Source organism: Trifolium pratense, linkage group LG4 (genome assembly GCF_020283565.1).
Source record: "Trifolium pratense cultivar HEN17-A07 linkage group LG4, ARS_RC_1.1, whole genome shotgun sequence".
NCBI lineage: Eukaryota > Viridiplantae > Streptophyta > Magnoliopsida > Fabales > Fabaceae > Trifolium > Trifolium pratense.
In genome coordinates this window covers 7517535-7589623 of record NC_060062.1, presented here as the reverse complement: position 1 = coordinate 7589623, position 72089 = coordinate 7517535, and the positions used below count along the sequence as shown (strand labels likewise).

The window sequence follows — 72089 nt, the reverse complement described above, 5'->3', positions numbered from 1 at the left end:
TCCGATTGATTGAAAGTTATATCGTATAGATCATCCATAATTTGTTTAAAAAAATCGAAAAAAATCATTTACTCCCTCGGTTCCAAAATGTAAGTCACTTTGACCAAATTAAATTACACAAATTAAGAAATGTAGTTAATGTAGTATGGAAAAGAAAAATTATGAGTTAGTTTACAAAATTGTCCTTCACTAATGGTATAGGAAAGATAAATTGAAGAATTGAAAGAATAAAGAATAATAAATAGTGAAGGGTATAATAGAAAAACTAGCATTAAATGTTTCATTGGTAATGTAAAGTGAGTTATAATTTGGTACAAATTTTTTTCTCAAAGTGACTTGTAGGTTTTTATTGTAATATGTTATAGAGACCCATCAAAATTAACGATTTATGGATTTTTATTGCATACTATTAATCTTGATTAGTCTCAATAACATATCAAATAATTTCTGTGTTTTTTAAAAAATTATGAATGATCAAAATTATACAACTTAACGATCAATTTTATAAAATTTATATTCATTATAATAATACGACTAACTTATGCAACATGCCCCAATCTTCCATATTAGTTAAAGCCATCAAATAATGCTTCCGCTTGATTCCAAATCCAATCACTCTCCAGAATGTGAATCGTCATCTACATAATGTACATTGGGGTCAGCTGACCTCACTTTTCTCCTTAAATAATACAGTAATATGATATTTTAATGTCTTTAATAACCCCCACTTCAAATTGCAATTTGTCCCCAAATTGTTCAATTATTTCTTTTTCTTTCACCCCAAGTTTAGTTTAGTTTTGATCAGTTTTAACATAAAGTAGTTACAGCTTCTTTCCAATCACAGTTGTTAGGGATTGAATCGTGGTCTTCCTATCAAGTTCAATGTCAATTGTTCAATTAATTACAGTATAAACAAACTGCACTAGAGTAATTTTTATATATGACCGGACACAAACCAACTATTACCCCCTCTAGTCCTTACTATAAGAAAAATTTGACTTTTTAGATACATTGAAAAGTGAATGTATCTAGTCTATAAAATATTTTAGATACATCAATTTTTCAATATATCTAAAAAATGAATTTCTTCTTATATTAAGGACCGGAGGGAGTAACTACTAAGGAGTATGCAAAGTAATATTATGGACACGAATTCAATGCAGGCAGTGCATTAGAATTGTCTAATTAAAATCAAAGCTTTTAAATTTAAATACAGTTAAAATATTAAAACTCTGATCTTTAAATATCAACCGTCCTATCTTAATCGAACAGTGTTAATCTAATTAACTGCATGTGCAGTCATGAGTTCCGATTGTACCTAATCCAAGTCCATAATACTATGTGTATAATATTGGTCTTATGTGTGCATTTGCTTCATATCTTTAACTTTCAAAATAAAAATAATTGATTTTTCTTTAAATTATTGCTTATCCGCTTGTTTTGGTTGCTGTTCTATTACTTCACATATCATCAAGTTTACTGGTGTGATTTTAAGACGAATTCACAACACACGAGGCCATGAAGACATACATAGATAGATAATCCTAATTATTGTCGTTAGAAAAGCAGCTGCCACACCTGATATTTTTTCTGATACCATGTTTCTTCCCAAATTTCTATTTCAGCTCATTTGGTTCCAATAGAACAAAACAAACATATAAGACCAAGTTGTGAAAGTGTGGCTTAAATATTTCATATTGAATTGTTTTAAAGTAATTTGTTTGTTCCCAAGACCATGAAGACATATACTCCCTCCGTCCCAAATTATAAGAGAAAATAAAAAATCACATTTATTAAGAAAAAGTAAAATAAGTGGTCCACCGTAGACAAGTGATCTACCGAATATGAATTTTACAAAATTCACTATTGGATTGAAAGTTTATATTGTATAGATCATCCATAAATTTTTTAATTTTTTTTGAAAATCATTTGATGTTTTATTGAGACCCATCAAGATTTACGTTATTTAATAAACCGTTAATCTTGATGTATCTCAATAACATATAAAATTGTTTTCAATTTTTCTAAGTTTCTATGGATAATCTATATGATCTAAACTTTCAATCCAACGGTAGATTTTGTAAAATTCGTACTCGTTATAATGTTATTCGTGACTGGTCCATCATGGACCACTTGATGAAGTGGTCCATATTAGAATTTACCGAATTTGAAATACTCCGTATGTTTTTGTGGGTTTCCTTAGAGTAAGTTGCATAGGAAGATGTAAAATCAATTTTTATTGGTGGTCGCTTATTGAGAAAAGGGGAGAGAGAAAAAAAAAATGCAATTTGCATTTAATTTTATGAGAATGTGGGAAAAATATTCTTGAAAATGATTTTTCCCTTATAATTTGGGAAAAAAAATGGGTTTTTTTTCCTTATAATTTTGGACGGAGGGAGTACATAGATAACCCTAATTATTTGTTGTTAGAAAAGTAGCAGCCACACTTAATCATTTTCTTTAGTTCCTTGCTTTTCCCACATTCCACACTGATCTTCTTCCTGTGAACCGCCATTCTTTTACAGCATTTTCTTTTTCTTTCTTCATCCGATACTTAAATAATAGATGTTGTAAAATGAGAAATTTAAAAAAAATGTCATATATTTTTAAGTAATGAATGATGTTTGAGAAAAAAGATAGGCGGCAAAAAAGAAATTTCCAACATATATAACCCTAATTATTTGGTAGCTAAGAGCATCTCCAACCGTGAACCTATTTTTGGGTTCCTTGTGAGACCTATTAAGCCACGTCAGCTTGAAGCAACTCAACTAATTTTTATCTCCAATGGTGCAACTCTGAAGAACTCATATTGGGTCCCACAATTTTACTTTATTTATTAATATTTTATTCATATTAAATTTTATAATAATTAAAATAATAATTTTAATTATTTAAATTAAAATTGATATAAAATAAATAAAATTCAAATTGAACTTATAATTTAAAATGATAATTAATATTAATCTCAAATACATGACATATAAAGTGAAGAGAGAAATTGTGAGAGAGAAAATTGAAATTGAAGAGAAAATATAAGTGTTGGTAAAATTTGTGTTGGTTAATTTTTTTCACAAAACTATATTTATAACTAAAAAATAACTAAAAAAAAAAAGAAAAAAAAAGAAACTAGCCGTTGGTAACGGCTACTTTTATTATTAAAATCAAAAAAAAAATTGAAGAACCTTTGCTTGTTTATACACTGATGGCCAGGTGGAGCTCCAAAGCAAAGAAAAAGTGGACCCTAAATCATTACCATGCTGGCAAACTCTCATGAGGAACCACCGCTGGAGGTGGTTGTCAAAGCTGAAACTTCAAGTCAACATAGTGATTACTTGGCACACAAGCAAGCTTCACAATCCACTTGATGAGATGGCATAACTGCCATAACTACTTTTGATTCATCCTATGTAGATTAGTTATTTTTCTGTTTTGATCTAATGGCTAGGATTGCTAGATCAATTAGTTTGTTAGATGATAGTTACACTTTGAACTTGTATATATAGTGTAACTCACCATTGTAAACATTCATTCTAGTTTTGTGTGAATAAAGCAATTTACTTTCTTCCCTACATAGCTTAAGCTTCATCCTTCATTTTGTTCTTCAACAATGGTGGTTAATCATCACTTTTCACATGGTATCAGGAGTAATCATTACTGATCTCCGCCATTGTTGTTCAAGGCTTCAAGCTTTGTTTTCTTTGCTTTTCTTTTGCACAATTTCGTTTTCTGTTCTATAGTTTCTGCAAGTTCACACGATCTTGCCTGTTTGTTCAGTTTTTCACTGTGTTCTCTGGTCATCTTCATCATGTCTCAAGGAAGTGTTGCTGGTAGCATCCATGGAGAACAAGTCAATTCTCAGCATACGCATCAGAACAAGGGTTATCAATTTGATACCTTGAGTCCATACTTTATGCACTCTAATGAGAATCCTGGTAATGTTCTTGTTACTCCTCTACTTTCTGGTTCCAATTACCATTCTTGGTCAAGAGCCATGACTGTGGCATTAAGATCCAAGCACAAGCTGCATTTCATCAATGGATCTTTGCCCCGTCCTGATGATGATGATAGAGATTCCATTGCTTGGGATCGGTGTAACACAATGATCATGTCATGGATTAGCAATTCAGTTGATCCAGAAATTTCTCAAAGTATTCTTTGGATGGACACTGCCTCAGAAATTTGGAAAGAACTCAAAGATAGGTTCTATCAAGGGGATGTGTTTCGTATCTCTGACATTCAAGAGGAAATCTACACTTTGAAGCAAGGTGATTCTTCTATTTCTACATACTATACCAAAATGAAGAAATTATGGCAAGAATTGGACAATTTTCGTCCAATTCCTGAGACTCTTTGTGTTGATAACTGTCCTGCCATAGCTAAAATGAAAGAGTATAGAGATAGTGATCAAGTGATTAGATTTCTCAAAGGTTTGAATGATCAATATGGTGCTGTCAGATCTCAAATCATGTTAATGGAACCTCTTCCAAATATAGGTAAGGTCTATTCTCTTCTTGTTCAGCAAGAGAGGCAAGCTTTACTAGTCATTGATGAATCAAAGATTCTTGCTGCAAATGGTTATCAATCACAGGGTAACAACAATTCTTCATATGGTAAAGGTTCAAATTCCTCTAATTTTGCTAAAGGTAAGAATTCTGGTAGCAAGAAGCCTGCATATGGTAGAGGCAAAGGCAAAGGGAATAAGTTGTGCACTCATTGTGGTATGACTAATCACATTGTTGATGATTGCTTTCAAAAGCATGGTTTTCCACCTCATATGCAGAGAAGGGGAGCAGTGAATAACTGTCACACCAATGGAGATGAAGAAGATTCAAAATCCATGGCTGCTTATGAAGAGGATAATGAAGACTTGAATTCAGGTAAAATGTATTTTACTCCAGATCAGCACAAGGCTTTACTTGCTCTTCTCCAAGGTTCTGCAAACATGCAACATCATAGCATTAACCACATAACTTCTCAACCTTCCTCTAGTACAGGTACTCTTTGCACCATTCCTTTTAAATCTCAAGCAGATGACACCTTTATATTAGATACTGGTGCCACAGACCATGTTTGTCATAACCTAAAATTTTTTCAGTGCATGAAGAGAATCAAACCTATTCAACTCAAATTGCCTAATGGTGCTTTAGTCACAAGTTATTTTGCAGGCACCATTATATTTGATAAAAACCTGTACATCACCAATGTCTTGTATCTACCAAATTTTGCTTTTAATCTGATTTCTATATCTAAACTTACAAAAAGCCTAAAATGTTTTTTGTTGATTAATGGAAATAAGTGTATGATACAGGAAACTTTGTCCCAGAAGACGATTGGTGTAGCTGAGTTGAATCATGGACTGTATCTGCTCAACACAAACTTTTCTAGTGATTTGTCTGCCAAGCAAAATTTCCAACTTCAATTTCCCATCTCAACTGTCAATAGTTTAGATAGTTCTAAGCTTGTAAACAATAATGATTGTAACCTGTGGCATATTAGATTTGGCCACACATCTTATGATAAACTTGTTGAGATTAATAAAGTTTTTCCTTTTGTCAAATTGTCTAAGTCAAATATTCCCTGTGATACGTGTTTTTATGCTAAACAAAAACGTTTATCTTTTGCCACCAGTTCATCTGTTTCAAAGGCAGTTTTTGATCTTGTACACATGGATATTTGGGGTCCTCTCTCCATTCCTTCTATGTCTGGTTATAAGTATTTTCTAACTGTTGTTGATGACAAGAGTAGATACACTTGGATCTACTTAATGAAGTACAAGTCTGAGACTTCAAACCTTGTCAAAAATTTTGTTTCTATGGTCAAAACACAGTTTCAAAAACAGATAAAGTGTATAAGAACAGACAATGGCAATGAGTTCAAATTACTCAATTTCTTTTCTGAAAATGGCATTCATCACCAATGCTCTTGTGTCAGTACTCCACAGCAAAATGGTGTGGTGGAAAGAAAGCACCAACACTTGCTTGGAACTGCAAGAGCATTACTTTTTCAATCCTCTTTACCTAAAGTTTTTTGGGACTATGCCATTGGACATTTTGTCCACATTATCAACAGATTGCCTACTCCTTTCTTAAACAACATGTCACCATATCAGGTCCTTCACAATGCGTTACCTGATATTTCTAATTTGAAAGTTTTTGGGTCTTTATGCTATGCTGCAACTTTGTCTGCACACAGAAAGAAACTTGATTCTAGGTCTAGGAAGTGTTTACTTTTGGGATTCAAATTTGGAGTTAAAGGTCATATTTTACTTGATTTAAAAAGTAGAGAAGTTTTTGTGTCTAGAGATGTGGTTTTCTTTGAACATATTTTCCCTTTTCAACAACATTCACAAGATGTTGCTGTCAAATCACATTTGTCTCACAGTCAGTCTCCTCTATATGATGTGAAATTCCTGGCACACAGTGGACAGGTGTTGCTCAAGGTGTAGCAACACTTGTCTGTTGTAGACAGATGTTGTTACTGGTGCGCCAACACTTGTCTATAAACAGAGCAAATAACATAAAACAATACAAACAGTAAAGTAAATAACACACAAGAGTTGTTAACCCAGTTCAGCCTAAAGCCTACTCTGGGGGATACCAATCCAGGAATGAAGTCCACTATCAGCAGTATTACTTCGAAGCTAAACTCACCCGTTTACAACTTCTCACTTAATCACTACCCAATGACCCTTCTACCTAGGAACTCCTAGATATGAGACCCCGTCCCAATTCCCACCTTAGCAACACAGACAGCGTTGCTATTCAATTCCACAATCACAACAGATGGAGACACACTCCTAAGAAACTAGGATTCACTCTTGCTTAAAAGCTTGTGAGTAAACCACACAACACAATAGAACAATCTCCGTACTTCAAAGCTTAGGAGAAGTTCATACATACAACTCAATAACACTCAGGTCCTAAGCTTGCATCAATGAGACACAAGAAAGGCTCACAATTAACACTCTAAAATCCCTAAAAAAACACACGCTTTGTAATACACGATTTTAGATGCTTGAAACCATATGCTTGCCTTCGTATTTATAGTAGTAGAATGACTTGGGCTTCAAGACAAAATTAGGGCTTCTAGAATTGCGGCAGCTGTGATATATTTTTGAAAACAATAGTTATATTTTTGAAACCGCAAAAATATATTTTCCAAAAATATAATTCCTTTGGAAAATAAAACTAGGGTTTAGCTGCCTCCTGAATCACATTAAACACGTGCGCCTTCTTCTGCAAGATACCTTGAACAAATTCTTCAAACAGATCTTCAAAAGATTGCGTAGAAAATAATAACACCTTAGCTGGCGCGCGCAGGAACAGAGTCAGGTGTTGTTCCAAAGTGTCACAACATTTGTCACAACACTTGGGGTCAGCACACTTGTCTCAACACTTGGCTAAAATATGTTTTTGCAAAATGTAGCCAATATACAAAAACCCAACAATCTCCCCCTTTGGCAAATTTTGGCTAAAACAATATTAGACCAGTATATAGAGAGATACAGTATTACCTTTTCTTCGAGTCAACATGATCACACAACTAGGAAAGAAAGTAACACATAATAAAACTACTTCCAAGAGAGATAAGTAGTATCAGAGGCAATGCAACAGCGGAATAAAGACAACTAGCCTCATGGAACAACACAAGGAAAAATAAATTCCCATAAACATCTGAGAAAAATAAATTCTCAGTCATAGTAGATAGTGGACTCAATAGTCAGGTGCCATAACACTTGGCACAACATTTGTCATCAAATAGATTCAGGCGATCAAGAGATACTATCACTCACACTCCCCCTGAATTCATGCATACACACACCAGATAGAGAAAGAATATTCACTACTCCCCCTCAGTACATGCATATTACTCACACTCCCCCTCAATACGAGCATACGAAGATTAGCACAAAAACAGTCACCAGATGTGGGAACATCTGTCCACACACTTGTCACACACACACACTACTCCCCCTTTTTAGCCACAATTTAGACAAACATCATGCATAGGAAATAGAAGTGTCAGGGTGCAATTATTACAGACCGTAGAGCACACACAGGTGCTAGAAATCCAGGGCCTTCCCTAGAAAAGGAACAACAAGGAAATACCAAAAGTACATCAGAAACAAAGAAGAAAACATCAGAACTATATTGAAGAACTTTCATCAGAGTCCTCCATCACATCCTCAGTGCCATCATCAGAGCCACTAGTTCCTTCACCTTCTTGTCCATCAGGCTCACCCTCAACAGGCTCAGCAGCCTCCTCAGCCTTGAGTGCCTCAATCACACGGTCAATTTTCAATTTTCTTGCCTCAAGGGCTCTGCTAGTCTCAGTAAGATCAGCAATCATCTGCTTTCTTGAAAGTACACCAGCCTGGACAGATGTGCCAACACCTGCTACAGCATTTGTCCCATCCAGCAGTCTCTGCTCAATAACCAACACCCCTTTCCTTTTACAAGGAACATCAGTACTTCTTAGAATATCTGGGTGTTGCTCAAGGATGATATTGCATAGCAGAGTAGGGAGAGCAACTGGCTTCTCAACAGCATATGTCAGGGCATGGCTTAAGGTTTCTTGAAAGAAATATGATCCATAATCAAAGTTGGCCTTGGTACCCACAGCATAGATAAATTTTCCCAATCCTCTGGCCACATCACCTGAGTGGGTTGTAGGCACCCAATTATGTGCAGCAATCCTATTCAGAACAGCATAAAATGGAGAGAGGGAAGTTGCAGCCAACTTAGCCTTGCTTGGCCATACCTTTATTCTTCCACCAGTGAGGACTTTGCAGACCTCATTATCTGTGGCTTTTAGAGGAGCAACTTCATCAGAACTTCTTTGCAGATATTGATTAATCACAATTGGTGAGAATTACACACACTTTCCACGTACAAAAACTTGCCTATATTCAGGACTTCTTGGATCATTACAGTTTTCAGCAACATTAATCAAAAATTCCTTAACAAGCCTGTCAAAGCACTTGTCCAAACCAACCACAGTTTTCATCAGACCTGCATACTCAATAGCTTCAACAACACTTGGACATTCAAGAATATCATTCTTCAAATTCCTTTCCAGAGCCAACCTCCTGTGATACACAAATTTCCATCTTGCAGACCCATTTTCCAGATGGAATGAGACATTATCCAGAGGAGCATAGGGAACAGTTTGAGGAACCTTCTTCCTTCCTATACTCTTCCTAGATGTGCTGCCAGATGCAACAACATCTGTCTCTGGCTCAAAATCAGAGTCACTATTTGGTGGAGCTTTTCTCTTCTTAGTTTCAGTCCTAGGAACCACTTTACTGACAGGTTTTGGAGGTCCATACAGGGGCTTTTTACCAGTAACTTTCTCAGCCCTAGATGGTTTGGGTGTTTGGACAGGTGTGTTAGTAGCCTCTACTGCTTTACCAGCCCTACTTCTAGTCCTCCTAGCCACACTAGCCTCAGAATTTGTAGGAACAGCCTTATCACTAACAGTGGTTTCATTTACAATTACAACATCAGGATCTTCATTGACAACCTTGTCAGGAACAGTCTCTTTATCAGCATCCTTAGGTTGGGGACTCTCATCAGACTCAGAATAGTCCACCAGATTTTCTTGTGCCAAAGATGTGGGAACATCTGGCACCACATTTGGCGCAGCGCCATGTGTTGCAACACTTGGCATAACATGTGTCTCAGCACCAGTTTTTCTTGAGAGACTCATCAGCAACAACATCATTGGTCTCAGTGGAAGCACCAATATTAGCATTAACAATAGCAGGGGGACACAAGAGAATCAACCATCAGTAGTTGATCAACCTTCAATACCAAAGAACAATAATCCTTTGCTCCCAAAAATAATAACTCCTCCTTGCTTGAACTAACTAAAATGCTCATCCTAGGTGATTTGGATGACGCTCCAAAGTACAGATAACAATTAACCATTGAACATAAGTTGAAACAGCTTCAATGTTCATAATCCCTTGAAGTGCTTTTTACTACAACAAAACAAGAGTTCCATGCTCTCATAGACTTGATAATATCAAGTTAGAGTAAACAACCTCTATCCTGTTTCAGAGGAATACCACCATTCATACTGAGAAAAATAAATTCTCAATATAAAGATGTCAAGACATTGAGTCTGACATGTCTTCACGGTCTTCCATCTCCAGATTAAGGACTCCCCCTTAATAACTGCCTAATATGCTGGTCAGATGTTCCAACATTTGGGAGGACATCAGTTCCATTTTCAAGGAACATACTAGGAGATCTTTTATCAAAGCCACTAGAGGTTGACTCTTAGGTCTTGAAAAATATATTGCTAATGACATCCTTCAGATCTCTCTTCAACCAACTCATATATGAGTGCCTTTTTGAGTGGACTTGAGATCACCCTCAAGTATCTTTGGCATCTCTAACAAGTTAGTTGGACCTTTCATTGAGTATCACCACACTAAGGGATACATCTTTAGAGAACGACATAGTGTTGCATACTCAGCACTCAAAATCACCAGGAGTTTTCCATCAGATGTGCAGCAGAATTCAAACTAGAAAACTCATTAACAAACTTCAGGCACAACATAATGACCTTTGCACAAACTCCACATTCTAGGTGTAACAGGTTAAAATAGGTTTGAAAATAAATCAAACCATACAACAAATCATCACTGAAGCTACACGCCTAAATAATAATGGACAGGTCTATTACACATGATGGCGATTTTCGCAAGTGTACGAAATCGTGCAAGTAGTAAAATTAAAACGGTAAGACCGAGTGTCGAACTCAAGGATCGCGTTATACTGTTGAATTGTGATTTTTACTCGATTGAACAAAAGGTTTCAGTTTGATTGGTTGCAATAGCAATAATAATAATAACAACAACAATTACTTTGTATTTAATAATAATAAAAATGTCAGGGATGAGTTTCACTAGACTACTATCTTAATGTAGTGACTTGATTATGACTATTGAAGTTATTTATCAAATTATTACCGAATTCCCTAAAGTATTCGTGCCCTAATTCCTTAGTGACAGAGTCGTTAATTCTAAAATAATTCCTAATTACTTAGTGAATTTAAGATTAGAATTAAGCATGAATGAACAAGAATTCTAAATTGGTTTCAAGGGTTTGCATCTATTCCTAAATTACAAAGGCAAGAATTTCTTATATCAAAGCATTCATAAATTCAACTCCCGTATCACAATATGAATCGTAAATCAATTTAACGGTGATCAATCGATAAAAGCATTAAGCACAGATATAAGAAAAATAATCGATAGAATTCTTCAATAGTCATAAATCAAATCATAAAATAAGAATATTCATCTAGGTTTACTCATCCCTAACAATTGAAAAATTAGCTACTCATATTATTAATTAGAGATAATAGAGAATAAAGAATTACACATAAAATTGTGATCGAATGCGTAGAGAGCCACTTGAATCACCAAAGTCGTACTGTGCTGCGTCTGCTTTTATTCTTCTCTCGGCGTGCGTGATTCCTCCATAACAATTGGAAAAGCTGCTATTTATATAGGAGTAGTTGAAAGGAGGACAAATCATGTGTTGTATTTCTCCCAAGTCTGCGTGCCTAGCTTTTCTTTTAAAGCAATTTGTTTCTTTTTTTTTTGACGTGTCAGCACAAGATATGCATGTGCAGCATTAAATTTCGTGGACGGCAAAGTAGCAGATCGCGCCCTGCATTGCTGATGCAGAAAATCGCACCACTACATAGTTTTCATGGGGGCGCGAAGAAAACAGAGAACCAAGCTTCTTTTAGCTTCAAAATATTGATATTTTTTCTAAGTCTTTTTCTCCTTTGGTCTTTTGTCTTCAAACTCTTTTATGTGTCAATTTCTTCATAAATTCTTCTCTTTGACCATGTAATACTCTTAAAAACTAACTAAAATACTATAGAATAATAATTAAAAATACTCAAATGACGGAATGTCATCACAACCCCAAACTTGAATTGTTGCTTGTCCTCAAGTAACATGTCTGTCAAAACAAAATTGTTAGTGAATTAACAAATTAATTTGAATGATAAAAATCTCAGAAACTTTGTCTCTTCATCCGGCAATAGAACCACCGGTCTTAACTTCAGTGATCATGCTCAATCAATGCTTTGGTTTTCAAGACTTCAATCAACTTCGGTTCAATGACCGTTCCACACGATGTTCAAAGTTCAACCTTGTCTCTCACTCACTAGTTCACTCAATTTTGACAGGGTATTCACTCCATCAACATGCAAATGTTATTTTACCATAAGCTTGAAAAAATTCTAAACCGTCAATCAAAGTAAATACATGACACACATTTTTGAGGTCTTAAAGGTTGTAACTTGGCTTGGGTAAATGTTGGGATAAATTTGGGAAAAGTAGGCTAAATTGAAGTTAGGTATCAACTACTATTCCTTATTGAAAAATTATCATAACCGGGACTCAATTCATTGTTGATTAGGTACTTAGAGAACTTATTTTTCATCATTTTTTTTTGAAGATGCCACTATTTTTCATGCTTAATGGCTCTTTATTCTTTTTTATTCTCCTTTTTTTTTTAAAGAAACTCAATTATTTTTTGAGTCTCTATTATTACTTTTTTTTTTTAGTTCTCTAGTACCCCTACCCCAAACTTAAGATGTTGCTAATTCCAGAAGCAACCCCAAACTTAAAATGATACCATGATAAGGAAATTTAAAGCTTCTACCTAACTCCAAGGAGGGTAAACAGATAAAAAATTTCAGGTCTAAAAGGCTTATAATTGAGTTAGTCACCGAAAGAAAGGGGATTATTTTTTTTTATTTTTTGGCTCAAAGTGGTTTAACAACAGATATATAATAATAGGGTAGCTTGAAAAGGCTCAGGGTACCAAACAAATGTGCCTCTATGTGTGTAAATTTAAAACCAATCAACAATAGAGAATAGTCGCAAGTTCTAGAAAATATACAAAACATGGATACACTCATAAGATGTGAAAGAAATAGTATACCGTGGAATTCATTTGGCTCCAAGTGCTCACCAGCTGAGGTATCCGAAGGTTGAACTAGTACACCGTGCAAAACTCCATCTTTCCTAGTCATCTCTTTGTCTCTTTAACCATCGCACTTTCATGAGTAGTCACACGTTATTCTTTTATGTGCAAGTCTAAGAAATTTTCATCATGCAAATTCAGGTATTAACACACTGACAATGCTGAAAAGACATAAAAACATTAAACTTGATAATAAACAAAACAACAGAAAGGTGAAACACAAGGGATTGTCAGCAGGTGACATCATTGATAGTCTTTTTGTTTTTTCTCTTCTTTTTTTTTTTGAATGAAAAATGAACGGTAAAGCATAATGGATGGGTTGCCTCCCATGCAGCGCTTCTTTAACGTCATTAGCTTGACGCCTCAACCACTATTAAGGTGGCATATATGACACAAAAAACACATCATCCTTCTTCTTCATTTTGTTGGGTAAGAACTCCATGAACTTGAGATATAGATGATGTTTCCTCCATAACTTTTTCAAGTGGAAATTGATGAACAAGGCATAAATGGCATCCAGAACTTTATCAATCCCATCTTTTTTCTCAACTTTGTTGCTAAAAAAAATTTGAGGAATGTTTTTATGTTGAGAAATTTCTTGTTCGACATATTCACTTCTCAAAAGTTGAGACTTTTGAGTTTCCACTAGATCATCATCAACTTTTATTAATTCTTCCTCCTCATCTTTCTTTTTCACAACAATTAGGTCATCTCCAATCTCCAACTTCTCATTCATCTTTTCAAATCCCACTATTTGTTCAAAAAAACTCTCACACCGGCTCTCAAATCTTTCAATTGAAACTTGATTCATATGTATGAATTCAATCAAAACATCTTTGATGTGAAAGTTCTTGTCATATAAATCCTTGGGTAACACTTGAGGAGGTAACATTTGTTCCCAATTGATCTTTTTCATGTAACACTCCTCTTCTTCTTGTGGTGGGACATTATAATCAAAAGTTTCATCCTTATATTCTTTTTCATAAACATCATCCCTAAGAAATCGCACCTGAAGAAGCTCTTGTTCAAGTTCATCTCTCGTGATTTGTCCCTCAAGTATACGACATTGAGCAATTAGAAGACAAGTATCAAGCTCTTCCAATATTTGTTGTAGGACAGAATCATCAAAGTCTTTCATGCTATATGGTGGATAATTATCTCAAACAAAGAAGAAAGACACCACTAGCACGCAACATTAGTAATCTCAACAAATAAAACAAAAATAGAACAAAAATAAAAAATAAAAAAGAAAGAAAAACTATAATTTTGTTGCAGAGCAAAAAATTCCAATTAAGCAAAAATAAAAATTCAACAATGATTTGGCAATCCCCGGCAACGGCGCCAAAAACTTGATGGCGATTTTCGCAAGTGTACGAAATCGTGCAAGTAGTAAAATTAAAACGGTAAGACCGAGTGTCGAACTCAAGGATCGCGTTATACTGTTGAATTGTGATTTTTACTCGATTGAACAAAAGGTTTCAGTTTGATTGGTTGCAATAGCAATAATAATAATAACAACAACAATTACTTTGTATTTAATAATAATAAAAATGTCAGGGATGAGTTTCACTAGACTACTATCTTAATGTAGTGACTTGATTATGACTATTGAAGTTATTTATCAAATTATTACCGAATTCCCTAAAGTATTCGTGCCCTAATTCCTTAGTGACAGAGTCGTTAATTCTAAAATAATTCCTAATTACTTAGTGAATTCAAGATTAGAATTAAGCATGAATGAACAAGAATTCTAAATTGGTTTCAAGGGTTTGCATCTATTCCTAAATTACAAAGGCAAGAATTTCTTATATCAAAGCATTCATAAATTCAACTCCCGTATCACAATATGAATCGTAAATCAATTTAACGGTGATCAATCGATAAAAGCATTAAGCACAGATATAAGAAAAATAATCGATAGAATTCTTCAATAGTCATAAATCAAATCATAAAATAAGAATATTCATCTAGGTTTACTCATCCCTAACAATTGAAAAATTAGCTACTCATATTATTAATTAGAGATAATAGAGAATAAAGAATTACACATAAAATTGTGATCGAATGCGTAGAGAGCCACTTGAATCACCAAAGTCGTACTGTGCTGCGTCTGCTTTTATTCTTCTCTCGGCGTGCGTGATTCCTCCATAACAATTGGAAAAGCTGCTATTTATATAAGAGTAGTTGAAAGGAGGACAAATCATGTGTTGTATTTCTCCCAAGTCTGCGTGCCTAGCTTTTCTTTTAAAGCAATTTGTTTCTTTTTTTTTTGACGTGTCAGCACAAGATATGCATGTGCAGCATTAAATCTCGTGGACGGCAAAGTAGCAGATCGCGCCCTGCATTGCTGATGCAGAAAATCGCACCACTACATAGTTTTCATGGGGGCGCGAAGAAAACAGAGAACCAAGCTTCTTTTAGCTTCAAAATATTGATATTTTTTCTAAGTCTTTTTCTCCTTTGGTCTTTTGTCTTCAAACTCTTTTATGTGTCAATTTCTTCATAAATTCTTCTCTTTGACCATGTAATACTCTTAAAAACTAACTAAAATACTATAGAATAATAATTAAAAATACTCAAATGACGGAATGTCATCAACACACCCTGTCATGAATAGTCCATCCTCCACTTCTAGGGACCATTCAACCAATATGAACTTCTCTAAGTTCAAACAACTTTTCTCATTAGATGGGGAATTAACATCAGTGTGTTCATCAGACACTTCTTCCTTATTATCAGTCATCACCTGGCTATTTTCATTTACAGGAACAGTCACATGTTTGGGGATTTCAGGAACAGTTTCACCTTGTGTATTCTCTCGGGCCAAAGATGTGTCAACATCTTGCACAACATTAGTCTCAAGAACGGTTTTCTTGAGCCAATCAATCACATAGTCAATCATGACTTTTCCAAAAGTACCACCATTAACATTAACTTTAGTAGAAGAGTTCATATCACATTTCCCTTGATTAGCGTGCACCATACAATGAAGAGAGGAAAAAGAGGTGGTTGCACGCGTTACATGCAGTAACTGCTACAGTTCTTTAAATAGGCAAATACTTAGCTTGCCCCTTAATTTTCTAGATTGAGCTTCTTCTTTCAAATTCTTGGGAATTACATATGTAGATCTTCTTATGGTAACTTCTTGGTCAGGATTTCTAATATAGATTTCCTTTGAGTGGTTCTTCTGAACTCTGATTGATGGACCTTTGTTTGGTCTTAAATTCTCTGTATTAGCCTCAAAGTCTTGAACAGAATCAGATTCAGCTTGATCATCATCTGGTGTTGGGACAGGTGTGACTACATCTGTCTCTTCAGCTGAATCTATACTTGTTAAATCAGTATCATCAATTACGACATTGATTGATTCCATCATGGTTTTCGTTCTAGAATTGAAAACTCTATAGGCTCTGCTGTTGGTTGAATAACCTAGAAATATTCCCTCATCACTTTTGGGATCCAATTTCCTCCTAGGTTCTCTATCGGCCAAGATGTAACATTTTGATCTGAACACATGGAAATATTTTACAGTAGGCTTTCTGTTCTTCCATAGTTCACATAGTGTTGTTGCAGTACCTGTTCTTAATGTTACTCTATTATGGATGTAACATGCAGTATTCATAGCTTCAACCCAAAATTTATAAGGAAGGTTTTTGGCATGTAACATAACCCTAACAGATTCTTGTAAAGTTCTGTTCTTTCTCTCAACCACACCATTTTGTTGAGGTGTAATAGGTGAAGAGAATTCATGAGCTATTCCTTCAGCAGCACAAAACTCAGCAAATTTAGAGTTTTCAAACTCCTTTCCATGGTTACTTCTAATTCTTAAAATACCACAGTCGTTTTCTTTTTGAAATTGTAAGCAAAGATCTTTGAATTCATCAAAGGTTTCAGATTTTTGCCTAATGAAAATAACCCAAGTGTATCTAGAGAAATCATCAACAACACCAAAAGCATATTTCTTACCTCCAAGGCTTTCAACTTGCATAGGACCCATCAAGTCCATGTGTAGTAGCTCAAGAACTCTAGAAGTGGACAAGTGTTGCAGCTTTTGGTGCGACACTTTGGTTTGCTTGCCCATCTGACATTCGCCACAGATGTTGTCTTCCTGTATTTGTAAGTTTGGTAAGCCTCTGATAGCTTCCTCAGATATAGCTCTTTTCATACTCTTCAGGTTAAGATGTCCTAGTTTTTGGTGCCACAACTTAACCTCATCTTCTTTTGTTAAGAGACATGTAGATACATTAGCTTCTTCTAGAGGAACCCACAAGTAACAATTATCCTTCGATCTAACACCCTTCATCAGGATGTCACCTTCATCATTGCTAACAAGACATTCATTTTTTGTAAAGTTGACTTGCATGCCTTGATCACATAGTTGGCGTATACTAATTAGATTAGCAGTTAACCCTTTTACAATAAGAACATTTTCAAGTTTAGGTAGACCATTGTCAATCAGCCTTCCTATACCTTTAATTTCTCCTTTAGCTCCATCTCCGAATGTTACAAAACTTGTTGCATAGGATTTTATATCCATCAAATATTTTTCAACACCGGTCATGTGTCTAGAGCAACCACTATCAAAGTACCAATCTTCTTTTGATGAGACTCTAAGAGAGGTGTGAGCAATCAAGCTTTTCTCACAACTTTCAGCTGCACAACCCTTGGTGTTGGTTACATCAACCTTTTGTTTCCACTCCTTCTTTGCATTAGTTATGGATGGATCAAGTTTTTCTTGAATAGTTTCATTTGGATACCCATATAACTTATAGCAGTAAGGTCTTATGTGCCCCTTTCTTCCACAGTGATGACATCTCCATGAACGATATTTGCTTTTATGCCTTGGTATAAATCTAGGATTCTGCCTTCTTTGCTGATGTGGTGCCACATGTGGCAACACTTGTCTCTGCTGTCTAGGAGACAGGTGTGACGACATTCTGTCATGCATTTTTGGAGACGGTTGTTTACTTATCTCAGGCATATATTTTCCATCTTTGTTGTAATCCTTAATTCTATTAACGCTTTTATACTCATACCCAATGCCTGTTTTGGCTCTACTAGGGGTAGGTAGTTTTTCTAGGATTTCATCTAGGTCAGTTCCTTTAAATAACATAACAACATGCTTCTTTAGATTCTCAAGATGAGAGTTCAATTCAGTTACCTCTTCATTCAGCTTAGATATTTCTGCTAGTTGTTCATGCTTATCTGTTTCCAGATTGGCGATGATTGCCTTCTGCTCCTCAATTGTTTTCAACCCTTCTTCACACTTAACACCAATCTCAGAGATTTTTGTTAGATTGACAATTCTTTCAGTTTGCAACTTTGAGATTGTCTCCTTTTGTTTTTCTGAGATTCTGCAGACTTCTTCACTCCTTAAACACAGCTCCTTGTATGATTCAGCAAGTTCATCAAAGGTCAGCTCTTCATCACATGATTCAGTGTCAGATGTGCATACACCTGTCAGTGCATGAATAGACTTTGCAGTATCAGTTTCTCCTTCAGAATCCTCATCTGACCATGAAGCAGTTAACCCCTTTTTCTGTTTCTTCAAGAAGGTTGCACATTCAGTTCTAATGTGTCCATACCCTTCACATTCATGGCATTGAACACCTTTATTTGGAGCTGATTTCTCATCTGTTACAGGTTTTCTGAAATTCCTGTAAGTGTTGCGACCAATGTCAGCTGCACTTGTCTTTGGACGTTTGTCCATTATTTTTAGCACCTTATTAAATTGTTTTTCTAGAAGAACCATTGCATCAGAGATGCTATTCTCAGACTCCGTGTCACTCTGTTGATCTTCTTCCTCAGCATTCGAGACAAAGGCAATGCTCTTGTTTTTCTTATGCATCTTTTCATTTGTAGCTACCTCATAGGTTTGTAGTGAACCAACTAGTTCATCTAGCTTCATATCTGTGATATCTTTTGCTTCTTCTATAGCTGTGACTTTCATGTCAAACTTCTTAGGTAAAGACCTAAGCATTTTTCTTACCAGCTTTTCTTCAGGTATCTTTTCACCCAAGGCATCAAATTGATTGTCAAAATCAAGTATGGTCATGTGAAAATCCCGAATGGTTTCATCATTATTCATTCTTAGATTCTCAAACTTAGTTGTTAGGAGTTGTAGCTTTGACAGCTTCACTTTAGAGGTACCTTCATGAACAGTCTCAAGAATTGTCCAAGCTTCCTTAGCAGAGACACACTTTTTGATGAGTCTGAATATGTGTTTGTCAACACCATTATATAGTGCATATAATGCTTTTGAGTTTGCAAGAGCAAGCTCATCCTCTTCTTTGGACCATTCTTCAACAGATTTCAACTCAAGAGTTGGTTTACCATCTTTGTCCATCTTCACAGGTGGAGTCCACCCTCTCAGCACTGCCTTCCATGTCTTGCTATCAATTTGTTTTAGAAAGGCCATCATGCGGGACTTCCAATAGTCATAGTTTGAAGCACCAACCAGAAGAGGTGGTCTGGTAACAAACCCTCCTTCTTTGTCCATCCTTGCCAGAAAAAGTTTCCCTGGAGCTCACCCTAAAATTCAGAACAGGGTGCCTGCTCTGATACCAATTGAAATTCCTGGCACACAGTGGACAGGTGTTGCTCAAGGTGTAGCAACACTTGTCTGTTGTAGACAGATGTTGTTACTGGTGCGCCAACACTTGTCTATAAACAGAGCAAATAACATAAAACAATACAAACAGTAAAGTAAATAACACACAAGAGTTGTTAACCCAGTTCAGCCTAAAGCCTACTCTGGGGGATACCAATCCAGGAATGAAGTCCACTATCAGCAGTATTACTTCGAAGCTAAACTCACCCGTTTACAACTTCTCACTTAATCACTACCCAATGACCCTTCTACCTAGGAACTCCTAGATATGAGACCCCGTCCCAATTCCCACCTTAGCAACACAGACAGCGTTGCTATTCAATTCCACAATCACAACAGATGGAGACACACTCCTAAGAAACTAGGATTCACTCTTGCTTAAAAGCTTGTGAGTAAACCACACAACACAATAGAACAATCTCCGTACTTCAAAGCTTAGGAGAAGTTCATACATACAACTCAATAACACTCAGGTCCTAAGCTTGCATCAATGAGACACAAGAAAGGCTCACAATTAACACTCTAAAATCCCTAAAAAAACACACGCTTTGTAATACACGATTTTAGATGCTTGAAACCATATGCTTGCCTTCGTATTTATAGTAGTAGAATGACTTGGGCTTCAAGACAAAATTAGGGCTTCTAGAATTGCGGCAGCTGTGATATATTTTTGAAAACAATAGTTATATTTTTGAAACCGCAAAAATATATTTTCCAAAAATATAATTCCTTTGGAAAATAAAACTAGGGTTTAGCTGCCTCCTGAATCACATTAAACATGTGCGCCTTCTTCTGCAAGATACCTTGAACAAATTCTTCAAACAGATCTTCAAAAGATTGCGTAGAAAATAATAACACCTTAGCTGGCGCGCGCAGGAACAGAGTCAGGTGTTGTTCCAAAGTGTCACAACATTTGTCACAACACTTGGGGTCAGCACACTTGTCTCAACACTTGGCTAAAATATGTTTTTGCAAAATGTAGCCAATATACAAAAACCCAACATGATGATCCTTTCATTGATTGTCCTCACTCTAGTCCTGAGTCTCCCAGCCCAAATGATCCTATCTCATCTCCACCTCCTTCAAATTCACTTCCTCATGACATTCACAATTCTATTCCAAATCAATCTCCCATTCTCAATTCACCACCACATGCTTCCACTTTACACACACCTTCCACAAATAACCATGACACTGACAATCCTACTGTGTCCATACCTTCATATGTGTCTCATCATCCAACTCCTTCACCTGCCATGCCTCCTCCACCTACTAGAAAATCTAATAGGATTACACACCCTCCTCCATACCTCACTGAACACTACTACTGCAATGCTGCAATTCATGATTCAACAAAGGATACACCATCATCATCTTCAAAGTGTAAGTATCCTTTATCTTCCTATATTTCATATCAACACCTCTCTTCTGCACATCATCATTACCTTTCAAATATTTCCACCATCTCTGAACCCACATGCTATGAAAAAGCTGTTTGTGATCCAAATTGGAAAGCAGCAATTAATGCTGAGTTGTCTGCTCTGGATAAATACAATACTTGGAAACTTGTCCCATTACCAAAGCATAAGCATGCCATTGGTTGTAAATGGGTCTTTAAGCTGAAACTTCATGCTAATGGCACTATTGAGATATACAAAGCCAGATTAGTAGCCAAAGGATATACACAGACAGAGGGTATTGATTACATGGATACTTTTAGTCCTGTGGTTAAGATGACTACTATTAGAATGTTCTTAGCTATTGCAGCAATACAAAACTGGCCTTTGTATCAACTTGATGTCAATACAGCTTTTCTTCATGGAGATCTTGATGAAGAAGTGTATATGAAACCTCCTCCTGGGCTTGATCTTCCTTCTCCAAATCTAGTTTGCAAGCTTCAAAGATCCTTATATGGTCTTAAACAGGCAAGCAGACAATGGAATACAAAGCTTACTCAAACTCTTTTATCTTCTGGTTACACTCAATCTAAGTCAGATTATTCTCTCTTTACAAAACAAGCATCATCTGGCTTCACTGTCATTTTGGTTTATGTAGATGATCTTGTTTTAGGGGGGACAGATGATAAAGAGATTCAAAAGATTAAAGCTTTGTTAGATAGAAAGTTCAGTATCAAAGATCTTGGCACTCTCAAATATTTCTTAGGATTTGAAGTTGCTAGGACACAAGCAGGCATCTCCTTATGTCAACGAAAATATGCACTTGATTTGATACAAGATACTGGTCTTCTAGGTGCTAAACCTTGCACTACACCAATGCAACCACAACTTCAATTGCACTCTGAATCTGGTACTATTTTGTCTGATCCTTCTACATATAGAAGACTTGTTGGTAGGCTACTATATCTCACACACTCTAGGCCAGAAATTGCTTATTCTGTAAGCAAGTTAAGTCAATTTCTGTCTGCACCAACAAATGAACATATGCTAGCAGGTTTGCATGTGCTAAAGTACATCAAAAATTGTCCAGGTCAAGGTTTATTTTTTGCTGCAAACTCTTCACTCAAGTTGAAGGGTTTTTCAGATTCTGATTGGGCTGCTTGTCCAGACACTAGAAGATCCACCACAGGCCTTTGTTTCTTTTTAGGTAACTCATTGATAAGTTGGAAGAGTAAGAAACAAAATGTTGTGTCTCGATCCTCTTCAGAAGCTGAATATAGAGCTCTAGCACAAGCAACATGTGAGGCTCAATGGCTTAAGTATCTGCTAAATGATTTCCACATATCACACTCCTCACCAATAGTTCTTTACTGTGATAATAGATCAGCTCTTCATATAGCTGCCAATCCAGTGTTCCATGAAAGAACCAAGCACATTGAATTGGACTGTCATGTAGTTAGAGAAAAATTGCTAGCAGGACTTATCCATTTATTACCTGTTTCATCCAAAGAGCAGGTGGCTGATATATTGACTAAATCCCTTCATCCTGGCCCTTTCCACACGCTTCAAAACAAGCTTGGAATGATTGTTATCTATTCCAGCTTGAGGGGGGATGTCAAAGCTGAAACTTCAAGTCAACATAGTGATTACTTGGCACACAAGCAAGCTTCACAATCCACTTGATGAGATGGCATAACTGCCATAACTACTTTTGTTTCATCCTATGTAGATTAGTTATTTTTCTGTTTTGATCTAATGGCTAGGATTGCTAGATCAATTAGTTTGTTAGATGATAGTTACACTTTGAACTTGTATATATAGTGTAACTCACCATTGTAAACATTCATTCTAGTTTTGTGTGAATAAAGCAATTTACTTTCTTCCCTACATAGCTTAAGCTTCATCCTTCATTTTGTTCTTCAACAATGGTGGTTAATCATCACTTTTCACAGTGGTCTAAGTTGGTTGGCAGGTAGCCTAAAAAAGACTTCTTCTTTTTTTCTTGACACAGCCTAAAGAAACCTTATCTTCATAATAATTAATTTGTACTGTTATGACTTATGACATTACCATTATTATTGTCATCCATGACGACAATATATGAACACGTGATAAAAGCGTTGCACTACCTTTGTCGCATAGTGTATTCATTGGAAAATGTTAAACAGTATTTGAAATAATGGTTAAGAAAATAAAAATTATAATATAATTTTGAAAGTGTCGTTTATTCAATGAATTAACAGAATTTTTGCAAAGTCCTTGACAAATTAAGCAACTTATATTTTATGTACAAAACTTAACAAAAGTAGAAGTTGTTAAAACCAACTTTAAAATAACTTCTCGGCATTTATACGGTGTTCGAATCCTACCAGCCAATGTTTATATAGTTTTACGATATTTTTGGTCATATATATTATTTTATTTTTTTTTGAAGGATGGTTATTTTTATTTTTTTGAAGGATGGTCATATATATTAAACTTATCTGAACATGTCTTACATTTTTTCTATGTGCCACTCTTTTAATTTCTATTTATTTATTTCTATCACTTGCCACTCTTTTATTGATTTCGATTTATTGTATTTTTTGAGTCAATTATTTCTATTTATTTTAAACCATAAACCACAATAGATTAGAACAAAAATACTTTTTGTAAAAAAAAAATTAATGAATTTTTCTTAGTTTAATATCTATATATCATTAGTGTAAAATCATTTTACATATGCATCAAATGATGTGTTGCCACGTTAATAAATAAATTTGACAATTACATGTTCATAAACACAATATATGATGTGTTAATAGTATATTATTGGGTGCAGTACATCAAAATAAATCAGCAGACTCCATCAAAAATAATATATTATTATTATTTTTGAAAAAAGAAAAATAATATATTATTAGGCACATGTGTAAAATAATTTAACATTGACAGTATATATTAATTAAATTTTTTTCATATATAAAATAACATTTATTTTTTTGACAACATAAAATAACATTTATTTGAATATATTAATTTTTGTAAGAATTTGTTTCAGTTTTATTTAAATATATATCAACAAACCTTACAACATTGAAAGGAGTATTTGAAACCAAAATAATAAAAATAACATTTGTCAAACAACTTTAACTTTATTTCTAAAGCTCTCAATTTTAACTTTAAGCTTAAAGTAACTTTTCCATCTAAAAAAAGTCTCCTTAAATAATACACCACTAATATGATATTATTTGATGTCTTATAGTCTCTTAATAACCCCCGCTTCAAATCACAATTTATCCCCCAAATTATTAATTTTCAATTCGTGTTCTCTTTGAAGCGGACCGGAGGGAGTATATTTAATAATATATCAAATGATTTTCAATTTTTTTAAAAATAATTATGAATGATCCATATGATATAAACTTTCAATTCAAAGATGAATTTTATAAAATTTGTATTCGTTATAATAAAATCGTTCACTTGTGCACCATGCACCCTATGGCTTGTGCATGTCAGAACTTGTCTAGATGGATAATCTTAATTATTGTTGTTAGAAAAGCAGTAGAAAAGCGGCCGCCACACTTAATCATTTTTTCTGATTCCTTGTTTCTTCCCATATTTCTAGTTCAGCTCATTTGGTTCATGAATCAAATTCACGAGTTAATTATTGAACCGAACTTCAAACTATTTACGAGTTGGTTCAAGTTATTGTTAGCCCTAACCTCCACATATATTGATACATATCTAAATAAGTTGTATACATAAAAATTCGCTTCTTTTTTTTAGGGATTAACACAATTCCGACTAATATGTAACATAAATAAAGTTGTCCAAATTTGTTTGTAAAAACTTATAAAAACAGCAACAAAATATATAATAATCACAAATAGAACAAAACAAACATATAAGAGAACACCGTGAAAAAATTCAAAGTAACTTAAGACCACAAGTTGTGAAAGTGTGGCTTAAATATTTCATATTGAATTGTTTTAAAGTAATTTGTTTGTTCCCAAGCCCATGAAGACATATACATAGATAACCCTAATTATTTGTTGTTAGAAAAAAATCTCCCCAAACGCTAGGACGAAAATTTGTATTTGGTCGCTTGATGTATGGGACTGCATGTTGGCTTGAATCAACTGGTAGGGAAGTTGACATTGTCTTAGATTCTATTCTATGATGATAAACTGGTGTGATGGTATCAAAGTTGGAGACTAGTTTTTGTGAGCATAAGCGATTATTGGCCTAGCAATATAAATACTACTCAAAATATTGTTGATCAAATTTCTAAATTTTTATTAAAAAATATACACGGAATTATTATTTGTGACGGATACATAAAAAATTGGATAATTTATCATTGATAATTATAATCAAATTTATTCATTTAATAAGTTCACTACAAGAAAAAACGTGATTTGCTACCATAATTTTGCTAAAAAACGTGTTCCTTGTTAATTTCAAGTATATTAAAACGTTTTACAAAAAATAGCACAATAGTTTCACTTATATTTTAACAATATTATATATCAAATTTTTAAATATTTTATTCTAAATAAATTTTCTACCATAATATAATGACAAACTTAAATATTAAATAAAAATCAATGACCCGTGCGAATTCATGGGTCTTTAAACTAGTAATTGAACAAAATATATGGAAATAAATAAATTAAAAAATGGATCAACAGGGTGTTGAACCCCACAACTTTGAGCACAAAAACAAAATCCAAGGCTGCTAGTTTACATGTGCAACGCGTTGATGGATGAATGTAAACGCGCGTTTGTGTCTCATATGTGTTTAGTGTGTGTTTGGATTGGCGGCGAAGAGAATTGAGTTTGAAAAAAAATTAATTTTGGTTAGAAGTGAGTTTGACAGAATTGATTTATGTTTGGATTCATTTAGTAAAAGTAATTTTCACCAATTTATATTGTTTGGATAGTTTAGATCAAAATTGCTTTTAAGGTAGCTAATTACCAAAATGGGTTTTTAATTTAACTAATAATCAAACAACAGAAAAATTAAAAACCAGATTTAAAAAATTATAAACAATTGAAAAATTATAAACAGTAAAATGCATATTATATTTAGAAACTATTTTCTGTAAAACTGTATTATCAACCTACAATTTAATAGAATATATAATACTGTAGCAAATAATTGAAAAATAATATAACCATGGTTCCGCTGAGTAGAAAACAAATAATATAGGCTGGTAGGTAAGTATAAGAAATAGTTGACTATAATAAAAAAATAATAATAATATAAGCATGGTTCCGCTGAGGAAAAAAAAATATAGAAGCAAATTTTTTGGAGTTCAGTTGTTATGCATTGTTAGTGTAAAGATTTTTTACACATGTATACAATGATATATTGCCACATCATTTAATGAACGTGGTACATCATGTGTTTTTTAAAATAATACATGATGTGTTATAAACCAAAAAACAATAGATGATGTGTTGCTATATTATTGGACGTATGTGTAAATAACTTTACACTTATAGTGTATATAAATTAAATTCATTTTTTTATCAGTTAAAATATATATATATATATATATATATATATATATATATATATATATATATATATATATATATATATATATATAATGAACAAACAAATGAACAACACTGGAAAAAGACACGGTTACAAGCATAAGAAATAAAACAAAGCATTATATAAACAAAGGTATAATAGACATACAAGGATATTATACAAAATAAATTTTCAACAAAATAGTAGAATTGATTTTGTTGACGCAGAAGCTACAAATACAAGCTTCTTCCAGAATCAAGTTTGGGCACTAGAGTCAAGTTGCCTTTTACGTAGCCAAACATAATTATTATCATAGAATTGCTTTTGTTTGCCATAAACGTGTGTTTTGGTGCACTCACCGTGCAACCAAACATGTACTTAATCTATTATGTATACCTTCAAATTCAATTCCAACGTCCCAATTGATCAAAAACCTGCTTATGTGCAGAATCACTTTATTAGTTTTAATAAGTTCAATTACCATCAACTATCTTTCCCGGTATGGCATACCTTATACTCTGTACCTTTGGACTCAATTTACTTCCATATATAGCTCAACAGATAGAAATGTTAAAATTGTTAGATTGAATATTGTGACTGAAGTTTAAATTCCAATTCTTTCATTTTGTGTGTGTAAATTTCTAATGACTTATTATTTCCTCTGTCTACTAAAAATAATTGTCACGGTTAAACTTCCGCTCATGCCAAATATAAAACTCTAACTATTCTTGTCTCTCACGTCAGATGTGAATTGACGTGAACATAATTTATGAATAAGAGACAATCATCATCTTATGAATCGATTTTATAGGATTATGTTAGATCCAATGTAAAAATCTAATAATTGTCATAAAAAAAAATTAACTATTGGTATTTTTATTTACTTATCTATTTGTAAAAATTATAATAAGTTGATATTTTATAAATATTCATCAACACATATTTATTTTTTGAGTAAATTCGTTACCACAATTTGAACAACATTTTACATTTTTTATACATTATTATAAGTAAAAATTATTTTTTAGATTCATTCGATATATATATATATATATGGGATTTGCTATAACACACCCACCCATTTTTATGAAGGTGTGCATTAGCAACGTACACCTTAGGGTGTATTTAATCACTTTTTAGTTATTAGTTGCTAAAACACACCTTCTAAAAAATTAGTAGGTGTATTCTAGCAAATGCTTATAGGAGTTGCTAACGTACACCCACTTATTTTTTAGAGGGAGTGTTATAGCAACATGCACCTCAAGGTGTATGTTACCACTTTTTAGTTATGACTTGCTAATACACACCTTTTAAAAAACAAGTGGGTGTACGTTAGCAAAACCCTATATTATATATATATATATATATATATATATATGAGTTAGGATCCATTGACACCAGGTGTCAAACTTTAATTTGACACCAAATCTCGATCGTCTATTTTTTTTAATCAAAGGCTAATAATAGTTTGCTAAATTAACTCATTTAGGTATCTTTTAGGAGATTGTACCCAAAATATATATATATTAGGAGATCCTTATTTTTCATTAAAATTTGTTGTTGCTTAATCTCCACCAACATTCCTATTCTTCCCCTTTGGTTAATTCCCCATATCAATATCAATTGCAAACTCAGTAGACAAACATTTGTGTATATGATTCAGATCAATACTTTCTTTGATCAGTTCGATAAATTTAATCCTCGTCTATTATGTTACCTCACATCCACATTTTTTTTTTTTTTACGAAATCCACATTTTGGTTAATTCCCTATTATGGATTGCAAAATATGCAGATAACCTATTTAAAATTCATGAAATCAATCCCTATTAGGGGAAGGTAATGAGTCTAGGGTATCTGAATGAGATTGCAACGAATGATAATTTTTTAAATCATTCTAATTGAATTTCATGATATGAATTAGGGTTAAGTAAAAAGATATACCAAATTGATTGATAGCCAAACACAGTGAATTGGGAATTTATTATTTTGATTAACAAGAGGGCTTATGCAAGTGTGAATTGGGGATTTAGTTGAGGAAAAAAATAAGTAATTAGGAAGTAATTCACTAGAGACACAATCACGTTATATTTTAATTGAATTGATCACAACCATTGGATTATAAAAAATGAACGGATTAGATTTGATGTCAAAATAAAGTTTGACATCTGGTGTCAACGGATCCTAACTCTATATATATATATATATATATAGGGGAAGGATCAAATTACACCGGTGTAACATTTGAGTAATGTTACACTGCTCAATAACGCTTTAACGAATACAAATTTTACAAAATCTACCGTTGGATTGAAAGCTTATATCCTATAGATCATCCATGTTAAATTGTATAAAAATCTAAAATCGTTTGATATGCTTTTGAGATAGATCAAGATTAACGGTATTCAATAAAAACGCATAAACCATTAATCTTCATCGATCTCAATAACATATCAAACGATTTTAGATTTTTGTAAAATTTAACGTGGATGATCTATACGATATAAACTTTCAATCCAACGGTGGATTTTGTAAAATTTGTATTCGTTAAAGCGTTATTGAGTGGTGTAACATTACTCAAATGTTACACCGGTGTAATTTGATCCCTCCCCATATATATATATATATATATATATATATATATATATATATATATATATATATATATATATATATATATAAGTTATTCAATAAACTTAAAAATTAATTTTTGCTTGTAATAGTGTCCGAAGAGTGTATATAGTATATCCCAATGTTTTAATAACCGGACCGGACCGGCCGGTTCGATCGGTTCGACCGTGAACCGGACACAGCACCGGTCCGGAAGAAAGGCCAAAACTAGTAGTCAGTGAAACCGGTAAAAAACCGTTATGAACCGGAGTGAACCGGTGGGAACCGTCGAAACCGGTGAACCGGTCACGGTTCTGGAAAACCGGCCGGTTCTCACTTAGTTTTAAAAAAACGATTTTTTTTTTTTTCTGTTTTCATTTTTCTTTTCACTGGAAACACTAAACATGGAAGTGAAACATTTTCTATGTTTTTTTTTATTTCAGTTTCAAACAAATGGTTACTTTTTTTCATTTTTTTCATCGTTATTAAGTATTAACTTTTCCTGCGTAAAAAAAATGTACAGTTAACTTTTCCATTTTCTTCCAAGTTTTTTATAAACAAAGAGGCATGTTTATTTATGGAACACAAGGAATGATGAAGAAGAAGAAGAAATGAGAGGTACACAAGAAACAACAAAACAATAACAATGGCATAACATGAATAAATTAAATCAAAAACTAGTAATTCGTTTTCCTTTAAACAAAAAAAAAAAAAGAGAGAATAGGGGGAGGGGGAGGCGGTTGTGCTGTGCATCTATTTTTGTTTTTTAGGATTTGTGTTACTAGTGTGTTATTATAATATATATATATATATATAGGGGGCTGCTAATTTAGACCCAGTTGGGTCTAAATTAGCAAGGTGCACATTTTGAGTTGGACAAAAATACCCTTTCTTTTTTAAAAAAAAAAAAAAAAAAAAACATATTGGCGCTGATCCAGTGTCGCGCGCCTACCGCAGGACCACCGTTACAGACCGTTGATTTCCATCAGACGGCCAAGAGATGATCTCATCATGGCTGTCAGATCAATCAGACAGTCCAGATCATCCATCTCCATGATAAGTCAGCGCGTGCACCACACTAGATCTGCGCCTGGAGAGAGAAAATTTCATTTTAAAAAAGCAGGACACGTGTCAACTGCTGGGTGGTTGGCGTGTTTTTTTTTTCATTTAATACTTTAAACTCAATTATTTCGTTGTAAATTAATTTTTTATTTTTTTATTTTTATACCAAAATTCATAATTTTTTTTTGTCTACAAATAGAGACTTGGTTCGTTTGATTTGGACACAAAAAAAAAACTCAATTTTTCACTACCTTTAATTATCTTTATATAATACTGTGAAACCATTTAGCTGGTAGAATGGTTTCACAGTATAACTCTCTGAAACCATTTTACTGGTAGAATGGTTTCAGTGAGTAATTTCTTAATTGTTTGCTTCTGAAACCATTCTGAAACCATTTAGCTGGTACAATGGTTTCAGAGCGTTGTACTTTGAAACCATTTCACTGATAGAATGGTTTCAGGGGAGTTGATTTTTAATTGTTTGCTTCTGAAACCATTTTACTGCTAGAATGGTTTCACAGTATAACTCTCTGAAACCATTCTTCCAGCTAAATGGTTTCAGAAGCAAACAATAGTTTTTAATTACCGTTTTATCACATTTAATTAACGAAAAATAGTTTCAGGTCTCAAAAAATTTCATAAAATATACCAAAAGTTCCAGAATATTATCTAATATTTTATTAGAAACAAATAAAAAAACAATTGGTTTCAGAGTACAAATCTATGAAATTATTATTATTATTTGTTAAATGGTTTTAAATAATCAGCGGAATTTGTGAAAATAATTTCATGACTTGAACTAGGGAGAGTGAGGTACACAAGAGGGTTCTAAATAATTCATAGTACTTTACATAAAATTTTGGAAATTTTTTATGGAATTATAATATTTTTAATTACCTTTTTACTCATTTAATTAACTAAAAATAGTTTCGGGTCTCCACAAATTTCATACAATATACCAAAATTTCCAGAATATTATCTACTATTTTATTATGAAAATATAAAAAAAAAACAGAGCCTCCCTGAGGCCGCACGCGCCCCCACGCTCCGCCGGTGAGAGTGGGCGTGGGCGACGCGCACTGTTCATCGTCCCTCCCACCCGTTTTATGCAGAAACGGGTCGTGCGACCCGGTTTTTGACCCGGTTCGATCTCCCTCAATACTCAACGAAACTCGACGTTCCTTATATGGATTTTGATCGTTTTTCAATTTTACAAAGGTTTCCGGTATTAGTTTTTGAAATCGACGTTCGATTCGCACGTAAAATGAGGTCGAAATTTGGAAGAAATTTAAAAAATGTAATAGTTGTTCTATTGTTTCAAAAAAAAAAAAAAGGTATTTTTATGATGCAAATTACATACATGCCCCAGTTGCTCTATTGTTTCAAAAAAAAAAATGGGTATTTTTGTCCAACTCAAAAGGTGCACCTTGCTAACTTAGACCTAACTAGGGTCTAAGTTAGAAAACCTCATATATATATATATATATATATATATATATATATATATATATATATATATATATATATATAAGTAAATTTGGGCCATAGAAAGTTAGAAGTTTGATTTTTTAAAAAGCCCAATGTGATTTTTTTTTTTTAAGGAAAAAATCTTTAGATTTCCATATATAAAACAAGTACAAGATTTTTTATTTTTATTTTTTTATGGTAAAATAAGTTCAGATTTCAAAATTATATGAACGGTTTAATGTAAACGGTTTAATAACGATTGAACCGATCCGACCGGTTGAACCTTGAACCGGAGGTTACAACGGTTCGACCTCCGATCCGGTTCTTAAAACATTGATATATCTTACATTAAAAAGAAAAATAAAGTATATAATTAGAGTAGATTATGTGAATAGCGCACATTATCAAACCACATACTAGTACTTAATTTGACAAGAAAATATTTAATTTTTTGGTAATGATACATCATGTACTAGAAAAGATCATCTCAAGAGGGAAAAAATTTGAGGAAATAATGTGAACATCAAGACCATTAAATTGGGTCTGGTTATGGTGCATAAGCCCAAGCTTATGCACCGTGCATAATTGCTATGCGCGCCCCCCAACTGCTACGCCCTCCCCCCAATTGCTACGCGCCCCCCCCCCCCATTTTCTAGCCCCCCTAATTTCTAGCGAACCCCCCAGGTTTTTTTTTTTTTTAGATTTCTAGCGCACCCCTCAGATTTTTTTTATCACGCTTTTAATTTTGATTGATTGAATTTTATTTTATTTTATTGATTAGGGATAAATTTCAGAGTATTATGTATGGTTAATTATTTTAGTAGTTAGTTTTAAACTAAAATCATGCCAAAACCATTTCTGCTGTAGAATGGTTTCAAAGATGTGTACTCCAAAACCATTTGTGTTGTGGAATGGTTTCAGAGATCTGTACTCCAAAACTATTTAATGTACTTAATTATGTCAAAATCTTTAAAATGATTTTAACCGAAACCATAAGTATAACTTAATGGTGTCACTATTGTTGTATCTGAAAACCAAAGTAGCTCTTTTATGGTTTCAAATAAAACATTTATATTTAATTTAAAATAAATATTATAACTGAAACCATAAGTGTGACTTAATGGTTTCATTAGTTTTGTATCTGAAACCAAAATAGCCCTCTTATGGTTTCTAATAAAATATCCATATTTAATTGAAAATAAATATTTTAACCGAAACCATAAGTATAACTTAATGGTGTCACTAGTGTTGTATCTGAAAACCAAAGTAGCTCTCTTATGGTTTCAAATAAAATATTTATATTTAATTTAAAATAAATATTATAACTAAAACCATATTTTATTCATATTTTATTCATAATGATTTTCAAAATAACATTGCATAAATAACCAATGATTTTGTAACAAAATTAGGGGAGAAAAAGAATAAAATCTGGGGGTGTAAAACTGGGTAAACAACAAAACCAACAAAAAAACAAAAAAGGAACTGGGCTTTCAGGCCTAGTAGGCTAAAAATAAAAACAAAACGTGTGCATCAGCAAAAAGGGGGTGGGGATAGCGAGCCTTTGGGGGGGTTGGGGGGCGCGCGCGAGAAACTTCTGGGGGCGCGTGAGTAATTCTGGGCTTATGCACCATGCATAAACATCCCCTTATGCATAATAACCTTTGCCCATTAAATTGTAAATATAGAATAATATTTAGATTAAAAAAATGAAAAAAAAATAATTGAGACGTGAAAATTAAAAAAAAATGTAAAAAAAATAAAATATGTACACTTACTTTTCGGTACAGATTGATAACACTTGATTAATGAAGTGCAAAAATTTGACAAATTCAATTGAATAGCTAATTAGTTTAAAAAATTTGTTAGTAGTTCTAGTGAGCTTAACTCAGTTGATAGAGACATAACGTTATATATTATAGGAGTTTGTGGTTCGAACCCAGTACACCCTATGTTCATCTTAAAAGTGAATTTTTTTATTCACTAAACTACTTATCAAAAAGAAAAAACTTGTTAATATGTGCCTTAAAAACACATGTCAACATTTGTTTTAAAAGTTTTATTCTAATTTATTTACGCTTGATAATTTAGGAGTATTTATTCATCAATCAATAAGAAGTTATATGCATGTGAATTAAAAATTAATTACAAGTTAGTAGTAGATACTAAATATAAATATATTTATGTGTTTTTTTTTTTCTTTCACCACCAGTTTAATCTGGTTCGGATGTTAGTTTTTGCATCAAGTGTTTCAGCCTCTTCCTGATCATAATTAATTGCGGAAATCGAACTATGGTCATCCCTATCAAATTCAGCGTCAATCAATATTAAACCAACCAACGATTAATAGTTTATTCTCGTTAGTTGTATACCCTTAAATTATTCGGGAGTAGACGAATAGATCTCACCTTGTTTTAAACATTATTGTTAATTTGTTGCATCCTATATAGCTGTTTATGTTGTTTTATTAGCCCGTGGAATCTATTACTTCCAAACTCCTATCAATTCAACTGCGACCACTCTACAAAGAAGGTGTAATGCTACGCTGTGACGAATTTACACCACCCCGATCATGTAGATCGATTCTCTCTATTAATGGAAGACAACAACAAATTGAAGAACAAAAACAATAAATAAGGAAGAAGATGAAGAACAACAGCAACTGAGAAGAAAAAGGAACAATGTGGTATCTACTGTCATTTTCGTCCTTTGCCAAATCATCAGCTACTTGTAAAATTATTGTCAACTCAACAAGCTGATGTGTGCCCAAAAAAATGACACATAAATTTCTCTTCCAGTTAAAGGCCAAATGTAACGTCCGAGACAAAATTGACTAATGGAGTGCACATTGGGGACTATATTTTAGTTTTTCCTCAGTGAGGGACCAGATTGACAGCGAGTTGCACAATAAGGGACGAAAATGACTATTTCACCCCTATTATATATTATAAAATTTGTGGTTCGAACTCGGTACATTCTAGTTATTCATCTTTAAGGTGAATTTCTCTAACTACTAGACTACTTTAAAAAAAAATCTTGTTAATAGGTGTCTTAAAAACACATGTCAACATTTGTTTTAAAGTTTTTTTTTAATTTAGTTACCTCTTGATAATTTAGAAGTATTTATTCATCAACTAATAAGAACAAGTTATATGCATGTGAAAAAAAAAAAATTAGTTAAAAATAAAAGTTCGTTATAGCTTATAGATACCACATATAAACATATTTATGTGATTTATTCTCATTGGTTATTAGACAAATATTGTTAAATTATTCAGAGTAGACAAATAGGCCTCACCTTGTTTTAAACATTATTGTTAATTTTTTGCATCCTATAGCTGTTTAAGTTGTATTATTAGCCCATGGAATCTAATTACTTCCAAACTCCTATCAATTCAACTGCGACCACTATACAAAAAGGACAGCCTATTTAACCAATTGACTATAGTATAGTACCACGAAACTGGTCCACCACCATTGACAATTTGACACTAGCTTAGCTTATTCTCTTGTGCAACACCTTGGCATCTACATATCTAGTTCACTTCTTACAACCGTACATGATGTAAGCGTTCACCAATTAATAAGCTTATTTTGAATTTGTTTTTGGTACAAAGCTTATTTTGAATTTTATTTTTTCCATAGTAGGAGTAATACTTTTGAATAGAATTTCATTTGTGTATACAATAATTTATAATTACTAGTATTGTTTTTTAACTTATTTTTTTTTAATTGGTGTGATCATTTCACACACTTTTTATTCAAAAAATGGAAAGGTCTTGTATGGTCACAAAATTTAAAAAACATTTAGACACACATAAAAAAAAGTTATAAAATAAAACAAAAATTTATTTTAAAATTTATTAAATGATGTATAAATTTAGATGACTTCTAGGGTGACATGATTAATTTTTAGATATATCTTCACTAATGAATGTCTATGAACTTCGACCGTATAACAATAATACGTCCATTTTCATCATTTACTTTCAGATCTAAAAATTCTAATAAACCAAACCCTTAGAACTCCTGGAGATAAACAACATGCTTTTCCTATAAATACAAACCGCAAAAATGTAATCAAATTTAAGACACACCTAAAGAAAGAAAATATACTAAAGTAAAATACAAATATAAAAATATTAAATCTTGTACCAAAAAAATAATGCTAGTATCTACCAAAAATATTACTAATACCAACACATTATACACGCCGATAGTCTAGAAAGAGCCTGAGTCAAACAAAAGTGAAGAAGAGTCTAGAAAGAGCCAAGTGTAGTACTACATAACTACATTTAGGGGTGGATAAGACCCGCAAAACCAGCTCAGCCCACTTGAAACCGGAAAAAAACTGATCTGGGTCAGATCTGGGCGGTTTTTTGAGCCCGTGGGTCTGTTTCACGGTTTCAAGGGAGTCCATGCGGTCGGGTCCAGTTCTATAAATGGGATCTACGGATACCCGAACCGACCCGTACTACTTACACAATTTTTAAATATTTTATTCTAAATAAATTTTCTACCATAATATAACGACAAACTTAAATATTAAATAAAAGTCAATGATCTATGGGAATTCACGGGGTGTTGAACCCCACAACTTTGAGCACAAAAACAAAATCCAAGGCTAGGCCAACATGCATATCTAAAAGCATCCACAATGGAGCACTCCATTTTTGAGTACTTAAATGGTCCCACATAGACACATCATCAATTTATTATTTTTTTAATAATAATACTTAATAGGTACTCAACCCCTCCAATGGAGTATTTTTTAAAAAGTTCTAAAATGGATCCCATCAATAACTCCACATCATTAAAATTTGAAATTTAATTTAAAATAATATTGCCAAATTAAATTTTTTTGAATATATTAAATAAAGTGGGTCCCATAAAAAGAAGAGAGAGAGTTCTTATATTAGAAGTAGTACCTATTAGATACTAAAATGTGTTGTGCTCCAATGATAGTACCTAATAAGTATCATGAGTACCTAATAGGTACTACACCATTAGAGATGGTCTAATTAACATGCATCTCTAATTAATATCAGATCAACAGGGTGTTGAACCCCACAACTTTGAGCACAAAAACAAAATCCAAGGCTATTGGGATAGGTTTGAGTATCTGATTTGTATATCTAAAAGGCCAAATTTAGTAAGTTGGTTTTGTGAACAAGTTAAGGCGACCTTGATATTACAATTTATCAACTACCCTATTTTTCTCAGTGTATGCTTGAAGACATGATTCCTTAGCCAATCTTATTGACCTTCAATCTTTCTACCTTAAAATGTACATGTACTTTGTACTCTTTCCTTCCGACCATTTTTATAACGAACACTTTGAAAAAATCACATAGATCAAGGAAACATATTTAACATAGTTATTTTTATTTAATACTCTTATAAATTTAAATTGATTTCATGTATATCCTTATTTAATTACTCTTTATTCAACTAACTTACTTATTTTTAAATTCTCTCTCATAATAAATAAGGGCATAAGTGAAATTTAACATTTAAAAATTGATCAAAGTTTCTTATAAAAATGACTAAATTATTTTCTCAAAACGTTCCTTATAAAAAGGACCGAAGAGTAATATCTTGCCGGTACTGTTGACCCACTTCACCCCATTGAGATATCTTTAGAAAAGCGATTGCAATTGAAAAAAAATTCTTGTATTTAATCAAATGGTGGTATTCAATGGGGTGGTTGATGATATGGAGTTTGGTATAAGCTAAATGCAATCATATACAATGATAATTACGGCAATAGTTAATATGCATAAGCCTTTTCTTATGTATGGTGCATAAGTTATTCACAGCCATCAGATGATTTTACACGTGTAATAATCATAACGGAAGAACTTTCTATTTTTGCTTGCTCAATTTCGGCCACATTTTATATGCGATTCGATCACCGATTTCAAAAAATAATACCGGAAACATTCATAAAATCGAACGACGATCAAAACTGTATAAAGAACGTCGAGTTTCGTTGATTTTTGAGGGAGAACGAATCGGGTCGTCACGACCCGTTTCTGCATAAAATGGGTGAGGAAGATGATGAACAGTGACGCGCCTCCACGCCCACTCTCACAGGCGGCGCGTGGGGGCACGTGCGGTGGCAAGGAGACTCCAAATTTTTTTATTGTTTTTACAGAAAAATAATAAATAATTTTCTTGGAATTTTGGGACCAGTTAGGTATTTTTTTGAGACCTGAAACTATTTTTAGTTAATTAAATGAGGTAAATATGCTTTTATAAATATCAGGTATTAATAAAATGTTCCCAAAATTTTATTTAGGGTATTTTGAATTATTTGGAACGGTTGGGGATACCTCACTCTCTCTGGTTTTATATCGTCTTAAAAATTTAAATTTATTTCACAATTAATTAAGTTGATTTAAAATATGTACTTTCGTCGATAAATTAAAATCAAGTTAATTGGGTTGGGGTACTGATAAGAGGAGTAGTAGGCTTTTGTTTTGAGAGAGTGAATGACTAATTGAGTGTTGGAGTACATCTAAAACTATTAAGTACATCGAATGATTTTGGAGAACAACTCTTTGAAACCATTCCACAGCAAAAATGGTTTCATACCGTTATACACTGAAAACATTAGTCTAGTTAAATGGTTTCATGGCGTTATACACCGAAACCATTATTATAGTTAAATGGTTTTATATGAGCATTAGTGCCAATATGTTATACATTGAAACCATTAGTCTTGTTAATTGGTTTCAAGATGTTATACACTGAAACCATTTGTCTAGTTAAATGGTTTCATATTGTTATACACTGAAACCATTAGTCTAGTTAAAAAGTTTCATAGCGTTATACACTGAAATCATTATTCTAGTTAAATGGTTTCATAGCGTTATACACTGAAACCATTAGTCTTGTTATTTGGTTTCAAGATGTTATACACTGAAACCATTAGTCTAGTTAAATGGTTTCATAGCGTTATACACTGAAACAATTATTTTAGTTAAATGGTTTCATATGGGCATTAGTGCCAAGATGTTATACACTGAAACCATTGTTATTAAGTAAAACATCACATAACCATTTTACAAAACCATGCTACATAAAGCAAAAAATCATATAAAGCAATTAGGATTAGTTTAGTTGAAAAAAATTTGGATAGTATGCATGAGATATTGGATTCGATCATTTTTTTATTGTAAAGAAAAATCAATATATATATATATATATATATATATATATATATATATATGTAATTAATGTATGAGATTTTATTTATATTGTGATTATGATTGATAAAACTTAAAATTAAATTGTATGTTTGACAAGTATGCTTTATATATACATGAAGCATTCGTTATTATGTTGGGCTTCGAGGGGGTGTATGACGAAAATTAATTAAAAATGTATTTTTATAATATATACTTCAAAGGAACAAAAGTTAATATTTAATTGGAAACGGGGGGGCGCGCTAGAAATTTGGGGGGTGCGCTAGAAGTTTGGAGGAGGGAAAAAAATTGGGGGCCGCTAGAAATCTAGGGGAGAAAAAAAAATTTGGGGGGCTCACAAGAAATCTAGGAGAAAAAGGAAAAAAAACTGGGGGTGCGCTAAGCAAATGGGGGCGCACAAGTAATGAGGTAGTATATGGGGGGCGCGCGAGTAATGAATTGCCTAATTTTGGGCTTGGACTGACTTTTGGTGTAGGAAGCAAATATGCTGGGTGTAGGAAGCAAATTTATGCATGGTGCATAAGTTTTGGCTTATGTACCATAACCATACCCGATAATTACCGCAATCAATCACCACTCCTTCAATAAAAGTTCCTCAAAATCCTATGTTTTTTTAATCAAAAAAATTGAGGAAATTGTTTGTTTAAAGCTCACTTAAAAAATAACAATAAGCAAATCAATGTAACTTAAAATTTTTAACTTAAGAGGTGTAAAAAATATAAGTTTGATATAAATGGGACAAGTTCGGATGAGTAACTCGTCCTGCCACCATTTTTTAAAATCAAGAAAAACCAAAATCAAATTCACTTACTTCAACTTTTTTACGTCGAAGTGAGTTCAAACATTTCAAACAGGTACAAATTCTTTTGTCATGTCTATTTATTATTTAACACAATTTTTGTAGGAGTTTTTAACACTCTTCTCAAAACACTCCCTACAAGTATCGATTAACTAGAATAAGCAAGTCCCACATCAATTATTAGAACTCTCACTTCACCAAAAAATTAAATTCAAATTCTTTCCAACAATTTATCTTAAAGATAACTCATTAATCACTTAAACTCAATGGATTGGTTGAATTCATACATATTGAAATTATTGTATTGACAATAAAAACTTTATTTACATAAAAAAAAAAAAACGTGTTTGAGTGGGAGGCTTCCACATCACACATGCACACCATTTTTATCCACCCCTCTCACGTAGCAAGTCTTCTTCCCCATTCCCTTTCACGTAGCAAGTCTTCCACCTCTTCTCCACCCCATGCATGTTTTTAAATAATTGCCATTGTTTTCTTGTTGAGTTAAAATGCAAAGTCCAACCATAATTCGTTTGTTACTACTAGTATATTGTTAGCAGTAGTTAATAACCAACCATCCATGTATACAAGTCTATAGGTTGAGACTCCTCCGGTCCTAAATAGTCCTAAAGAATATCTATTTTTTAGATTCACTACGAATATAATGTATTTGGTCTATATTATAGGTTATATACATTAAGGCTCTGTTTAACAAAAATAGCGGTTGGCTGATAAGCTAGCTTATAGCTGATGGCTGATAGCTTATAGCCAGTGGTTGATGACTTATGGTTGATAAGCTAATTGAAATGTTTGGTAAAATTAGCAGTTCAACTGACTGATAAATGTAAAATGACATAAAAGGTCATTCTTAATATATAATAAAACCTCTCGTAATTATTTTTATAAAATCTATATCTAATTAATATTTAAGATACTTCAAATTTAATTATTTAAATTTATTAATTTAATATATTTTTTTATATATTATTAAATTAAATTTTATTCTTTAAAATTTTGTTTTAAATTTATTTCCAATCTTTTATATATTATTAATTTAATATATCTAATTATGTTTATTAGTAGTCTTAGAAAAAGGAAAAGAAATTTACCAGTACGTTGCATCATGCCTTTGGCGTTCAAATTGCATTATATCATGATATAATTTATTTTGATAAAAGTGGGTTTTTATTAAAATAACAAGGGTAAAATTGAAAGAAAAAATGATAAGCTCATAAGCTACTTGAAATAGCTTCTGAAAAATAAGCTATAAGTCAGTAAAATAGGCTATAAAATCTTTCTGAAAAGACTGTTATCAAATAGGTCTTTTAGCTTATAAGTCATAAGACAAAAGTTAAAAGGTAACTTTTTGGCTTGTCAAACAGACCCTAAATGTTAAATGTATCTAAAAAGTAAATTTTCTCTTATATTTAGGATCGAAGAGAGTATGAAATATCAGAGTGCAGCTTTGCTCCATTTCGCATAGCTCCATTTATTCCCAATTCGTTGCGTAGATCTATGACATGTGGCAAAGTTTGTTTTCAAGGGTTGAGATTAAAAAATTGAGAATTAATTAATTTTAATAAAAAATAAAAGAAAGTAGAGAAACCATCTTCCTCTTGCCGCCGACGCCACCACTCTTTCTCTCCAATTTGTCTCTCCAATTTGTCTTTCAACCCAATTAAGAACAACTTTAACAAATCTGAGAACAACTCAGATCCCCAATAAACAAGAGTAGATGACTAAAGTTGATCAAAAGCAGAAGACAATAATGCAGTGTAAATAGAAAATTTGAGTTTAATAGGGTGACAAAAGAGATTTAAAACATAAAGCACCGCTGATGAAGCGTACATGCGGCGATGGTGATTGGAAAAACAGAGAGGGCGGCGACGGCGAGAAGGAAAAAGGAGAGGCAAAACTTATGTTGTATCAGCAATGAGGGCAGAGGAACGCCGCTGGAACAAAGAATGGTGGCGGTGGCACCGATGGAAGCGAGAGGAAGAAGATGATGAAACTTGTGTTGTATCAAAAGAACGAAAAACAGCGTATGTATTTTTTTTTTCTTCTTTTCATTAAACTAAAATTTAATTTCAACCTTTTAATCTTGACCTTTAATTTTATGTTTGCCACATGTCATAAATCTACACAATTAATTGAGAATAAATGGAGCTATGCAAAATGGAGCAAAGCTGCACTCGAAATATCACAACCCATCATGAACCTAATGTGAACATTTACATGGACAAAACCAAAATTAATAATACAATTCCAACCAATGTTTTAAGAACCGGACCGGCCGGTCCGATCGGTTCGCCCGTGAACCGAGCACCTCAACGGTCCAGATGAATAGCCAGAACCGCTAGTCAGTGGAACCGGGAAAAAACCGGTGTGAACCGTTATGAACTGTCGAGAACCAGAAAAACCGGCGAACCGGGAAATCGAGAAAACCGGCCGGTTTCTTCTCTCAGTAAAAAAACTGATTTTTTGTTGTATTGCTCAGTGTAAAAAAAGAAACGGAATGATTAATTTCTCTTTTCTATCTCTCGATTTCAACCACCCGATTTATCTCCATCGGCGACCTTTATTTTCCGGTATAAAAACGACTCTTTTCCTGTGTTTTCTAAATCTTCCATAAGTTGTCATACTCACAATCGTTCACATGACTAGAGTTGCATAGCAGAGAAAAGAAACAGAAGAAGTGTAGAACAGAGAAGTGTAGTACAAAGAAGAGTATATAGAAGTCAAAAGAAGAAAAAAAGGATGATGAAAGAAGAAGAAATAGAAGAAGTCAAAGAAAAAAAATATTGGAAACTGGAGGAATAAGTGAGCGGCGCATAGAAGTAGGTGATGTTATGTATTTGCCTACAAACAATTAGGTTTTTTTTTTTTAAGTATAATGGGCCTAACATGTGATAAATTAGATATTGGGCTAATAATTAGGTGTATTTGTCATGTAATAAAGAAGTCCATCATACGATTTTTTTTTTAACTATTATTTATTATTATTAGTTATTAGTTATTGATTATAAAGTAAATAATAATATATTCATTTATTATCCGGTTCAATCTATCTGGTTCAATAATGATTGAACCGATTGAACCGTAAATCAGAGATCCTAACGGTTCGATCTCCGGTCCGATTCTTAAAGCATTGATTCCAACCAGAAAAATTCCACTAGTATTGGGTGTGGGACCTAAATTACTAGAGCACACTCATATATTTATCTTTTTGAAAGAACTAAGTGTCCTCGTATATTGAATTGCATGCCTAGCTTCTCTTTAAAGAGAGGTACATTATTGACACCACTACTATTAACAGACACCATACAACTCCACATAATTTCCTATTTTTTGTTGTTTACAATGAGTTGAGATCGAATCCAGAACCTATAACATACTACACAAATTCCTTACCACGTAATTTCCTATTTACTACATCCATCTCTTTTATAAGACATCATTTGACTAAATGCACTATTCATATATCTTGTTTTGATCATATTTTTTTAAAAGTATATAAATATAGATATTATCATATAAGATCTTGCTTGATTTGTTTCGACGAGTATTTTCAAAATATCAAACTTTTATAATTTTTAATAATCGCCAATTAAAGATACTTATAATCAAAATTATGCATTAGTGTACGTGCAATGATCAACTGATACTTATATTTTGAGACGAAGAGAGCATAAAATAAATCAATCATCACTTATTTACACTTTTTGTTAACTACATAATCTCAAAAAAATAACAAGAAAAGAAAAACTAAATACAATTACAAATTTCATTTTTTCTTAAATAAGAAAACACATTGTATTGTCCCGATCTATGACACACATATTTAAAATAAATTAAGTTTGATTCTTAGTAAAAATATTTATGATTAAACTTTGCTTATTTTATGATTAAACTCTAAATTATCAGAGCTCATTCCTCCAAAACAACTATGACACATGTATCCAACGTGCTACACTTGGAACACCTTGATTAACCGCAAAAACCATATAAAATCCAGGCGGCGCAACCATCCCACTCGGCGGCGCTGTACATCTAATCCTCCATCTCCCACCATTCTCCGGCACAGCCGAACCAACCCCAAGTTTGACCAACCGTTGACCTTGAGAAAAAGAATGAGTAGCAAAAGGAGCACTGCCCAAATTCACTTCAATAATTCCCACAACAGGTAACTCAACAATCACAACAACATCAAAACCCACACCATACGACACCTGTTCAGGCACTTCCAAAATCTCGGGTCGGATATTCATCTTATCCGGATCCAAATACTCGGGCGAAAACGCTTCAATTCTTAACTCCGTCGGAAACTCAACATCGAATCGATAAAACACGTGTGGATTACTTCCCGCTAGTAAAACTCTTCCGTCCGGTAACAAATTCGCCGTTGAATGGTAAAGTCTCGGTACAGTACCCGGATTCAAAACCATGAACCGTAACCCGGCTGGTTCATCGGGTCGATATAAAACCGGATTCAAACACGGATCTGAACCCAATTCAAAACCTTGTGTTCCTTTCATAGCACCATTTATGATCAAAACATCACCGTTTGGTAAAATTACCATATCACCCATAATTCTCTGAAACGGCATGTCCTCCATTTCCCAAACCGGGTCGGATCCCGTCGCCATTATCCGACCACAACTCCCATGCGCCGGCGTATCCACATTCCGTTCAAGAAACGCACCGTATTGAGCACCGCCACAAACAACAACCACCGCCTCAGAAAATTCACCTTCCAAAGCCAACATAACAGAACTCCCCGCCGACGGATAGTTTCTCGGACCACCGATCAACTCCGGATAAACCTTCACGACACGATTTTCAACAAAATCGTACATAACCGATTTCGTATTCGCGAACACGAAGAGTTTACCGTTAGGAAGAAGATGAACGTAAGGGTATAGATTATCCATTTGAGTATCTTCAGTTTCAGAAAGAAAAGGAAACGAAACGGCACCGTTTTTACGTTTAGGATAAAATTCAACAGAATTTGAACCTCTTCCACCGATGATAATAATAGAACCATCTGGAAGAATTTGATTCGTTGCATACCAACGACCTTCGCTTAATTCGACGTCGTTTAACTCTTCCCAATCGCATGACCCGTTTGAATTACACGGGTCAAATTTTCGGATCTTTTTGAACCCGTCTATATCACCGCCGGTTTGTAAAAGTGTTCCGTTAGGGAGAAACGCACCGGAAGAACACCACGTGTCAGTGAGGATTTTTAAGGGACGGAGTTGGTTTTTTTTGGGGTCGAAGAGAATTGAGTGAGCGTAACAATCTTTTTTTAAAACGGCGTCGTTTCGGTCGAACCGGCAGTGGTTTTTTGGGAGGAGTTTACGTGATGGACCGGTGTTGGTTCGGTCTAAAAGGATTACGTTGTTGAAGCGTGTTACTGCTGTGTGCATTGAAGCTATGCCTGCATTTGGGATTAGAAGCTCCCACGTGCCTGGGAGAGTGGCACGTGTTGGGGTTGGGAATATTGTGAAGAGTGTGATGAAGCATGTTAGAAAGAGAGGGATGGTGTCCTCCATTTTAGGGAAGGGTGAGTCAGTGGAAGTGAAGTGTGGTGTTGAATTGAGGAAGCTTCTATAAAGAATGAGAATTGAAGTGGAAATTTAATGAAAAAGTACGATTAGGATTTATTTTTTTGAGTGGAAGTACAATCATGATGTAGTGTACAACAAACCACAGCTTTGTTGTTGGGACCATTGCTTTGCTTTCATGTCCACTATTCTTTTTCTCCCTTTTGTGTGCAATGATTATACAAGTGTGATAATAGTTGAGGAAACAGGTTTCCTGCTGTGCATTTTGACACAGTTTTCACGCTATATCGCATCAAGACCGTCCGATCTCTAATATATAGTTGTGATCATTTTTAGAGATTTTGTCACAGAATCAATATATACGGTCTGATTGATAATGAATAGTCCAGATTGAAAACAGTGTGAAAACTGTGTGATATGCTACTGTAGTAAATCTTGATCCGTATTTGAGCATGTGCTTTTCATCGGCTAAAATATTGAGAATTGAACTGGATAATTTTTGTTGTATTTTGTTTAATTTAAAAATTGATTATGGGACTGAATAAAATAGTTAGTAAAGGACCAAATAAAAATAAGAATTTTTGTTTTCATTGAGTTATAAGATAATTTTTTTGTTCAGAGTGCCTCTTTGATACATTATTTTCTTGTCATGTGCTATTTTATTCGGTACTTACTATTTTGTAAATTTATACTCTAGTTTTCATTCTATTTTCTACATTTTATGCATATTTTAAGAATGTTCATGAGAGCAAAATTACTAAAATAGTCTTGCAACTTGTGTGTAAACTTTTTTAAAATGTAAAGCATGATTTTTTTTCAATGTTAAATGTATTACTTTTGAATTTCTTATCTAGTGTCCCAAAGACACTAGGTAGCACGACCCTTTTAATAAAAGTATCAATTGTTTGGACTAAAATTTAGGAGATTTAAACTCAAATACTTATTTATATATAGTAGAAGATCTCATGACATGAATGCCAATTGCCAAGTATTTTTGTATATTCAACAATGTGTGTGCTGCATGATGTTATAAAATAGGAGAATGTTAACTTATGCCCTTAAGGGTACATGTTAAGAAGATAAATGTGAAAAAAAATTATTGAACTTGTGGTGTATTCAATTATCTAAACATTAAATTCTTTGTATCATTAAATGCTATATTTCTATTTTTAGGTAGCTTAACATGTGAATACCAAGTATTTTTGTATATTCCACAATGTGTGTGCTGCATGATGTTATAAAATAGGAGAATGTTAACTTATGCCCTTAAGGGCACATGTTAAGAAGATAAATGTGAAAAAAAATTATTGAACTTGTGGTGTATTCAATTATCTAAACATTAAATTCTTTGTATCATTAAATGCTATATTTCTATTTTTAGGTAGCTTAACATGTGCCCTTAAGGCACAAATAAAATATAAACTAACTTGAAAAGTTTTTGAATGTGTAAGTCATAAGTTTCAGATATAATTCTTTAAGAGGTCCTTGTATAATTTGACAACTTTTACGACTTTCTACTTCAATTTTTTATACTGTGATGACGTCACGTAATGTGGGACTGTCGGTTTCATCATGTTGGAGTTGCTACACTCCTCTTTGCTGTTAATCTCCACCACGCTGATAAAGTTGTGGTAGTTTTTAAATGGTGTTGCAATTTTCGTTGGTGTTGATTGGTTGCTGACAGAGTGTTGCAACGACCAGATCTTGCTATTGGGGCTAATTGTTATGCCGTCGAGTGGTTTGTTCCGTTATCGTGGAATGCTCTATTTGGTTGTTGTGGTGCCTGATTGGCTTTCTCGTTCCAAGACTCTATGATAATTTTTCAGATTTATTGAAATCAGTAGGTTTTAGACCTTTTTGTAGTTGTAGATTTATTGAAATCTGTGGGTCATCGAGTAGGAGGAGAGGGCTTATGATGGTGGTGGTGCGGTATGGTTTTTATTTGTGCTTCCTTTCTCTGCCCGCTAAAATTTTATTTTCTATTTACATTTCTTGTTTTTGTTGAGTGGATTGACTTAGCTTGGCACTGGGCCAATTGAGCGTTATCTGATATTGTGATGATTTTATGTTTTGTACCTCCATCTACAAATACGACCACTATGTATCATATATTTTTTATTAAGACCCCTATTTTTCGAGGCTGTGTGAAGTGGCACACACATTGCCCGACCCTAACAATGACTCCTCTCATATAACATGAGACTTATGAGACTCATAGGTTCCACACTTCCACACCTTCCATTGAGAGAGTAATAAAGGGAGAGAAAAGATTTATAGGCGATGGTTTAAAAAAAATGTTTCATGTAGTTGTTACTTTTCACATGTGTGTTTGGTTTTGCGGTGACTATAATTGATTTGGATATAATTGATTTTGATTAAAAGTGAGTTAAATAAATTGATTTATGTTTGGATATACTTATGTAAAAATTATTTTTATTAGTTGATGTTGTTTGGATAGTTTGAATAAAAAATGAGTATAAAAGTATAGTGACCAAATTATCCTTTTAATTGTATCTAAAAGTCTATATCCTGGTCCCGTGAACTTAGCTGAATTGATAAGAATATCACATTATATATACAGAGTTAGAGTTTGAACTTCAAAAACTCTACTTATTAAGCTTTAAGATAGAATTTTTAGCTAGTAGGCTAGTGAAATGAAAAAATATATATAACCCATTCTATATGCCACTAACAACTGCCTAATCTCTATCATCATACAAAACCACCGTCAAATAATCTAGGTCACTGACTGCCGTCATATATGAGAGACCAATTCTTCCTTGCAAGCAACAATTCTTCGCTGGAAACCCCTCCACTCCTTGTTCTCTGTTTGACTTATTCCAATTGAACAACAAACATGGAAGACACTAATAAAGGGTAATAAGGGAAGATGGTTTTGGGAAACAAAAATTGAAATTCAGAATTGATTCAAGGAAACGCAGAAGCTACATATTCCTGCTTCTAGTAAACGTGAGTTTGGAGTAAAAAAACAATTTTACTTTGAAAACACAAACAACAAAATATCATGGTAAAATCACTTTTTATGTAGTTAACGTGTGTTTGGCTATGTCTACCGCCCAACCAAACATAGACATAGTATATCATCTACTCCTATTTTAAGTGTTTGTTTCTTTATTCAATATTTTTACTTCGATATTTGTACATGTCACGATTACGGATTTGGATCCTCTCGAGTCATTTCTGATAGAGTGTCGAAGCTCTATCAAGCTATACTAAGCTAAACCTAAGAAAAACAATAAATAAAGATAAATAAAATAAAAGATAAATTGATTCATTTCCTTGATTGATTCCAAATTGATAAGAACACTACATATATATAAGACTCTTAATGGGCCTAGAGGATAAAGCTCAACCAAACAAAACTCAATAGCATAGATGACCAACTAATAATATAAATACTATGTTTCATTAATATCTAAATTATTTAATAAACTACTACTCATAATTATCTAACTAATTACTCCATAATCTTCTATCATTACCGCCGGGTTCACTTGAACCTTGTCCTCAAGGTTCAGAGATGAGTCAACTTGATGAATGTAAAGCGGTCCAAATAAATTTTTTTGGTCCGTTGCTCTTAAGCCCAATTCAAAAAATAATAATAAAAATTGCATATAGCATGCTTTGAATTCATGCAAGTGGACAAAAGCTGATACAAGGACACATGCACACATCACGTTTGTGGGTTGTGGAAATACACTTGACATGTGCCAATTTTCTGTTGGTTTGGAAGGATTCACAAGAATTATGTTTTCAATGAACGGCCATGATGTACCACTAGGAGTAGGAAGTTGATCTAACGGCGGCCAATTTGCAATAGTTGGAGACAGTTGTTTTTCCCTTTGAAATTGTACGAAATTCATGGTGATAGAGAGAGAGAGCAACTCGTACCCAATGTGACGGTGGTTGAAGCTTAGAGGTGAGCCATGATAATTTGGCTTTGGCGGTGGTCGGGGGAGTGGATGGTTGAGCAGTGGCATCGGCGACGACATCATGAACAAAGGTAGGACCTTGTCTGGTGGTTTTGGTGTCGACATCGGCGTTGGAGTTTTGTCCGGTGGCTTCGGAGGCGGAAACGGCAGCGGAGGAGACAAAATTTTTGTTGTGGTCATGGCGTCGAGTACAACCAATGGTTTCGGAGACGGAGGAGGTAGCGGTGGTGGTTCCGGCGGTTTCAATGGCGAAGCCGAAAATGGATGGACAGAGTGAACCATGAGTTGATCAGGTGGTTTAGGTGGCGGGTCTGGTGGTTTTAACGACGGCGCCGACGGCGGCAAAGTTGAAGGAAACTGTGTTGTTGTTTGTGGTTTTGGACACAGAGAAATTGATAGAGAGTCATGGTGAGTTTTGGATTCTTGCCCTTTCTCAACTGTTTCAAAATTCTGATTGGTCATGGAGAAGAAATCACGGCCACCATCAATAATTTTTTTTGCTTCTTCTTTGACTGTTGGTTCTTCTTCTTCACCTTCAATGGTGGTAGTATCTTCTATCATTGCAGGTGCTTCTTTTTCTTCAACCAAAGTGATGAACTCAGTATCTTCTTTGGTTGAGTCTTCTTCACCATCAATGGGTAAAATGGGTATCCATTCAGGCTTGAATTGCCGAAGTAATCCACATGTGAAAGAGTCCCAACATGGCCTTCGGTGTGTGGGAAACCAACTGAACCACCACGTGAGAGCAGCACCTCTTAATGCTAAAATACTTTCAATTATTTTCTCTGCATCTGATAAGCTATGATTCCTGTTGTTGAAGGATTTTTCAGAGCAAATAATCCACCAATAAGCATCTTCACTGCCATCAAAATTTGCAAGTTTTGTCTCTAATCTTGAAGGAGGGAGTGTTTGTGGTGACGGTGAGGAGATATATGGGTTTGGTGATGGAGTGGGTGTTGGTGGCTTGTGAATGGTGTGAGTAGGAAATGAAGGAGAGACTGTTGGTGTGGGGTTTTGGTTCTGGTGAGAGGGAAGGTCAACATGATGATAGATGGGAGTGGAGGTATTGGGTGGCTGATGGTGGTAGAAAGGTTGTTGGATGGTATTGGCTTGTTGCTGCAAGGTGTTGGTGGTGTTGTGGGTAATGATGGGAGGCGATAGGTTTGTGTCTTGGTAGGAATTGTAGTGATTTGAATATGCATAATCAGATGGAGAAGAAGTTGTGTATGATGTGTAATGGTTTGGTGATGGTGATGCGGTGCTGTTTGGGTATGAAGAGTAAGGTGGATAGGTGAAACTTGGTGGTGGGTGGTATGATGGGTCATGAAGGTGATGTGGATATGAAGGAAAACTTGGGTTGGGTGTAGGGGTTGGAGTTAGGTTTGGTATGGTTGTGGGATAAGTGGGAGGGATGGTGGAAGAGTAAAATGGAGAAAAGGTTGGAATGGTGGTGGGATCTGGATAATAGAGATGAGTAGGGTTTGAAAAGGCCATGGTGTTCAAGAATGAAAGCACCAATTGATAGAGTGTCGAAGCTCTATCAAGCTATACTAAGCTAAACCTAAGAAAAACAATAAATAAAGATAAATAAAATAAAAGATAAATTGATTCATTTCCTTGATTGATTCCAAATTGATAAGAACACTACATATATATAAGACTCTTAATGGGCCTAGAGGATAAAGCTCAACCAAACAAAACCCAATAGCATAGATGACCAACTAATAATATAATGTTGTTCTTTGATATTGAAAAAATAATTTTCTAAAAATTTAGAACTGAAGATTTTATTGGCTGAGTCGCGTACTAGGTCGCTCTCTTTAAGACGTTTCGCGGTACTGCTTAAATTGTGCAAAGCAGACAATCCAACCGCGTCGTCCCCAGGATAAAACAGCCCTGTTCAACACAGAACCGATCAAGTACTGCACTGTAATGATCGGAGAAGGAACACCTTGAATGGTTCTACAAAACCACTCGAAAATTGATACAACTATATCAATCTCACTGATACAACAATATCAGTGCTGGTACAACATTACCAGTTCACAAAACCAATGAAACACAAAAGAAAGAATAATTTAGAAGAGAATTTTGTATATAGAACAAGGCTTCAAGAGAGAGTGGTGTTTTGATTTTTTTATGAATTCTTGTTATATGTGTCTATGTTGCTGAAACAAGAAGAATAAATTATATATATTGTGTTGCCTTTCTAAAGAAAGAATGATACGTAAATAGAAGAAAGCTTCAGCCAAAATGAAGAGGAAATTGTAACGTTGGAACAAATACTAATGCACTATAATGTGCACTATTATGTGTGGATTAATGCAATAATGGAAGAATCTCTTTTCAACGGAACAAAATCAAGCTGGCTGCTATGATGAGTCAGCAATAAGTGGCTCCTTGGACCAGCTTAATTAACTAAAAAATTAGTTAATTTTGTGAATAAGAAATGTTAGTCACATTGGGATATATACACACTACTAAAGAGAGTGTTCTAAGCAATGTGAGAATTTTTCCCACTTTTTTTAATTCACACTACTTAGTTCCAAGTCCTACAAGACCAAAGTGTTCATCCCATTTTATTTTCAATCACAATGGATCAACTTCCACACATAAATGAACACTACTATGTTCATTTTCCAACAATCCCCCACTTGAATTTAAAAAAGTGTTTCAAAGGTTTCTAAAAGATTGTGCATAAGCAAAGGTGTCTATGACTTGAACCTTTGCATAGCGAGTAAGAGCCCGATTTAGCAAGAGTGACACTTGTCTTGAACTCTATCTCAGATTTTTCTCAAACCCGCACACAACCTTTTCACAAGGTGTTTCTTAATAGCTCGTGCTTTATTGGCCCTGCACGTTAATCCCGGTTTCATGAAAGCTCTAGGAATTCGCCTCTAAATTCCATAGGAACCGGCCTCAGTTCCACATTCATATAGGTGAGTCTATCAAGAGTACTCCTGAAGCTCGGTACTCCACTCATACAGAGTATAGATCTCATTAAGAGTTTCAACTCATCCTTTCGCTTTCAGGAATCATGCTTTTCTTATTTTTATTTGCATGATCATTATTAACTTCTCACGACTTGTTATTACCCATTGAACCTAATTCTTGGGATCTCCAGTCTTTTAGGTTGGGTTTCCATCATGAGAAATTCGTATAGGCATTAGTCCCATCTTTTTAGATGTATTATGGACTTTCTCTCTAGCTAGTCCTTTCGTCAAAGGATCCGCTAAATTTTCGTCAGTGCGTACATGATCCACTCTCACAGCACCTTTAGTGATCATCTCTCTCACTGTGCTGTGTTTACGTCTTATTTGACGTTTCTTGCCATTATAGAATCGATTCTCAATTTTAGCAATAGCCGCGGTACTATCGCAGTGGATCAACACAGCTGGCATAGGTTTTTCCCACAAGGGAATCTCAGATAGCAAGCATCTCAACCAACTTGCTTCTTCACTAGCAGTGGCAAGCGCTATCATTTCAGACTCCATAGTGGACTGAGCCAATATAGTCTGTTTCTTTGATTTCCATGACACAGCTCCTCCAGCTATATTGAATATATAGCCACTAGTCGCTTTGGAATCATCCGACAAGGTGTTCCAATCAGCATCACTGTACCCTTCAAGTACAGGAGGAAATCTTTGATAATGCAATCCAAGATTCATGGTCCTTTTAAGGTACCTCATGACTCTCTCAATGGCTTGCCAATGCTCATTACTGGGCCTACTAGTAAACCTGCACAACAGTCCGACGACATATGCTATGTCGGGTCTGGTACAATCAGTGGCATACCTAAGACTGCCAATGATGCTCGCATATTCAGTTTGTCTTACGCTTTCACCAGTGTTCTTAAACAGTTTTACACTGGAATCATACGGCGTACAAGCAGGTTTACAGTCAAAGTAATTATATTTCTTTAGAATCTTTTCCACATAGTGGGATTGATCTAAAGTTATTCCCTCCTTTGACCTAGTGATCTTGATCCCAAGAATCACACTTGCCTCTCCGAGGTCTTTCATATCAAAGTTGTTACATAACAATGATTTCACTGCGTTTACAGCAGTCATGTTTGATCCAAAGATGAGTAAATCGTCTACATAGAGACATACAATAGTGCAAATGCCATTTTCATATTTATAATAAATGCATTTGTCACTTTCATTCACTTTGAATCCGTTTGAGATCATCAAATCATCAAACTTTACATGCCATTGTTTTGGCGCTTGTTTAAGTCCATACAAGGACTTATCTAACTTACAGACCTTATGCTCTTGTCCATGTATTACAAATCCTTCAGGTTGTTCCACATAGATTTCTTCTTCTAAGTCACCATTTAAAAAAGCAGTTTTAACATCCATTTGGTGTACTTTTAGATTATAAATAGCGGCAATTGAAAATAGTACCCTTATGGATGTTATTCGAGTGACCGGAGAAAAAGTATCGAAGAAATCTATATTTTCTCTTTGTCTAAAGCCTTTGGCCACAAGGCGAGCCTTGTATTTATCAACAGTGCCATCGGGTTTTAGCTTTTTTTCAAAATCCATTTACAACCAATTGGTTTGCAACCAGGAGGCAACTCTACTAAGTGCCAGGTCCCGTTAGATTCAAGAGATTCCATCTCATCATTTATAGCTTCTTGCCATAAATCTGCATCCAAAGATGACAAGGCATCTTGAAGACTCGTAGGGTCTTCTTCTAAAGAATACACCGAATAATCCGGTCCATAATCTTTAGGTACTCTTACTCTTTTACTTCTTCGAAGTTCAATTTCTTTGTTGCTCTCAAAATTTCTTATCACAGGAATGTGACTTGATTCGGTGCCCCCACTATTTGTGGATTCATTGCCCCCACTATTTCTTGATTTAAAAGGAAATTTATCTTCATAGAAATCAGCATCAACCGATTCTATGGTAACTTTAGCATTTAGGTCAAAAAACCTATAAGCCTTACTGTTTGCCGCATAGCCAATGAAGACACACTCATAGGCACGACTAGCGAGTTTAACCCGCTTTGGATCCGGTATCCTGACATAAGCTAGACATCCCCAAGTTCTCAAATAAGACAAGTTAGGTTGTCTTTTCTTTAATATCTCATAAGGTGAGACCACATTATTAGCCTTGGGGATTCTATTCAGGACATAGCAAACAGTCAATATAATTTCCCCCCACCAGTGTGAGGCAGCACCAGAATGGAGCATACTAGCTACAACTAGTTCAGTAAGAGTTCTATTTTTTCTTTCTGCTTTACCATTCATTTCAGGTGAATATGGCGCAGTCGTTTCGTGTATAATTCCATGTTGTTTATAAAATTCATTGCACAAAATAGAATCATACTCAGTTCCCCTATCACTACGAAGCCTTTTAATTTTCTTACTAAATTGATTTTCAATTTCAGTCACAAAAATTTTAATCATATCAAGCGCTTCACTTTTATTCTTTATTAGATATACAACAGTATAATCAGAGCAATCGTCAATAAAAGTGATAAAATATCGTTTACCATTTCTAGTTAAAGTTCCATCAAGTTCACATATATCAGAATGAATTAAATCTAATGGTTCAGATTCTCTAATAACTGATTTATGTGAAGTTTTAGTTATTTTCGCTTGACTACAAAATTCACATTTTTCTATGTTGTTATTATTATTATTATTAAACTTTGGAATTAATCCTACGTTGCTTAGATTAAACATAGATTTTTTACCAACATGACAAAGTCTAGCATGCCAAATATTAAAATCACACACATAGTAAACGGAAGGAGAAATTTTATTCAAATCAACATTAAGCTTAAACATGCCATCAGTGGCGTACCCTTTTCCTATAAAAATACCATTCTTAGTGATGGTGTACAAATTTGCCCCAATATTCTGATTAAACTCAGCCTTATTAAGAAGAAAACCAGAAACTAAATTCTTTCTCATGTCAGGCACATGCATGACATCCTTCAAGATCAGAGTCTTTCCAGATGTGAACTTCAATTCAACATCCCCAATACCAGCAACATTAGAAGTGTGAGCATTACCCATTTGCACCTTCTTATTTTCAGCAGCCGTGTATGTCTTAAACATAGCACGTTCAAAACAGATATGGCGTGTAGCGCCAGTATCTATCCACCAACCATCAGTACCACCAATCATATTGATTTCGGTGATCATAGCCACATATGGCTCTTCAGTCACGTTAACTTGTGCATTAGAGGTAGCAACAAGTTTTTTTCTGAGTCTACAAGTTTTAGCATAATGACCAGGTCTACCACAAGTGAAACATGTTACACCACTTGCACCATTGTCATTTCTTGGTGGCTGCTGCTGAGCATTATGGGCCCTTGAAGGGTTACCATTCTTATTTCGGTTCATTTGACCACGGTTCTGATTCTTTAATTGTTTGCCTTTAGGCTTCAGAACCGCACCGAAATTCTTTTTGTTACCGGTGACCACATAGGCCTTTTCTTCTTCTTTCTGATCTTGTCTCCTGGATTCCTCCTCAATTCGGAGGCGGGTAATCAGACTTTCAATAGAAAATTCTTTTGTTTTATGCCGAAGTTGGTTTTTGAATTCTTTCCAACTCGGGGGCAGTTTGTCAATCATCACTGCAATTTGAAATTGTTCATCAAGAGGCATACCTTCAATTATGATTTCATGTGCAATTTTCTAGAGCTCATGGGATTGCGCCTCCACAGATCTTTCATCCACCATCTGGTACTTCAGGTACCTACTAACAGCATACTTCTTCACACCAGCCTCCTCAGTATCATACTTCTTTTTCAGCGCCTCCCAAACATCTTTAGCACGGTTGTATGTACTATAATAGTCATACAAATCATCACAGAGACCATTTATGATATAGCCTTTGCATACATAATCATTATGCAACCATATTTGTTGTTCCTTTTTCAGTTGAAGCTCTTGGGCTTTAATTTGTGCTGTAGGATCAATCGAATCCTTTTCTTTTTGTTTTTCAGCATCAGATTTTTCACCGTTTTCACCATTGATGGCGAGAGTTTGATTTGTTCCTGAACTTGAACCAGCAGAAACAACAAGAGGCATCTCATCACTTAAAACGTAGACAACTTTTTTTAAGGTTAAGAAGAAAAACATTTTCTGTTGCCAACGTTTGAAGTGGAGTCCTTCAAACTTAAACGGTCTTTCAGTTGCACCAACAACCGAATTGCCAATAACATCTTCAGTATCCATAGCAGTTTTGAAATCGTCTTAAAATTGTTGTTCTTTGATATTGAAAAAATAATTTTCTAAAAATTTAGAACTGAAGATTTTATTGGCTGAGTCGCGTACTAGGTCGCTCTCTTTAAGACGTTTCGCGGTACTGCTTAAATTGTGCAAAGCAGACAATCCAACCGCGTCGTCCCCAGGATAAAACAGCCCTGTTCAACACAGAACCGATCAAGTACTGCACTGTAATGATCGGAGAAGGAACACCTTCTTGAATGGTTCTACAAAACCACTCGAAAATTGATACAACTATATCAATCTCACTGATACAACAATATCAGTGCTGGTACAACATTACCAGTTCACAAAACCAATGAAACACAAAAGAAAGAATAATTTAGAAGAGAATTTTGTATATAGAACAAGGCTTCAAGAGAGAGTGGTGTTTTGATTTTTTTTATGAATTCTTGTTATATGTGTCTATGTTGCTGAAACAAGAAGAATAAATTATATATATTGTGTTGCCTTTCTAAAGAAAGAATGATACGTAAATAGAAGAAAGCTTCAGCCAAAATGAAGAGGAAATTGTAACGTTGGAACAAATACTAATGCACTATAATGTGCACTATTATGTGTGATTAATGCAATAATGGAAGAATCTCTTTTCAACGGAACAAAATCAAGCTGGCTGCTATGATGAGTCAGCAATAAGTGGCTCCTTGGACCAGCTTAATTAACTAAAAAATTAGTTAATTTTATGAATAAGAAATGTTAGTCACATTGGGATATATACACACTACTAAAGAGAGTGTTCTAAGCAATGTGAGAATTTTTCCCACTTTTTTTAATTCACACTACTTAGTTCCAAGTCCTACAAGACCAAAGTGTTCATCCCATTTTATTTCCAATCACAATGGATCAACTTCCACACATAAATGAACACTACTATGTTCATTTTCCAACATATAAATACTATGTTTCATTAATATCTAAATTATTTAATAAACTACTACTCATAATTATCTAACTAATTACTCCATAATCTTCTATCAATTTCTCTCATGTTATTTATTTTGCTCGGACACAAATTGCATGAGAGAAACTAATATAGTTTTTCACTAAAGACAGTTTGATTCAAAGTGCATACTAGCACGGAATGTGGGCAACTCCAAGAATTAAGATTCAAATTGGATTTTACCGCATTATAACAAGTTGCCATTTTGTTCAACTTTTTAACTTCTATTGTGTTTTCACAAGAGTAACAGTTACATTACAAGAGAATATAAAAAATCTTTGTTCCAAAAATAAAAAATCTTTTCAAAAAAGATATTTCCATTCAAAGCTAATATTGGCACGCTAAATGTGAACAACTCTCCAATAACTAAGATTCAAATTATTAAACTTTTTTACTTTTTTTGTGTTTCTGCACAAGTCACACTTAAACATGTAAAAAAACACAGGAATTTTTCTCACCGAAGATAATCCCATTCAAAACACACGTCAATGCATTTTTTTTTTTAACAAGACACGTCAACGCATTAAGTATAAACAATTATTTGGAGACTTAAAATTTAAATTGTGATTTGCCACATTATAATGAGTAGCTATCTTATTCAACTTTTTTACTTATATTTTTGCATGAGTCTCAATTACATGAGCATATAAGACAATCTTTTTTTTTTTTTTTTTGGCTAAATTACTATTTTTATCACCTAATATATACTGGGGTTAAAAGTTAATAGAATGAACTATTATGATGGGAGGAAGTATAATTAAGAAAACTAGAACGAATATTTATTGGCCTAAAATCACCTTTCTGCATATTTTTTATCTCTTAATTTTGGCTCACCTAATATATATTGGGGTTAAAAATTAATAGAATGAACTATTATGATGGGAGGAAGTATAATTAAGACTAAAAATTTAGTTAAAAGAAAATAATAATAATTTAGCCAAAATATTTTCACTAAAGATAATCTATTCAATGAACATACCGCGCGCTAAATGCGAACGACTCTTCGATAAAGAGATTCAAATTGTGATTTGCCGCGATATAATGAGTCACCCTAATTTTTAATACATTCCCGCCAAAATGATTTGGCGCCTTCGCACCTTTCATCATTTCTATATCTCAGTGTTTTCGGTGTTTTCTTACACACACCTCGTTGAGTTAACCCTAGATCCAATTCACTCTTCTCTCGCACACCACTGAATCCAATCCTATCCAAAAGGTTAGAAATCGTCCATTTCTTTTCAATTTCGCATTTATTTCTCAGATCTGAAAAACCCCTCTTTCGTTGTTTTTGTTCAAATATCTTTCAATTCGATTTTTCCTTTTATTATCTCCATGATGAATTTGCTTCAAATCGTAGAATTAGTTTAATATTTGAGTTATTTGTTCTTATTGTGAATGCTGAATCGTTACTTTCTAGCTGTATTTTGAACTATTGTTTGTTTAGATTAACCTATGTTGATGAAACAAACCCTAATTTTTATAGCTTCAGGAGAGAGCATTTGAAAGGGATAAAAAAGGACTATTTTTCCATAAAAATTATACCCATTATTAATATTAGGTTTTCAAGTTGGATCTGATACCCATAATTTTTGTTTAGTTCAGATTTTGTCTGAATTTTGATTGCAGTGTTAATCTGAATTTTGATGGTAGTATTAAATTGGCATTATACTTGCATGTTTGGTGCCTTGTTTGTTTGAGTTTTTGATGTTCTATATGTATTTACATCAATTTGAGGTTGCTTCATTGTGCATTCGATTGGTGTTTTCCCTAGATTGGTTGTGTTTAATGTGTTTTCCCCTGCTGCACCATGTAGGCTTCGTTGTTTTATTTACAGCAGCTTTTTTGTTTATGTTTTTGCATAGAGACGTATAATCTTTGCTTTGGCAATAACGTTGTAATTTTGTTGCTTCAATGTTTGAAATGATGTAGTTTGCAAAGTGCTTTGTACATTTGCTGGATAGGACACTTAGGGACATGTATTTGTAATTGACAGTTTTTTAAATCATGTGAACTTTGTACTTTGTAGCATGTTTAGTTCTAGAACAGGAATGCCTTGCCTTCATAAAAAAAGGATGTATTTTGTTATTCTTCTAACAGGATTTTGTGATTTATCAGTAGGGAATCCAAATGGAACTTCGCCGTTGTGATAATCTTCATTATATCAAAATCATCAAAGGTGGTTTGGTTACAAATGTCCTTAATGTGTTTCGCGGGCGACCAAAACTTAAATTCAGAAATATTTCAGATATACATGAACATGAGAGCTTCTCGTCTGATAATGATGATGTAGAGGCTGTAAGATCATGTGTTGATGTAATGGAGGAAGGAATAGTGAAAACCGAACCTGATGTTTGGGTAAGTGATGCCGATGATGGTGATGTTCAGAGAATCCATAACTTGGATGATGATGAAGATGATTGTTTCATGTTAACACTAATGCAAATTAAAGAAAGTTGCAAATCAAGGAAAAGAAAACGCTCACAAGGTCTCGGCTCTTCTAAAATTAAAATTGAAGATTCGTCAACCCCGGAAGACTACATGGAGAAGCAGAAAATGGAAGAAGATGATCCTGATTTCATGGAGACCCTTACTAGCTTGAGAACTAAACTGTCAAAGAATATGAAGACCAAGAAGAAGAAGAAGTGCGTAAAAGACCACCCAATGTCCTCCCAAGAGATTGTGCCAGTTGACCAATCGAAAGAGATGCTAGATAGTCAAGAGTTGTCACCCTCTAGTGGAGATTCAGCTGCTCTTGTTGAAGTTAAATTTGAATGTCCTGATAATGATTGTTTTGATGGGCCAAATGACTGTCCCGGAAGTGAAAGTAAAGAAGACCACCCAATGTCCTCCCAACAGAATTTGCTAGTTGACGAATCTGAAGAGATACTAGATGGTCAGGAGTTCTCACCCTCTAGCGAGGATTCAGCTGCTCTTGTTGAAGTGAATTTCGATTGTCATGAAAATGATTGTTTTGACGGTCCAGGTGATTGTTCAAGTAGAGAAAGTAAAGACCACCCGATGTCCTCCTTAGAGATTGTGTCAGTTGATGAATCTGAAGAGATACTAGATGGTCAGGAGTTCTCATCCTCTACTGGGGATTCAGCTGCTCTTGTTCAAGTGAATTTTGAGTGTCATGAAAATGATTGTTTTGACGGGCCAGGTGATTGTTCAAGCAGAGAAAGTAAAGAAGACAACCCAGTGTCCTCCTTAGAGATTGTGTCAGTTGATGAATCTGAAGAGATACTAGATGGTCAGGAATTTGCACCCTCTAGTGGGGATTCACCTGCTCTTGTTGAAGTGAATTTTGAGTGTCCTGAGAGTGATTGTTTCGACGGGCCAGGTGATTGTTCCAGTAGAGAAAGTAAAGAAGACCAACCAGTGTCCTCCTTTGAGATTGCGTCAGTTGATGAATCTGAAGAGATACTAGATGGTCAGGAGTTCGCACCCTCTAGTGGGGATTCAGCTGCTCTTGTTGAAGTGAATTTTGAGTGTCCTGAAAGTGATTGTTTTGACAGGTCAAGTGATTTTTCTGGTAGAGAAAGTAAAGAAGATGCGAAGATAACTCTTGAATGGAATTCACAGCATGAAATAAATTACAAATGGAAAGACTTTTTTTATCATATGCCACTACGGGTGGTGAGTCCATCTGGTATGGATATTATAATAAATAATTCTGAACTAAGCAGCGACCAATCTACAAACTTTCCAGCAATGGACTTTGAAGATAACTCTGATATTTTTGACAATCAACTTGATGATGATGATGCTGATATACCGGTGTCGCTATCTGAAGTGGCAAGTCGTAAAGACTTTGATATTGCAGAACTGGAGTTTAGAAGTGATGATACTTTACTTGAGGACTGCAGTAAAGAGGAATATACAGCTGATGCTGAGGTTCAGGATAAGCCCTGCTCCACTATTGAACATATGCTCAATCCTGATCGATCTCTGGTTTGTTGCTCAGATGATTCACCTGAATACAAGCAGAAGCAATCTTTTGATTCCGTATGTGATGACATTGGTACAGTAGTCTCACCACCTAAAGTGGCTAGTCATGAAGACCTTGACTGTGCAGGTCTGGAGTTTAGAGCTGATAATACTTTACTTGATGATCACAGTAAAGATGAATCCACAGATAGTGTTGAGATTCAGCATAAACTGTGCCCCACTACCGAACAAGGCCTCATGCCAGATGGATGTCCAGTTCGTCGCTCAGATGATTCACCTGAATACGAGGAGAAGCAATCTTTTGTTTCGTTATATGATGGTGAGAATATACATGTCAATGAGGCTGCTGATGACTTGACTTCCTGTGATGAACATGAAGGTAGTCCAAAGCTGCATGGTCCTGAAAGGCTATTATCAACCAGAAAGGTGAAAATATTATCACAAATTTTTGTTGACGTGGTTTATTGTTTTTCTTTTTTCTCATTAGTTGGTTTCTCTTCAGGCCATTTCACCATCTTCTCAGGAAAAGCTCTGCAAAGCAATGGAGTCCGTTGATATCAGTCATAAAAACAGTCTTAGTAAGTGCCTTAAGTATTTTGATGTGATCTAGATCCATAAATTATAACTACATTTTTCAATTCCTCCCACATTTGTTGAACTACAAACCCGACAATCTTGGGAGATGAAAAATTAGAAAATAATCTAGAGGAAAAATGTGGCTGTATAGCTATTGGCCATGTGAGAAGTATCATGATATGCACAAGTTAAACCTTTGCTTCCATTGTTTAGTCAAAAAAAAAAACCTTGCTTCCATTGTAGTTATAGTAATGCTTGAAACTGCTAACGGGATTTTATTAGTAGTGAGAATAATTTTTTTTGTATTCTAATGATTTCATTTCTCTCTGTCATATATAATTTGGGTTTATTTGGAAGTGGCTATGTTTTTTTCTTATGCATATAATATTAATATTTTTGTTCTCTGAATATCTCAATCTTTTACCTATCTTTTTTTACTTACATTTGGTTATAATGATTTCAGAACGCAAAGGAGCACTGCAATTTACTGAACAGACTGATGAGAATAGTGATGCTGAAGGGCTTAATGATATCACAAGACCTCAAGTTATTAATAGCCCTAAAAAAATTAGAGTTATTCCTCCGAAGCCTTCTAAAAGTAGTTCGAATCTTAAGGGCGTTTCCAAGATTCGCAGTTCTTCTCGCTCAGCAACCCACATGGGGTGCAGCACTTTACAGAATTGCTCAAAGAGTGCTATTGCATTTTCAAAGCAGCAGATGAATGATGCAGAATGTCTTGCTATGAAACTCACAAAAGAGTTGAAGTCAATGAAGGATATTGTGGATGATATGTTACGATCTGAGTTCTGTCTTAATACCTCTTTGAGATATAAAGTAAACGAGGTATGATACCATAAACTTGTTCTTTAGTGGATGATAGTTGCTACAGCAGAAAATCATGATAGTTTGATTCGAGTCCATCTTTTTGAGTAACGGTGCAATTTCTGCGTGGTATAGTTTCTGCATTTTTCCAGAATCATTAAATAATTAATGAATCTGGAAAGCAATTTTTTGCTTATATTTGAAACCGGAGGGCGTAGTCTATTAGTTTTCATATTTTTGGTTCATTATTTGCCCAATCTGTCAATTAGTAAAGCAGATTATGCTGGCTTTATATAGCTTTGTTTTCTCTTCCTACAATCCTATTTTAAGTTACTTAAAATTGTACATATTTCTTGTAATTTCAATTTTTCAGGTGTGTGGGAATACATTTAAATTGGCAGGTTTTAATATTTGTATATAATTTTTTATTTTCAGGCAAGAATGGCTGTCAAAAGTGCGACAAAAGCTGAAGAAGGTGCAAAACGGTGGCTGTCCTACATGTCAAGGGATTGCAACCGTTTCTGTAAAGTTATGGTTAGTTCGTCCTCTACTGTACTTCTGAATCCTACAAATCACTGTCATTTTAGGTTGAAAGGCATTTCTAGCATCCAACACTTGTCTGAATCCTACAAATCACATTTATTTTCTTAAATTATTATCGGTGTCTATGTTGTCAATGTCAAGTTAGGTGTTAGTGCTTCGTAGCTCTTTTGAATATTAACAGCTTTGTATGGTTTAATTTCCTGTTTTTTGTTTGCTTAATTACTGATCAATCAACTGCAGAAACTAGCTGAGAGTTCAACTCCACAAGATGTAGTCTCACCTCCGAAAGTAGTGCGTAGAGAGAAAAAAATAGCATTTGCTGATGAAGCAGGTGGAAGGCTGTGCCAGGTTAGATTCTACGAAGAAGACGAGGGACATTTGTCAGAATCCAAGTAAAAGGAAATGTTGCTTTAATCACATGAGATGACATTTTCTGTATATTAGCAGCTACTTACTAATATTGTATTAATAAGATTGATCGATGTAAAAATATTGTATCCCTGCTGGGGAACGGGGAATTATGTTGTTTTCCCATCTATGCAGGAAGTTAATTCAATTGATACTTTGTTGACTTGACTCTTTATACTTGTTTTAAGATTTTTTTTTATTTACTGAAGAGTTGTAGTTTCTGATCAAGTTTGTTGATGCTATTTGGAGCCCCTTTCTAGCTCTGGATCTGGGTGCAAACTTTTTTCGTGTGTAGGGATCTGTTAAGGACTGCTGCTGCTTGACCCCCTATAATAAGGTTGTTGGTGCAGCAGTTGTGGTGACTACTAAATTTGTAAAGAAAAATTTTCTTTTATTAGATCTAATCGCCACAGCCACTATAGTTGCTGCGCCTGCACTGTACAACTGATATAGGAGATCCAAATCTACGGCAGTAATGTCGTGACTTGTGACCGACTAGAAATTCACAACACATTTGGTAGTGATCAGGGCGAGTTTTGGGCCCCAACATTGGGGGACTTGAATTTGACGTAGTAATTACGTCACGCAATTACTCGTCTTAACAATCTAATCTAAGATTGATGACTGAGGTTGATTATATTTGATTTTGTTAGCATGCATTCTAAACCTTCTAATTTTTAATCAATGGTCGTGATTTAAAACTACCTTAAATCGAATGTTGCTTTTACGGCGGTTAATCCAAGTGCAATACTGGGAGACATCATAGATTTATCAGGATCACATTTAAAGGAGAATAGTAGTCGATAATCCTTGAATCATATGATTTTTTAAATTCCTTTTCATATGTAATTTTTTTAATGAAATTGGAGTAATAAGTAAATGTTTTTCAGTTTGTGATGCTCATTTGAAAATAAGTATTGCGTTTCACCTAAAGTTCTCGTTTGATTTGTGACTTAATGTTAAGAAGACAAAATTTATTTTAGATTTGAATTTGTGGTGGACAACCTTCAATTTGTCTTGAATACTCCTTTAGTTTATTTTGTCTTTGGTGTTTTGGTTGATTTTTATTTTCATTTTTGTACGCGAACGTCTGTAATTTTTTTTTTCATTCTTGGCACATTATGTTATAGAACACATATTTGAACTACAAGAAAACATGTTTTCTCTTCCGAACCCAGGCTTTCTTTTATACCCCTAAAATCTCATTTTGCTCCTCGAAATTTGAAAAAACTTGGCCAAAATATTTCGGTTTTCACGAACCGAACAAATATAACTTCGGTTTATGTTAACAGCTCGCTGAAATATTTCGAATTATATTAACCGAATCGCTACTTTATATAAGTGACACTCCTGTCACTTATTATTATTTTATCCACACAAAATCAAAATTCCAAATCGAAGGGAGAAGGTTTCCACACGCATTCAAGGCCTAAAATCAAGATTGAGACATCATCTAAGGGATTCAACACGCATTGAAGCTCAAATCCCACGTAAACATCGTTTTTAATTCGTTTGTTTTGGCTATCCTAGGACAGAGTGGCAAGCAATTCAGGTTCATATATGTTTATTAACTGCATAATTTTTAATAGCTTAATTTTACGAATATTATGTGTTGGTTGTTAAAAAAAAATGTTCGCTTAATTTTATGGTTATTACGCTTTTAGTGTTTAACGTAATGATACAATTATTGTTTTTAAAAGTTCAAATTACTTCGGTTCATACAAACCGAAGTACCCCAAAGGTAAAATTGAAAATTCAGGAGGTAGAAAAGAAATGTGGGGGATCGGGAGAGAAAACATCACAAGAAAATACCATAATAAACGTGCCATCGCGAAGAACACTTGTACAAGAATTAAGCCATTGTACCAAAATAATTAATCCTGACCCAATTAATAGAGGGAGAGACCAACTTATAAAATGAATAGAATTCGTAATAGTATTTTACTACAAACACGCAAAGGCAAACAATTGCTACTCATAAGCTTTGTTAAATGAAGTAATGTCACCTAAACCAAAGAGAAACAACCATGATTGCAAACATCACAAACCAACCACGAATGCAAGAACCTAGTGTATTTTGCGATATAAGGAGGGGCCAATCACGCTCCAATTTTTCCGATAAAATATTGCTTGAAAACCATTTGAACAATTGAAACTTTCCATAATCTGAATGACACTAAAAATCTCATCAACTCATCATAAAAAAAAAAAATTGGTATATTACAGTATAGTCTTGTGATCTCTAACCAAAATTTCAGATAGGTCCATGAGATAATCTATATGTATATTCAATTCAATTAAATTAAATAGTGAATTTTATAATGCCAAAATCTCTAGTAAAAAATAGTGTTTCACTATAGAGTCATTCTTTATCAAGGGCGACACCAAGGAAGGGCATCATAACCCTCACGCCAGATCTCAAAAATAGGAGCCTCAAATTTTTTGGTTGCTGACAATGTTTAAGTATTAGTTTGTTTTTGAAGACATGTTTAAGTATTAGAGAAAATAGTATATGTACATAAACTAATTTTACATTGACATTTAATAGCAATCGTGTATTTCGCCAAATCACCCCACTATACCCCACTTCAACTGTATGACATGGAGAAATGCTTGGATTACTATTGGATGTCGTGTAAAATTAATTTACACTGACAGAGCATATCCATTAAACTCTAAGTATTAGTTAATAGTGGAAAATGAGATAATATAATTATAACAAAATTACACTGGAGGTCCTTTATCTTATTTTTTTTGTAACACTAAGGTCCTTTATCTTTTTTTTTTTGTAACATTTTGGTCTTTTATCTTTTATTTGTAACACTTTGGTCCTTTATCTTTTTTATTTGTAACACTTTAGTACTTTTTTTGTAACACTTTGATCTTTATCTTATTTATAAAAAAATAAATGACCTAAATGTTGCAAATAAAAAATAAAAAAGGACCACAGTGTTAAAAAAAAAGATAAAGAACCAAAGTGTTACAAAAAAAATAAAGGACTAAAGTGTTAAAAAAAATAAAATAGAGGATCTGCAGTTTAATTTTGCTTATAATTATTAAACACGTATTTGTGGACTTTTTTTTTTTAACGTAACGTATTTGTGGACTTTTTAAAAAACCATAAATAGTTTTTTTTTTTTTTTTTTTATTTCTCTAGTGTTGTGATCTTTAACCAAAATTTAAGGATACATCCTTCATGTTGTGCGGTGAAAATTCACATGGTGTATCCAAAAAACACTCAAACAAAGAGTAACAATTGTGTATCAATATTAAAGTAAAAATATATTACAGGTTGATTTTGATTTTTGAGGGGTTGCAATTGTAATTACAAGTAAGGTTGAACTCCGACTCGAAATCAATATAATCGCCAATATAAGGAAGCATGGTCGGGTCGGGCCTCGGGTCAAACAATTGTGAAAAACGGTCATTAATGTTTGTAGATAAGTGGGTGCGAGTCTCTAAATTTTCATCTCTTCATAACTGAAACCGACTGAACAATTACTAAAATGCAAATTATTTTTTTTTCCGATTTCGAGCACCTTTTCTCTCTGTTAATCTCTTATACTCTTCGCTTTGTTGTTTTTACATATTTTTGATAGAGGAGAGAAATAATATATTTTATGAGCTTAATACGTTGATAAAAAGGAAATGTGAAAAATAATATTTTAAATTTATCTTAATTTCTAGCTACTTCTCATCTACTTGACATATTATTGCTATTGAATCTACAAATTTAAAACAAATTAACTGCATCGATCTTTCCTTTTTTGTTGTATAATTTGTTGCATTGTGTGCGAAATATTAAACTATTAATATGAAGAATATGAATTTTTTTATAAATGAAATTTTGGATGTATTAACAAAATTTCAAGTTAACGCGTTGAATCGTCACCTATTTGACCCGACTCCCGAACAAACGATAGATATAAATGGTCGAAATTGAATTTAAATTAAATAGTTGCAGTTTTTATTATTTTGACAATTTTTGATCCGAATCCGACCGATGCTCAGAAATAAGTACAAGTTGATTTTATTATAGTATATTATATAGTATATGTATATGATAATATGATAAGAATGCATAAAAGTTAATGAGACGAAAGTTGTGGGGGTCATAGTAGCAAATAGCAATAGCAATAGCAATAGCAATAGCATATGAATGAATAATGTATTCGCAGTTAAAGCAGTATATACGTACAATTGAATTCAATGACTGGTCTTAGTAATAATTTGTAAGTTTGTGTTTGACCATAACTTCAATAAAAGCTTCATAACTCAGACTCACAGAGATTCACCTTCCCTTCAATATTCATATTCATACACAACACACTCTTTAATCTGACTCACTCTCTTGTTCATTCATATGTCTCAACAGTGAACAATCACGATCCCCGTTTTGTTCGTAAACGACGCCATATATACTGTCATCACTCCGCCTATACTAGTATTCATTCACATGCACATTCATATGAGTATATTCAAATCATTTCATTATTTAATACTACCATACTAATTTTACTTTATCAGATTTACACTATACTTTAGAGAACATTAATATTCCCTTACTTTTTGTAAGAAATGTTAAAATTTAATATAGTGTATATGATAAAAACACATTTAACCCTAAAATGAATATATTCGATGTCTTAATTTATGGGAAAAAAATATAATGTCCAATTTATTTATTTTTGGGATCGAATTCAGAACTTATAGTGTACTACTACCAAAACCTCTCACCACTAAATCAAACTCAATGACTTAATGTCAAAATCATTTATGTAGTTACTATCTCTAAGTCGATTTGATAAGACATAGTTCACACAAATATGATATACTACATTACCACCTTTTGTCCTTAATATGTAAGAGAAAGTTTACATAAATTGACTAACTAATGTATTTAATCTATATTATAGGGATATGAATTGCTTGTAGTCAAATTGCATGCAGTAATGCAATTAGGACGGATCTGATTGTTCGATCATGATGAGAAATACCAGATTAGAAGAAGATTTAATCAAACTACATAACTGCTTTCAATCAAGGCAGTCATATCTTGATCGGACGACTAGATTTATCCTATAACTGCTTTCAATCTATATTATAGGCCGGATATATTAGTTACTCAGTATATTTAAAAGATAATACAAGTGGAGGCAATTGCCCCCCAATGTTATACACTTGCACATATGTGCGTCAAAATCAATAATGTTAGTCTTTTTTTGGTTTACAAAGGAGTAGAGAATCGAACTCATCACCTCTTGCATACAACTCAAATCCTATGAAGCACAGACTCCGACACGGACACCGCGACACCGCTAATGTAAAAAAATATGACACCGATACCGCTACATATTTATAAAACATATAAATTGAGAATAAAAATATATACATGTAAATTTGAGCAAGTTATTTCTTAAAAAAAAAAAAATTAAAACAAAATATGATAGTATTTTACCTTTATATTTATCATCTACCATCGAAAAACTAAAAATATTGTAACAAAATGTAATGTCTTCGATCCTCATTGATCAATATTATTGTTTCGACACCTCTTGAACTCTCGTATATATGTATGGTATGTGCCTAAGGAGAGTATAAGCAAAGAAAAAATAATTTTTTTTGGGACACTTGTCCGATATGTGTCGCACGAGTGTCTTACAGGTGTCGGACACCGATCAAAGAAGTGTCAAAGAAAAGGAAAAATTAAGTTTTTTCAGACACCGATATGAGCATTCCGACACGTGTTGCACGAGTGTCGGACACCGATAAGTGTCGGACACTATGACACGCCTAATCATAAGAGTGTTCGTGCTTCATAGCTCAAATCTCTCGCCATTAAATCAAATCTAGTTATTCCAATAATGTTAGTCGTGATGATATGTATTGAGAAAAACACATGCAACATAAAAAAAGAAATCTAAATATATAACTACATTTTTTGAATTTTTATAAAAAATTTGTGAAGTTGATCTACTCAATGAGATCTTTGAATTCAACAGTTGAATTAAAGAAATATAATATTAATATCGAGTTATTAAGAGGAGTAAGTAAATGAAGATTTACCCTTAGAGTCAACGAATCCTCTCCAAATTATATAATGACTAAAATTTTAGTTTTTAACTATGTTCCTATTATCCGAACTAATCTCACAAGAACATTAAAACAAAACAAATAGTAAAATTCTTGAAATTAATTGGGGCAAATAAAGTTCTTTTTCAATGAATTATTGAGAGTATAGTGTTGATTATTGATGGAGTAATACATTACATCATCATGTTCTGAAGTCACTCACAGTCTGGTTTGATGCACATAATCTTAGATTCTGGGTTACTGTGTCACCCACCTCACCTCGATGGATCAACCCAACCTGAATTTTTCTTTACCCATGCCGATCACACTAACACTGTCCAAGGTCATAGTAGAATTACTGTTCAGTCAGAATTTTTTTCTTAAAAGAGAAACAACTAACCACGTGCATTTCTTTTTGTGTTCCATTACTTCCAATTTTAATTGGACTTGTCTTAACTGTTAGTAACATGGATTATTATCTATGGTATGGTTCTCATATAAATGAGTTTAATAATTTAGAGTTCGATTCGAGAAAAAAAAAAAATCTAATCAATAATTATTTTTATTAAAATCCTGATTCTTCCTAACAATATATTCCTCTTTATTAGTAATACTAGTATCACCATATAATTTTATTTAGACCCTTATTTTTATGAGATTGTATAGTGACCCATGTAACACAAATAGGTTAACTCTGCCTCAAATAAAATTATCTCGAGTAAGATAAACTCGTAAAAAAAGAGAGGTAAAAACAGCTTAGGGAGTACAATTATTGTTTTAGTATAAAGGTGAATAAGTAGAGTGTCAACTGTTCAAATCCAAACTACTATATATAATGCGATATCTTTATCAACTAAGATAAGTTCATAGATTGAGAGATTACGATTATAATATGAAAATGTTAACCGTTGCCCTATAATACCAAAATTGCGTATTCAACTTTTTTTTGGTAAACCAAAGGTTTCTTCCGCGCGCAACTGCGGAAACTAATCCCTCAAAATAACTGAGATTCATTTAAGAAATTGACCTCTCTCAATAAATACTTTGTAAACATTAAATATTAAATTTTTATATCTAGTTGCCTTATTAATATTATACAGCTTTAGAGTACATGTTAAAATCACCATTATAATATAATATTACCGTAGTATTTATAACATAGACAATCACATGTGGCTATTCAATATTCATCTTATCTAAAGACACCATTATTTTTCCAATCTTTACTTTAGGTAGCAACATGTACAACTTAGCTGGGCAAAACATTCTTTTCCACAAAAGTTTTTATGATACATTTTAATTTTAGTATCACTTTAGAAAATTTTAAAAATATCAAAGTTATAATTTCTTGGGTTAAACAAGTAAATGATCTCTGTAGTATTCCAAAATTTTGTTTTTAATTCCTAAATTTTTTTTCACACTTTTTGGTCTCTTGAAAAATTTTCTATCACAATTTTTGGTCCCTACATTTAATCAAATTATTGTATATTTCCACATTTTTAAATGGTTTTTTTTTACTCATGTTTATAAAATTAAAAGAATATCTCCATAAAAATTTATAATTTTTTACCATAAGATGAATTATTTATGTGTAAAAAAACTAAAAAATTCATTTAATTCTTGTTAAAAAAAATTAAACTTTTGCAAGAGTGATTCATATAATATACTAAACATGACCGTAAAAAAAAAATTAAAATTTTGAATGATATGCACGAGTTGAATGGAAAGTAGGACAAAAAATCATGAGAGAAAATACTTCAAGGATAAAAAAATGTGAAAATAAAATTCTGAAAAACTATAAGGATCATTTACTTATTTAATCCTAATCTCTTTATGGATTTTCTACAAAATCATAAACTTTATGATCGAGTTTAGCTCTTATAAAATTTGTATTCATATTTAGTGATTTTCACTGTTATATAAATAAATATGATTTTTTTTTTAGTCCTTACACCTGGTTAGTATCATCTTCCTTTCTGGAAAAAAGAAAAGAAAAAAGAGAGGCTCGATTCTATTTTTGAGAGATTTAAGTAATTATATATAACCAAGAGATGGCAATATCTATATATGAGATAATTTTTTTTTTTTGTTAACATTTTGCTCAGAAAATGAGCCCAGACATTTGCCAATATACCTATTAAACCATTCAATTCAAGCATGGTGAGAAAATGATCTGAACAAGTCTTTGTGAGAGTAGAACAAACACAAGTATTCCAACTATATCATCCTCTGCTTAAACCCTCTTTGTCCAATTGGATTGAATATTTTCTCCAATTATAAGAAAGAAAGAAAAAAAACTACTAGAAATTTGGTCTC

General features: G+C 33.7%; 3 protein-coding genes across 3 annotated transcripts; 1 reads left to right on the top strand and 2 right to left on the bottom strand.

Annotated features, from left to right (window-relative positions):
- Positions 1-43455: 43455 nt before the first annotated feature.
- Positions 43456-45845, bottom strand: LOC123924689 (aldehyde oxidase GLOX). The gene has a single exon (XM_045977648.1). The coding sequence runs from the start codon at positions 45248-45250 to the stop codon at positions 43640-43642; it is 1611 nt and encodes a 536-aa protein (XP_045833604.1). The 5' UTR covers positions 45251-45845; the 3' UTR covers positions 43456-43639.
- A 2683-nt stretch (positions 45846-48528) lies between these two features.
- On the bottom strand, positions 48529-57441 carry LOC123923761. The gene is made up of 2 exons (XM_045976493.1): positions 57353-57441; positions 48529-50942 (listed from the first exon to the last, which is right to left on the bottom strand). Exon 2 carries the CDS (start codon positions 50707-50709, stop codon positions 48733-48735), a length of 1977 nt encoding a protein of 658 aa, XP_045832449.1. The 5' UTR covers positions 50710-50942; positions 57353-57441; the 3' UTR covers positions 48529-48732.
- A 1050-nt stretch (positions 57442-58491) lies between these two features.
- Positions 58492-63902, top strand: LOC123923982. Its single transcript, XM_045976738.1, has 6 exons — positions 58492-58620; positions 59520-61778; positions 61855-61930; positions 62392-62771; positions 63186-63284; positions 63534-63902. Exons 2-6 carry the CDS (start codon positions 59532-59534, stop codon positions 63687-63689), a joined length of 2958 nt encoding a protein of 985 aa, XP_045832694.1. The 5' UTR covers positions 58492-58620; positions 59520-59531; the 3' UTR covers positions 63690-63902.
- Positions 63903-72089: the final 8187 nt, after the last annotated feature.

What these genes read in the sequence shown, in the direction of transcription:
- LOC123924689 (XM_045977648.1), bottom strand. Translation starts at nt 45,250, where the DNA reads ATGGAGGACACCATCCCTCTCTTTCTAACATGCTTCATCACACTCTTC.
- LOC123923761 (XM_045976493.1), bottom strand. Translation starts at nt 50,709, where the DNA reads ATGGCCTTTTCAAACCCTACTCATCTCTATTATCCAGATCCCACCACC.
- LOC123923982 (XM_045976738.1), top strand. Translation starts at nt 59,532, where the DNA reads ATGGAACTTCGCCGTTGTGATAATCTTCATTATATCAAAATCATCAAA. An exon ending in GGCTATTATCAACCAGAAAG is followed by an intron (nt 61,779 to 61,854) that starts GTGAAAATATTA and finishes GTTTCTCTTCAG; the next exon opens with GCCATTTCACCATCTTCTCA. An exon ending in ACCGTTTCTGTAAAGTTATG is followed by an intron (nt 63,285 to 63,533) that starts GTTAGTTCGTCC and finishes AATCAACTGCAG; the next exon opens with AAACTAGCTGAGAGTTCAAC.